Source organism: Acipenser ruthenus, chromosome 2 (assembly GCF_902713425.1).
Source record: "Acipenser ruthenus chromosome 2, fAciRut3.2 maternal haplotype, whole genome shotgun sequence".
Classification (NCBI taxonomy): Eukaryota; Metazoa; Chordata; class Actinopteri; order Acipenseriformes; family Acipenseridae; genus Acipenser; species Acipenser ruthenus.
Window position 1 is genome coordinate 27091286 of NC_081190.1, and position 72089 is coordinate 27163374.

Sequence of the window (72089 nt, forward strand, 5' to 3'; positions counted from 1 at the left end):
GTGTAAATGTTGGTGTATAGATTGGTACACGGGATATAAACGGGTCTGTGTTTCACGTATATTTAAAAAGTGTATAATTATATTTAGGCACGAGGATGGCACATCACTTCACGTGCAGATAAAATGTGTATAATGTGTGGCACGGGGTTGCACGTAATTAATTCACGTGCTGGGATTCAAGTGAATAATTAATTAGTAATTGAATCCCAGCACAACAGTATAAATAGGCACATTTTTAGTCAGTCAGGGTTAGGTGTTCGGTGAGTGGAGAACGGGATTGGAGACGGAGGTAAAGAGAATAGTAGTAATAATAATAATAATAATAGTTAGAGTATCTGCTCACCGTGTTTGTTTGTCTGTGTAGTCCGTTTTGTTTGTCTTTTTATTTTGGCGTGTAGTGCCGTGTCCTGTTTTGTTTTTGTGCTGTTTGAAACCTTTTATTTTGTTAATAAACGCTGAGTGCAGCCATTGCACTCAGCTCATCACCATCACCGTCTGTCTGTGTGTGTATTCCTTCCTGCTTCCGGTCTGACGCCACCCACTCTGGCCGTCTTTGTGACACGTGGTGTCTTCGTGGGATAGCCGCGCCTCCAAGCGTCAGACCAGGAGTGGTCTGGATTACAAAAAAAAAAAAAAAAAAAAAAAAAAAAGTAAGAGCAAGAAGAGGGATGGGGAGAAAGAGCTGCAGGAAGCAGCAGAAGCCGCGGTCACCCCAACCAGCAGTAGCCACCCCACTGCCACCGGGTTCCCCACCGTCCCGAGAAATATGGGACTGGTTGGTGCACCCCGAGGGGAAAATGGAAGGCTGGAGAGACGGCTGCCGGGACCTGGAGGACCTCCTCGGGGCCCTCGAGGACCAAGGCTGGTGCATGGCCTGTGGGGTCCAAGGACACACGGTGGCGATCTGCCCCTTCCAAGGTGAGGAGGAGGAGGAACAGCAGCCCGGGTGTTACTGCTGTGCTGAGCCTGGGCATTCCCGCACCAACTGCCCCTGGTACCCCCTCGGACAGCTACCCCAACGATGCCCCATCTGCGGAGGTGAGCACTTCGTGGCCCACTGCCCTGTCCATCAGGAGAGGGAGGAGCAGGGGTCGCCTCAGTCTCCACCACCAGCAGGGGGAGGTAGACTGCTGCTCCCACCGCCCCAACCACAACTGCAACAGCGGCCAGAGGAGCCAGAGAACCTGTTCCCCTGGTGCACCTGGTGCGGAGAGGTGGATCACCGCTGGAGGGACTGCTCCGAGGTGCCACCGAGCTGGTGCGGGCGATGTGAGGAAGGGGGACATGACTGGTCAGGATGCCCCTATGCCAGCTCGCCAGTGCCCAAGCGGAAGGAGCCTGAACGTCCTACGCCTGAGTGGGAGGAGCCCGAACGTCCTACGCCTGAGTGGGAGGAGCCCGAACGTCCTACGCCTGAGTGGGAGGAGCCCGAACGTCCTACGCCTGAGTGGGAGGAGCCCGAACGTCCTACGCCTGAGTGGGAGGAGCCCGAACGTCCTACGCCTGAGTGGGAGGAGCCCGAACGTCCTACGCCTGAGTGGGAGGAGCCCGAACGTCCTACGCCTGAGTGGGAGGAGCCCGAACGTCCTACGCCTGAGTGGGAGGAGCCCGAACGTCCTACGCCTGAGTGGGAGGAGCCCGAACGTCCTACGCCTGAGTGGGAGGAGCCCGAACGTCCTACGCCTGAGTGGGAGGAGCCCGAACGTCCAACGCCTGAGTGGGAGGAGCCCGAACGTCCACAGCCCAAGAGAGGGGAGTCGGTGCGTCCACAGCCCAAAAGGGAGGAGTCGGTGCGTCCACAGCCCAAAAGGGAGGAGTCGGTGCGTCCACAGCCCAAAAGGGAGGAGTCGGTGCGTCCACAGCCCAAAGGGAGGCAAGTCGGGGCTTCCACAGCTCTGGGACCCAAGCCACCAGCAGAGGGAAAATGCCTGCTGGTTCAGCCCCAAGAGCCGGAAGGGGAGGGGTTACAGGCCCAACCCCCTGGAAATTTTTTGGGGGGAGAGGGGCAGGAGGCTGGTGTCCCCCAGCAGCCTCTATTCATGCTGCTGAAGGCAGCACGGCGCGCACCAGCCCAGCCGCCACAGCGGAGGGAGCCAGCGCCGCCAGGAGCAGAGGAGCTGCCTCTGCCTCCGCCACCTCCACCGCTTCCTCCACTAGGAGCAGAGGAGCAGGAGCTGCCTCTGCCTCCACCACCTCCAGGAGCAGAGGAGCAGGAGCTGCCTCTGCCTCCGCCACCACCACCGCAAGGAGCAGAGGAGCAGGAGCTGCCTCTGCCTCCACCACCTCCAGGAGCAGAGGAGCAGGAGCTGCCTCTGCCTCCGCCACCACCACCGCAAGGAGCAGAGGAGCAGGAGCTGCCTCTGCCTCCGCCACCACCACCGCAAGGAGCAGAGGAGCAGGAGCTGCCTCTGCCTCCGCCACCACCACCGCAAGGAGCAGAGGAGCTGGAGCTGCCTCTGCCTCCACCACCGCCAGGAGCAGAGGAGCTGGAGCTGCCTCTGCCTCCACCACCGCCAGGAGCAGAGGAGCTGGAGCTGCCTCTGCCTCCACCACCGCCAGGAGCAGAGGAGCTGGAGCTGCCTCTGCCTCCGCCACCGCCTGGAGCAGAGGAGCTGGAGCTGCCTCTGCTGCCCGTACCTCCGCAGGGAGTACGGTGGCCGGAGCCCCAGAAAGGGGAGCTGCCGGCCACGAAGAAGGGGGATGAGGTCTGGAGACCACTTTCCCCAGCAGCAGTTTCGCTGCAGGAGTTCTTGTGGCCGAAGCCCCACAGGAGGGAGCTGCCGGCTATGAAGAAGGGGGAGGTCGGGGGACCACCTGCCCCCGCAGCTTTTTCGCTGCAGGACTGGACCAGCATGCTGTCAGCCGTGCCACTACCGGCAGGGGAGCTGACAGCATGTCCAGCCATGGGCCCACTAAAGCCTCCCTTCCCAGCCCGAGACTTTGGCCTGGACTGCTGGGTATTTAAGGGGGGAGGTGGCCGTTGAGGCCATGTGTGCTGCGCACAAGGGGGGGTATATGTGGCAAAGTGCCCCGCCCCTGTGTGCATTTGTGTGTTCTGTGTTGTGTATATGCGTGTGTGTGTAAATGTTGGTGTATAGATTGGTACACGGGATATAAACGGGTCTGTGTTTCACGTATATTTAAAAAGTGTATAATTATATTTAGGCACGAGGATGGCACATCACTTCACGTGCAGATAAAATGTGTATAATGTGTGGCACGGGGTTGCACGTAATTAATTCACGTGCTGGGATTCAAGTGAATAATTAATTAGTAATTGAATCCCAGCACAACAGTATAAATAGGCACATTTTTAGTCAGTCAGGGTTAGGTGTTCGGTGAGTGGAGAACGGGATTGGAGACGGAGGTAAAGAGAATAGTAGTAATAATAATAATAATAATAGTTAGAGTATCTGCTCACCGTGTTTGTTTGTCTGTGTAGTCCGTTTTGTTTGTCTTTTTATTTTGGCGTGTAGTGCCGTGTCCTGTTTTGTTTTTGTGCTGTTTGAAACCTTTTATTTTGTTAATAAACGCTGAGTGCAGCCATTGCACTCAGCTCATCACCATCACCGTCTGTCTGTGTGTGTATTCCTTCCTGCTTCCGGTCTGACGCCACCCACTCTGGCCGTCTTTGTGACAGGTAGGTATGTACCAGCTTTGCACACAGTGTCGGAGTGATTTTGGCCCATTCTTGGCAGATTTGCTCCAGGTTGTTCAGGTTGGTTGGACGATGCTTGTGGACCGCAATTTTCAAATAGTGCCACAGATTCTCAATGGGATTGAGATCAGGACTTTGACTGGACCACTGTAGGACATTCACCTTTTTGTTCTTGAGCCACTCCAATGTTGCTTTGGCCTTGTGCTTGGGATCATTGTCCTGCTGAAAGGTGAATTTCCTCCCAAGCTTCAGTTTTTTAGCGGACTGAAGCAGATTCTCTTGCAGTATTTCCCTGTATTTTGCTCCATCCATTCTTCCTTCAGTTTTAACAAGCTGCCCAGTCCCTGCTGATGAGAAGCATCCCCACAGCACAATGCTGCCACCACCATACTTCACTGTAGGGATGGTGTGTCTTGAGGCATGGGCAGTGTTAGGTTTGCACCACACATAGCGCTTTGAGTTTTGGCCAAAAAGCTCTATCTTGGTCTTATCTGACCACAAAACCTTTTCCCACATCGCAGCTGGGTCACTCTCATGCTTTCTGGCTAACTCCAGACATGCTTTCAGATGGTACTTTTTGAGTAACGGCTTCTTTCTCACCACCCTCCCATACAGGCCAGTGTTATGCAGAGCTCTTGATATGGTTGACCCATAAAATATCAAACAGAACGAAATTTCAATGTACCATTTGTAATTCAGTAATATGAGAGAATTGGTCAGGGGTCTCAGTACTTTTGCAAGGCACTGTATATGTATGTGTGTATATATATATATATATATATATATATATATATATATATATATATATATATATATATATATATATATATATATATATCCTAAAATTCTAGGTGATGCTAAACTTTTGGCCATAGCTCAAGAAGTAAGATATAACACCTTATTCTAAAACTAGATTATTAAATTTTTACATTCCAGAGAATTTAGGTTATTGATCATTTTAGTTACAAGTACATTTAGATATTGCTATGTATTGGATAACATTCTTTGGATAAGAGAACATTTTTGAAAAACCATGATGCAATTTCCTGTTTTTGAAGGAAGTGGCTGTTAAGTGGTGTAGTAGTAGCATGGTCTAGTTGACACATGGAGGTTATATTTTTTCTATATTATTGCAATTATAAGTAAATTATTTATGAATCCAGCAATATGTATGGCAAAACACAAATGTTTAATTTGTGTTATACTAATACATATATTTATGTGCGTGTGTGTGTGTGTATATATATATATATATATATATATATATATATATATATATATATATATATATATATATATATATATCTGTATATATATATATATATAATATATATATATATATATATAATCTATATCTGTATGTGTGTGTGTATATATATTTAAATCAATCTGACAAATTAAATATTCATTAAAAAATGGATACAGTAAATTAAATAAACCATTCCCCAGTCAAGACCAAAGGACCTGTAAGCAAAATTACATTTGTTACTTTGAAGTAATACGTTTAGGCAAATTACATTTAAACAATAAAGTTGAGTGATGTATCGTTACTGTGCACTACACATTTTAATTGGATTTAGCTCCAGAACATACTATGTTTAATATCATGTAGATTATTCTCCTCAGAATGATTCAATGGACATAATAGCAAGTTGCATTATATCGCCTTCATAGCTACATCTTCTACCAGCACCATCGCCATATTTATCAATGTGTAAAAAGCCACATCAAAGTAGTTTGTCTGCTCGGTACACACTGCTGCCGATGCTCTCTGCTGTGTGGTCATGTCCTGCCCAGATTACCTCACTGCATCACGTGACGGTCGGAAGAGCTCTTTGCTGCCACAGCTCATGTTGTAGTCCATTGCTTTATTTGCATCGGAGGCACTTGAGTGTGGTTCATCACTGCTGCACAACCAGGTTAGTCTTTTTCTCTTTATTTTTTCTCTCTTGAAATTGAACCATGTTTATTTATTTATTTTTCATCTAATGTTTTACAACGTTAGGAGTACAATAATACAGTAGGTTGCAAACCCCTTTTTGTGGGGTATGTGAAGCCATGCAGTCCTTTGTAGACGCAGACTATAGATGTATTACAAGATTGAAAACGTTTATATATATATATATATATATATATATATATATATATATATATATATAATGTATTTATCGCTAGACACGCAAGGTTAAAATAGATTTCGCTATCGACAACATCCTGCTGCCCAGTGTTTGTAAAATGTTGCCGTTAGGGGTGGGGTTTCAATGTTTTCAATGAAATCAAGGTAAAACTGGTTCAGTTTTCGTAATGTCTGTTATTTTTGTTCTGTGCTATACGGTTCGGTCAGTGACATTTTTAGTTTTTCATTTACTAATTGTGCAACGGAAGGAGTAAGCATGACCTGAATCGCGCTTGTGGTAGTAATCTGCTACATTGTTTCTCTCTCTCTCTTCCGCATTACTGATACCGGTGCTCTATGTCCTTTGCAGTGGTGCTGACAGGTGAGATTCGTCGGTAGACGACGAGGCTGCAAATTATATTACATTTGAAGAGGATCGGGCGATTGGTTAAAATATCTATTCTGTAAATTGATGTAAAAATACATATTTATTAGCGGCATTTAAAAGGGGGATTGGTGGTGCAATGGAAGTAAGGACACCTGCATTTCTCATCTGTTTGACAAAACTGAATTTGGAAGTATTGTTGTATTTAACTTTTAATGCAATAACAGTTGATAAATGCTTATTTAAAAAAAAAAAAAACGAAAACCCATGAGGTTAAGAATCTACTGCAAGTGTGAGCGTTAGAAACACTTAAAACAGTTTAAGCTGACAACGGCAGTGTACACGGATTGCTATTTCTGATGACCTACACACTATAACAAAAAACAGGAGAGATGCTAAATATCAGAGTGCTTTTTTTGTAAAAGTTGTTAATATGGGTATTGTAGGAGATATAGAAATAGAAACCTAAATTTTCTGACTTCCATAGATTTGACCTATACAATTTACATATAGGTTTGATTAAGTTGTCGGTGCCAAATAGTCTGCAGGATGAACAAAAAAAAACACCTTTTTGAAACCATATACAAAGAATCTATTCACAGAAGTATATTAGATAATAATAGGTTCTTGGATTTGAGAAGATTACAGGGGAGCAGCAGCCTCGATATCAATCTGGTCATGATTAAAATTCAAGCTTAGTTTGTAATTTACTGTAATTATATTCATAGCGAAGATGTCACATAGTCCAACAGCAGCTTTACATGATCTTCACCAGGATGGCCTCGCCTACAGTTTCACAATTATCATCCTTATCAGCTGCTCTGGTGATGTAGGCCTATAATGTTTTCTTTAAGTGCTGGATGTAAACACAAACAGTGTTTTATTTTAAGTTTTACAGAGACTTGTATTTCAAGAAATGATAAATATTAGCTTATTAACCTTGTGTTTTATTAATACACCCCTATTTAGTTTTGTGTTCATCTCAGAAACTGCAGATGTGATGTCATTTTATTTTTATTTTTTACCCCCTGGGGAATGTATACAGTAGTCTGTTGCGTATCTGACTGCAGTGGGACCAGAGTAAGGGCGGATATGTAAAAAGTCAGATAAATTAATCTTGTTTTAAATATCATTATGCACAGCTCTTACAATTACTATATTCACACAATTATTGTTTTGAGATTCAGCTTTTATTAGGGAGCTGAGAGCTCCCCTAAATCCCTTGTTTAGAAAGATACAGGGTATTAATGTTTTGAAGTTGATACGCCCCGTGACACTACCAGCAATGGTAGCACAAAGAGTACATACAACACAGTACGAAAACTTTGGTGGGACTCAATAATAAATGAACTCTGGCTACTCGCCCAGCTGTCGGCAGTTTTGACTTGGTTGCTCACTCTTTGGTACCTAACCCTGGTTCTGGTTCTCATTCACTCTCACTCACACTCTCTCACACACACACACACGCACACATCAACAAATTTCAGCTTCTTTAGCCTAGTTGGCTTTGGTTTTACAGTAGCCCTGAGGTGAATAAATGGAACCTTTTTTATGCCTGACGCCCCCGCTGGAACACACCTACCTGCTGATTAGAATCACACCCAGCAGGCCGGCTCTCCCAGGAGGGTCAGGTACTCCATTAATTAATCACAATAAATACACACCATTTACAATTTACATTTTACAAAACCGCAGAGCTCTATACACTTACTTTAGTGTCGGGTAATTTACACAGTAGCAAAATTCATAGGTTTACAAATTTCTTTATTTTTTAAATTGTAAACACAGCTCGCTTTCGCTTTCCTGTAGTCAGGTTGGGACATTCTTTCCCACGTGTTATTTAGAGGGTCAGAGTCTGGCGATACAGTGATCCCTGTTTTACATGCACAGCGAATGGAGGTTGTGGTGTTTTCAGTGGGTTTTGGTTTATAAATTATTGATTAGGTTAGTCTCAAGTATTTTGCAGAGGAAGGTCCATACCAAGCATGCATTAAAAAAAAAAAAAAAAAATTACAGTGAGGAGTAATTTCAAAGTGAGCCTGTTTCTTTAGTTACAGTGAGATGCATGACTAAGCAGTATAAACAGACTGGAAATATAACCATATTCATTTAGTTCAATGCATGGTTTTTTTTTCTGTAGGTTGTGTCTTTCCTTGAACATAATATGCTGGTATATTGCTTTTGAACACAGTGGGATTTCTTTTGTACATGCCTAATTGTACAGGTTTGTATTGAACAACCTGTTGCTAAGGAGATAACCTTGTGTTTGTCAAACAAACAGTAGCAAGGCAATGTTCTGGTGAATCAGGGAAAGTGGTAGTCCAGTGAAGCTAAACATAATGGTTCCCTCAGTGTTTCTATGGCAGGTTTACCTGGCAGTCATAATGCTGCATTATAAAACCTGCATTATGGCCAAATTTCAGGTTTGGAAGTGTGGGGATTGAAGGGACCGGTGTTTCTATGCATTAGTCCCCATCAACAATATGTTTAATGATATTACCTCTTTACAAATCAGCTATGGAATGGTGGAAAGATGTGGAACATTCTGTGTTTTTTTTTTTTTCTCCTTTCAATAAAAAAACCCATTAACTAAATTGTCTGTGGCTATTGTATATTATGTAATAAGCAGCTCTGTTCCCAGACAACACAACTGAGTTCTATTCTAACAGTGTTCTAACTAAATGGAATACCATGTATTGTGGTTGCTTTTCTTTATCCACCTTCTGAAAGTTCTGCCCAAGTCTTTTTGCAAGCTTCGTAATTTACAGTCTTTTTTTGTGGAAGTACACTGCAGAATCGTCCGCTGGCTGTGTTACCACAGAATACCCTTGTATACTGTATAAAGGAAAAGGCCTCTTGGGTCTTACGTTTAATGAAAGTTTGGGTGATCTCAGTTTAGTTCCTTGGAAACAGTGATTCATTCACAGGCATCTCAGAAAACAAACACAAAAGGTTTTAATTGGCACCCGATTCCACAGAGAGGGCTGTACTCATAAAGCATCAGCTTTAACAACATGCTAATTGCTTTTTTTTTGTGAAAACAGATTTTAGTTAGTCCCACCCACACCTGGTCTTTGAAAGAGGAATGGAATGTAATTTAAAACTTTTAAAATATGTATAAATAAATAAAATAAAAACTGCCTCTCCTAACAGCTCACATAATGATTGACCTTGAGAGTAAACCAGTCTTAATTCCCCTGGTTTTGAAATTCTGCATTTCTGTGGTTAACTGAAGCCAGTCAAACAAAGAAAATAAAATAAATATAAAACAAATGTAGAGAACAGGTAGTTGGATAAGAATTTTACTTACTTACAACTGAAATCAACCTTTGGGGACTTGCCCCTTTGTTCCAATTCCCCCTAAAACTGTGAACACTGGGCGTGTTGGTATATTTGCAATATTCAGTTTTATTTTTTGTTGTTTATTATGTCTAATGTTGCATTGCATTAGGATTAGTGCTACATGACACAATTATTTGATTATACAGTTAAGCTCTAGACAATTGAGTGTCGTTGGTGTTGATTGGTCTAATTTAGCATTCCAAGTGAAGAAACAGCTGCTTGGATTTGTGGTGGTTGCTGCTTTTCTTACTCTGTGGAGAATAGCAATCACATGAAGAGCTTAGCAGAATAATTGGTTTGTACATCTCTAATTAGGATCACTGTAAAAATTCACAGTTTAGGAGATGGTATAAAGCCTTGGAAGGAGGACATGCTTTAAAAATCAGTCCTGTAATTTAATTTTAAGTCTGAAGCTGAGCTGCGATTCTTCTGCACTTCAGTTTCATTTGTATGCTTATTCTGTTCTCTGCTTGTCCTTCAGACGGCCAGGTCAGCCTTTCAAGATGGAGGTGGATGTCAGTGGTGTTTCCAGGACTATCATGTCCATTCTGCCTGCCCCTACAGACGAGATTAATTCTCCACCAAAAGCAGAGCCTGAAAAGCCTCGCTGCTCCAGCACACCATGCTCGCCCATCAAGGGGACTGTGTCGGGTTATCAGATCCTCCACATGGACTCCAACTACCTTGTGGGCTTCACCACCGGGGAGGAGCTTCTCAAGCTAGCTCAGAAGTGGACAAGCACCGAGAAGGCAACTGGGGACACCATGCCAAACCCTCGCACAAAGCAGCTGGATTCGGGACTCCATCGAGCCACCCGGGTTTACAAAACGAAGAGCCGTTACTACCAGCCCTATGATATTCCAGCTGTCAATGGGAGAAGGAGGAGGAGGATGCCTAGCTCAGGTGACAACTGCATCAAGTCACTCCCCATGGAGCCCAGCAAAGTCCTTCATGGCTCTCTACCTCTCTGTCTTTTGAAGGGCAAGAGAGCCCATTCCAAATCCTTAGACTACCTCAACCTGGACAAAATGAATATCAAGGAGCCAGCAGACACGGAAGTCCTTCAGTACCAGCTTCAGCACCTCACCCTAAGAGGAGAGCGTGTGTTCACCAGAAACAAGACATGAGTGGAAGAAAGAAGGTTTCAGATAATTGCTTTGAGAGTTTCAAGAAGCCAAGGATATGGCTGATTGACCCGATTTGGCCAGCAATGCTGATCAGTGATGTAGAATGTGTAGCAGTTGGAACAGTATGATGACGGATCCTTGAAATGACCATCTGTTGGTAGAGTTAAGTTGACCTGTGCCCTTTAGGAGATCACACAGATCACTTTTACAGAGGAATTTGTTCAAGGACGAAAACTTTCTAAACATGTGTGATAAACACACAGATATAATCATGGATAGGAAAAATCAAATCCCTTATAATTAGCAATACCTATGTGCTTGATTATGTAACAACATGTGACTTTTGGAAATTGTAGCTTGGTAATGGGAATATAGCGATGCACCATTTGCACATATTTTTACTGTAGTTTTTTGTGTTCTGTGTCTGCATTGTTTATTGATTACACTATAGACCGCATAGTAAATGAAACAGTTTACTTGGTAATGAATTCCTGATCCCTTCTGAAAGGTACAATGGAAAATGTCATTGACTGGCCGTTCTTCTTCTTGGCAGCAAATGTAGGCAAATCAACTGTTAAGATTATTTAACCACTAAAATCTGTAGGTCTGTGTTGACTGGCTTTAGGGTAGAACAGCTTATTGTCAATACGATGCTGAGGCTAACATCTCAGTTAAGCATATCCCCTTAAATAGACATTTGTAACAGACCATGCAATAGATTCCCCTGCAAACGGTGGAGCTGGGCATTGCTTTGAAATATTTAATGTTCCATTTGGAAAATGCAGTCACTAATTCTGATTTGTTTTACCATATATGCTTATTTTTGGTGTCTAATAATGCACATTGTTTATGCTGTAAAAGAAAATGGGTATTCTACTTGCATTCGCCTTCATTATATTGTTAAAGTAAAAAAACTAAAATCTAGCCTCAAAATTAAATGTTTATTGAAGCCAAACCGTGAAGACAATGCAAAGCATTTTTACACAGAATAAAGAACACCAAATTCGACCAGTCAGAAGGTAGACCAAAAACATATTTCAGGATATGAAGCTTCCCGTTGATCTGTTGGTCATTGGTACACCTCTTTGGCCATTTTTTTGTGAGTGGTATGCCCCTCACTCCAGCATATATATGATTTCTAGGGCTGCAACAAAGGGTACATTTTGACCTTCGAAGGTTTGGAACACATTACCGAAGGAAGGTTTGAACCGTCAGTGGTACTAATTTGCATAATTTATTGGTGACGTCACCATAGCTACTAGTTTATATTTGATTGAAAATCCTATTATTTTACAGGTAATCCATATAAATGGAATAAAACATTAACATGTATTTTAAAAATACGTTAAATAGAACAATAATCATGTGTTTATAATTTAAATAAAAATACGCGTTGTAAGCTTGCATTGCAGCAGCACCAACCGCAGCTGACTTAGGCAAAGCAAAGCTTTATTTAACAGTCACCGTTCCAAGCAGGTTATTCGGTCACAGTCATATTTTACTACTACTACTACTAATAATAATAATAATAATAATAATAATAATAATAATAATAATATGAACTTACACTTGTCAGATGATACGAGTCGCTTGCACAGTTTGCATTCAGCTTTATTTTTTTGATTGTCTGGCCATTTAACAAAAAAAATCCCAAACAGCAGAGGGATTTCGAGACATTTCTTTCAATACAGTTTACGCTATACAACACTTTGCTGTTGAGATGGTGAATGAAGAAATTAAAGGTTTGCCTCTGGATAACACGAGCTGGAGGGTGGAGGTGTGGACGGTGCTCAGTTTTCAAAATTAAAATGATTAGTGTTAGTGTATATTTTGTATGTTTCAAACATATTCTACCATATCACTTCTCTTACACTGTCTTGTACACTAGGTATTTAGTACATATTTTACTGAAGCAATACAACCGCTATAGGTACCGCCCCAGTGCTTTGGATACTATACCCTGCTCCATAAACGGCAGCGGCGCCATATAGAGTTGTTACCGCATGTGTAACGATTTGGTACAGTGGTAGTGGATTTTAATCTATATGTAATATGCATTATACAAATCAAAAGATTGACATTTAATGTGTGATTTTATAGTATTAACACATTGTCAAACGGTTTCTGTTAACAGAAAAAAAAAAAAAAACACAGTGCGTGAATGCAACTTGACGAACCTTCGAAGGTTTAAAACTACCTTCGAATTCCTGGCTAGCGAACAAACCTTCTAACACAGCCCTAATGATTTCTATTTGTATTCTCCTAATTTTATTTAAAAATCCCTTTATCTATCCGTGGTGTCTATTGAAGTGACCTTAAGGGTTACTGAGGGAGTTATTTTGTTCTGTGTTCAATGTATGGAATAGCCTACACAGTGAGACATGTAGTATAATGTTACACTACTGCTGATGTGCACTATTTAAGTAACAAATATATTTATTGTTTCCTGTTGCATCTGCTAAACTACTTTAATGGTTTTGGCCACTAATCTGTTAGAACTGAGGGTTTATTTTATGTAGCTCTATTTGATCATCAAGGCCCAGTTCTTTCATTATGTGTTTTTCATGATGATGTGTGCTTTCAATTCCTTTCCATTCCAGTTTGTACCCAATTTAATATTGGAAAAACAAGCATTATTAATCTGTGTTGTTTTGTGTTCATGTTTAGCATTACCTAGAGGTGATTCTTTATTTGTATTTCAGTAATGCCCTCAAAAGTGCAGGTTGTAACAATTAAGAATTTATTTCTTTGGTCAGTGGATTTCTGTTTTGTACAGCAAGCATAATTAACTTTTAAGTATTTTTCAAAGTTGTTTCAGTACTTAATCTATAAATCTATCAGCATGTCATCTCTCTGGAAAGTCATCCACTTACACTGTAGTTCAACCAGTTTACAGCCACACAGGCATTTGATGGATTTCGATGCACCCACCTATTCTTTTCTAATATATTTTACTGAAGTATTGTGTAGAATAGTGTGTTAACCGGATTTCAGACCAATTTGGGTACAGTAATGGGGAAAATAGTAACCAGTTATTTTCAGCAGTCGTACACTGGGAAATAGAACTGTTTTAAAAAGATTTTGACACAACATTACTGGCAAGGACATGAAAGAATCTTAACTGCAGCTCGCATTGCCTTTTTTTCTCCAGAGATTTAACTGGTTCCTTTTTATGCCGTTATGTAAATGAATGAAATTTAGGGTTTGTTTTCTTTTTTTCTGTATCCTAAATTGCACTGATGATAATTCGCTGTAATTCAGATTAATGATGATGTGCATAGCAGAATAGCTTCATTTTTTTTTTTAACTGAGTGGGTGCTCTGCTGTATGAATGACTGTAAATGAATCTCATTTTGTGTTTTAAAAATAAAAAAAGCTATCCATATTTAAAAAAAAAAAACTAAAATTTGCATCCTTTTTTTTTTTTTTTTTTTTAAATGAAACAACCTCACTTTACAAAATCAGCAGATCCAGACATTTTTGCTGGAATATATCTTAAGCATGGTATATAATGGTATAAGCAGAAACAACTGTAGAGAATGATTGCAGACGCATAATATTAAAGGTAAGACATTATTCTTTGACTTTTTAATGAATGCTCCAGTTTAAACTGCTGTAGACCAGTATTGGCAGTACTGGGGTTTTTTTGGGTACAGAAAATATATACTAGTTCACAGACTGGTTGTCAAAACTCCAGTGGGTTCTACGTGGTCTCTATAAATTATGAAGGTCAAAAACATCTGCCAAACAGCTTGCCTAATAAATTATCTTTTTTTGCTGGAAAATTCTGATAATCTTTTGGTAATCTGCTGCTGTGGAGTATACAGGAAATCTGGTCCAGTAAAGATGTAGATCAATCCCTTTGGCTTCAAGAATCCTGTTTATTCTTAGCTAACGTGAGCTTAAAAGTAGGACGCAAGCGTCTGGCAATATGCTTTTGGGTCAACAGTAAAATTGTTGTGTGACCAAAATTGATAAGTGGCTCAATATGTTTTAATCCTTAATAGTAATCAATTCAATTTGCTGGATTGAAGCGGACCCTTTAAGTCCCTGACTTCCTGTAGACTGAACTGTTGTCTGCCCCTGGTGGATTCAACAAGCACAATGGTCCGCTGTCTTTGTCCTGCTCTATAGGCTCTGCTAGGAGAGGAAAGCATTTTAAGATCTTCCTGATTTAAAAATAAATAAATAAATAGATTGGACTCCTCTGTCGTAAAATGTCCCCTTTTTCACAGTGAAAAGGCAATGTGCTACATTGTTGCTATATTTTGAAGTAACATTTGTTTATCAGATATTGGTTTCCAAGTAAGTGTAAATGTTTCTGACCCTCACTACCTGACAAATATAAGCAATATTGTTTTCATAATCCATAAGAATTATAGTTAATCATTTTATATATTTAAGTATAAATGTATATATTATGCCATTTTACTTCTTTTTGATTCCAATGCAATATTGTAATGTATTATTAATTACTCTTGAGATTGATGGAGGGTAGTTTTCTAACACTAGTGAGCTGTAGCTTTCGTCTACTCATAATGGATGGGTAAAAAGAAACACACTACAGCTTCACTTAATAGAAAACCTGGCATGACTTTTGAGAGATCATTTTACAGTACTTTGGAATGTGAAGTCCATGGCAATGCTGTTTTTTATTCCATCACCTTTTTAAATAGGTGAAACGAACAGCCAAAGCCATTAACCTGTGTGTGTTCTCCAGCAGATCAGACTACATTGATCAGAGTTTAAAATCATTTGGATCAAGTTCTTTTCTGAATGCAAATGCAGCGTTGTTTATATTGTAATATAATGGCAGACTTGCTCCTGTGTTATTTTTCTGTAACTTCAAGGCCCGGCTAGTAATTATTAAGCTCTCTTGCTGACATTGTACACAATAGAACAGCTGTAGGCACAACAACATTATCATTTGCATTTTTTGTAACATTGTTCAAAGCATTACTGCAGAGATCACATTATGAGTTACTGTGCACCAATTAAAACAAGTAAAAGTGTATTACCTTTTGCTTTCCATAGCACACGCACCTGTACACTGTTTTTTACATAGCAGACACAAATCCAAATATGGAATGTAACGTAAATCAGCATTTTGCTAAAAAAGAAACAAAACTTGCCATTTCCTTTTTAAATGCTTTTGAGAGAAGAAGCAGAATACCAACATCCACAATGAATTGACCAAATAACAATGTACAATATAGAAGCAAAGAAGGATTGTGTCTGGCATGGTGGTAGAAATCAGGTTCTGTGAAACCAGCCAATAAAGTTAATTATAAACCCTGACATTTCTTGAAAATTAGTTTGTCATATATAATTTGTCTGCTACAGTACCCATAGTACATTTTGTTTTAATGTGGTTTTAGGAACATGTTTTTTGCAATCACATACAAGATCATTTCTGGTGCATTGTTTTCTGTTACTGTTTTTTTTTTTTGGCCTTGTTGATATTCTAAAAACTTAATATAAATTCATCACAAAATGCGCATTGCTCTAAAGAACGAGACTGCAATATAGAAATGTTTTTTATTGTAAACTAGTTCTCCAATCTGTCCAGAGATGTTTACTTGAAATGTAGTTTTAAGGATACCCAGTGCTTGTCTCTTTCAATTACATCTGAGCTTCTGTTGTCTGGAAGTGGTTCAGTGAGTAAAGCAGGTCTATGTACCTCCAGTTTAAACTTCACAGCTTTCACTTGTCATCAGATTTCTCTTATATAATCTGTCAGATTAAAAGCTTGTCTGTTTTAAGTGTTTTATGAGATGGCTCTCCCAGGCATTTGGTAACTACTTTCTATATTTAGCCAGGGAGACTTTGGGATGGAGCAGACAATGAAACTACGATTCAATCTGCACGATTCAATCCTTTTTTAATGGTAAGCTCTATCTGGTCATTATGACTGCATGGCGTGAGCAGATTTCTCACTCTCAAATTGTTTTTTTTCATGATGACTGTGCTAGTTATAGAAATAGTTGTATTATCACTGTATATCATAGTCACATTTTCTAAAATTACTTAAAATAGTCTGCTTTCCATCCTCCAAAATTGTCTTCCAAACCTGAGGTACAATAAAATGGAGCCTATGTAGACTAAGAAAAAGGAAGAGGAAAATGTTACTTATCTGTGTCTTTCTTCTGGCAGGAAGTCCCACAGGGATCTCTGTGTTGTTTCAATGCTTATTGGATTTTTAGGAATGTGTCTTGGAGGATTCAGGCGTAACTTTGGTTTTAAACACAGTCCTAAATTCAGGCTTATGCGATCACTATGGCCTGACTCACAATTGTTTTGACAGTCATAATTACATAGTTATGTTATTATTCATGAAACATCGCAAGGCTGAGCCATCTTCAAGATGGCTCCCAGGTTACGAATCCATTTATTTTAAGAACATTTCTGACGATTGAATACACACTATAATGTACACATAGAAATTACAATATTATCAATTACTTTATTAAAAATGACTTATGATCAACCAATCTTGCAACAATGGTGTTGTTATTCTGGGGATTACACCATGTTTTTATCTTTAGGAAGGAGAAGAGAAAGCAAACATGGCAGCATAAATGATGAAAACATTTTTGAACAGCACTGCTCAGAGTCTGGTCATTAATACAGTACAAACAGAAACTATTAGGAACAGATTCTGTGTCACAGACTCTGGTTAAAGTAGCTTTTCTCATTTCCGTTATGATGTTGTTAAGAGGAAAACAGATTACCAACAATTACAATCCATAATGAATTCACCAGAAAGCAGCTTACAACTCTGGAGCAGCTTTGGTATAGTGTCTATTGCTACATGTTGGTAGAATTACAGAAATGTAATTTAAAAAGCTTAAATCTCACCCAGACAAAACAAAACCCCTGTAAGTAGAAACATATATTGATGTCTGCTGGTCACAGCAGTTTTATTTTAATCAAATTGAATTTAATCTATTTATTTTTTATTGACATTTTGTAAGCGTAATAACACACTCCAAGTTGTATATTCATACCACACAGGGTTTTATGAAAAACCAAATGACCATAGTAAAAAGAAAAACAAAACAAAACAGAATATTCAACAGGATAAGGAATAACTAGAACCATAGCTGCTCCAATGTCAACAACGATCTGCCATCTGTTGTATGAACGTGTTTTCATGCTACTACACATATTGACCCTGGGACATTATTACATATAAATGCTGCTCTGTTATACCAGATACCCTCTGGATTAAAATAAGTTCCCTTGCTAATGCTGTTTTTTTTGTGACAATGAATAATACAAGCACACATAAAATATAACATCATTCTAACCAGTTACAGTACTTAAGTGTGCAATTTGATGATTTAGAATTATCCACAGGAATCTGCTGAGAGAAGAGTTTTAAAGTACAAAATGTATTTCTATAAAATGTAAGCGAAAATTTTAACCTTACTATTATTATTATTATTATTATTATTATTATTATTATTATTATTATTATTATTTATTTCTTAGCAGACACCCTTATCCAGGGTGACTTACAATCGTAAGCAAATACATTTCAAGTGTTACAATAAGAGCAAGAAATACAATAACTTTTGTTCAAGCGCACTATATATTTCATATGTGTACAGTAAATGAGTGCAGGATTATTTGTGTTGTATTAAGTTACAATGTTTTTGTTTACATGCATCTGCCTTTGGTGGTTTACCCCTAGAGGAATTCCATTTCCAGTGAAATGCTCAGTTTTTCCATCTCTAAGGACCTGTAATTAACCTGGGCCAGAACAGACAACATTTATCAGCACTGCCAGACCTTGGGAAATGGATAATTAAGTGAAGGAACATAACATCAGCTTTAACTAAGACGATACAGGGAAAGGATGCATACATGAAAAATACAGATTAATCAGGCTTTTTGTTTATACTCTACATTTCGGAGCTGTAAAAGACCAAACAGGACCAAATGGCAATTTATGGTAAGAATTACAATATTACAGCTGTAGATAGGATGCCTACAGAGCTGAATTCCATTGTTTCTACTTTTACACTGTTTGAAAGAAATTGCATATGTATACGTGTCTTCAGGTGCATGTGGTGTGGGACCCGATACAAGGTCCAAGCAGTATTTCTCCCCAAAACGTCTGTATTTATTTAAACAATAACAAAAAGAGCCACCCCTCTACCAGCGAAACACGTAGCAAACAAAACAAAGTAAGCAAGGATCCGACCGTCTGTCACGTTTCAGCGCAAGGGACCGTACTCACGCAACTACAGTCCCTTTGTACCACCAAACTCCTCCCTGCAATCAGCCCGTTGCCATGGTTTATCCAATCTCTGCCTGACCCGTATCTGATCGCAGTGGAGTTGTTTAGAGTACTTGCAGTTATGCACTTTACCCAAGATGGCCGACTTCCGGTTTCCGCCCTCCGTCGTGTCGACCCATTTTAATATTGCCATTTCTGATAGAGAGTATGTGTCTTGTCCAAGCTATTTTACTTTCATTCCATAGCCCCTCCCTGGTGAAGAACATGTATGACATATCTTGACAGGAGAGCACGACATAGCAATCTCCAAGAATTGAAAGATGTTTTTCTGTGACACAGATAGTTTTGTGTCCAGATGTCTTTAAGCACAAATGACAGTCCTCTAACAGCTACAGCAGCCCTAACAGAAGCAATGTGGCATCGCAGCTAGGTTATGAAAGACAAATAATTATAGTTCTTAATATATGCATTTCTTGTGTACACAGTCCCATAGCAACACCATACTGAGATAATCATTCTGAGAAATCAAGTGCTCAGTGTCTGTGTGGTTGACTACCTAAATAAATTATTTTCAGACGATTTCTTTCTGCATGGTGCTTGTGTATCTTTTTTTCTAGTCTGGACGGATGAACCTGTCTGATTCACTAGACAGTAAATAACATCTGAGCCCAGAGGGAGCAAGGGTGACCTTAGAAATGTTCTCGTTGTCTAGTTGCTTAAACAAGGATTTCCAGAGAGTAGTGTAAATCTTGAAGCGATTGAACCTAGGACAAAAAATATTTAATTTCATCTTGGCTGTATGGCTATTATATGAATCATTAACGTATTTACATTTTTAGCAGCTGTCTCATAACATTTCCACAACTCTGTTTTTTAAGTAATTTTTTGCTACAAAAAAAGTGACATAAATGGTTTCCAAAATGGTCAGGGTCGTACTTTTATTATTCAACATATTTTGAAATGAGAAAGTGTAAATGGATATTGGTATTTACATTACTTTTATTTACATTGTTTATGTACAAAAATATAATGGCCAATGGGTCACTAAAAACTAAAGTAAATATAAAGTTAGGGTTAAGGATATTTGCATAATAAGATTCCGACTTATTTTCAAGTACTGTACTAAGTATGTATTCACTTTTTATATATGTACTATACTGACTACCACACGTAGAAATGTGTAAACATTATGTAAATATAAAAATTGGAAATTATAAACCAATATAGTGAATTACAATGCCTTTTACTTATAAACACACGAATATTTAGATAACCCGTCCATTTAAATTATACATTATTACCTGCACGATAAACAATTACACAAATGATTAAACACAATGTTCAGATGTTCACTTTCCATTTTCTAACACAACATCTTAACATAGCTTACTTAATCCTATTGGCCAATGCTATGGCTTTCAAGAAACCCACATTCTCAAACAATAGCGTGCACTTGATACAGTTAAAAAACACAAAGCTGCTTGTTGGCAAATGTACAGTACAAGAGTCAATCTGCAGGGTGGGTGTCTTCACATCCGTGTCTCCTCCGCAGGGCGGTTCATGAAGTCTTGAATAGCCTGGTGTAAAGGCAGCCACTTGCTAATTGATGCGCTTATTGCAGAAATCCAGCTGAAAGAATAATATAAAATGCTTAGGGACAAACTATTACCGTAAATGCTTAAATAGTGTTCAAAATCACCACACAGTGTAACAATATACACTGTGTGTATATTGTTACCTTTCTGTGGAGGTCACCCATTCTGTTTTATTAAACAACAGAATGGCAAATAAAGCACGGCTGAGAGATGACACTAATTCATGACAAAATGTAACTTTTTCAGTGGACTGTTTCAGACAGACAAACGCACTTAAATACCTTAGTGTAATAGTGATGGCGTAGTTTATTAGTGATAATGGCATTGCTGTGGCATGTCTCAGTAATAACGGAACTCCCTCATTCAAATCATGCCCTCGACTTCTGATCTTATTGTTTTATTATTACCTCGTGACACGCCAAAGCAATGCCAGTATCCCTTAAATATATGACTTTATATGTTCATATAACCATAGATTTCATAGTTTGCTTTTATTCAACTAAATCTTTTTATAATATTTCATTTCAATATATGTTTCAACAGTTGAAAGTGGGTGGAATATTTTTTTTTAATTATCCTAATAAAAATATTAAGTGATTAAATGGTTTAAAATAAATATGCGACTTTGGTGACTGATTGTATTTTTTTTCTTTTAATATACAAACATTATTACATTTCATTATTCATTCTGCATACAATTTAAATTGTATTACTGCCAGGGAGCATTTCTCCTAAAAAGACGTATTGCTGCCAGGGAGTATATCTTCTAAAAAGACTAATATTCATACATTATTTCATCCCTGCTTATTGAATTATTTGGATCACAAGAGTTGGTTTCAAGTAGTAATTCAGTAATTTTCTTCTTTTTTTAATTTTAGGATTAATTATATGTTGTACCGCTGTGAATTCAGCAAATATATGTGCACTGTTTATGTAGAAAACATTATAAATATGTACAATTTAGAGCACAACACCCTTATCAAACAGTGTGCTTACCGTTTGTTTTCAGTTGCATTCTCTGCACTGAAGTAGAAGGTTTTAAACTCTTCAGAAGGGGGTTTAACTTCAATCACAGAGCGGCGGGAGCCTAGGGACTGTTCACTCACTGTATACCCATGTAAGTAGATCCCTCCTGGAGAGAGAAGTCAGTTTGACAGCAGTTCTATTCATAATAGTTAGCAAGTTATGGACTTAATAATGATAGTGTATTTTATTTCTGTTTCCAGTTTATTAGTCATTAACATAAACATCACTAAATGTTTTGTTACAGTGGCTCTCAAAAGTATTCAACCCCTTTGGACTTTTCCACATTTTATTGTGTTACAGCATGGAATCAAAATGGATTTAATTAGGAGTTTTTGCCACTGATTAACACAAAAAAAGTCCATAATGTCAAAGTGAAAAATAAAATCTACAAATTGTTCTAAATTAATTACAAATATAAAACAGAAAATAATTGATTGCATAAGTATTCACCCCCTTTGCTATGACACACCTAAATAAGTTCTGGTGTAACCAATTGTCTTTAGAAGTCACATAATTAGTTGAATGGAGTCCACCTGCAATTAAGGTGTTTCACATGATTTCAGGTTAAATACACCTGTCTCTGCGAGGTCCCACAGTTGGTTAGTACTTTTCCTAACAAAAACTACATCATGAAGACAAAGGAACATTCAAAGAAAATCCGGAATAAGGTTCTTCAAAAGCACCAATCAGGGGTAGGATATAAGAACATTTCCAAGGCATTGAATATCCCCCGGAGCACAGTAAAGTCCATTATTAAGAAATGGAGAGAATATGACACAACTGTGAATCTGTCTAGAACAGGCCGTTCCTCAAAAACTGAGTATCCGGGTGAGAAGGGCACAGTCTTCCCGGGTGCTTCACAAAACTGGCCTTTATGGGAGAGTTGCAAAAAGAAAGCCATTGTTGGAAAAAAACTCACATCAAATCTTGGCTAGAGTTTGCCAGAAGGCATGTGGGAGACTCTGAGACCAAGTGGAAGAAGATTATATGGTCTGATGAGACCAAAATAGAGCTTTTGGCCTCAACGCTAAGCGCTATGTTTGGCGCAAGCCTAACACCACACATCATCCTGAGAACACCATCCCTACCGTGAAGCATGGTGGTGGCAGCATCATGCTATGGGGATGCTTATCTGCGTCAGGGCCTGGAAAGCTCATGAAGATAGAGGGCAAAATGGATGCAGCAAAGAAAACCTGCTGAAGTCTGCAAGAGACCTGGGACTTGGGAGAAGATTCATCTTCCAGCAGGACAATGACCCCAAACATACAGCCAAAGCCACACTGGAGTGGCTTAAAAACAAAGAGGTCAATGTCCTGGAGTGGCTCAGTCAAAGCCCGGACCTCAATCCAATTGAGAATATGTGGAAAGAGTTGAAAATTGCTGTTCACCAAAGGTCCCCATCCAGCTTGAAGGAACTTGAGCAATTTTGCAATTAAGAATGGGCAAAAATTGCAGTGTCCAGATGTGCAAAGCTGGTAGAGATTTATCCAAATAGAACCATGGCTGTAATTGCTGCCAAAGGTGTCTCTACCAAATATTGACTCAAGGGGGTGAATACTTATACAATCAATTATTTTCTGTTTTATATTTGTAATTAATTTAGAACAATTTGTAGATTTTATTTTTCACTTTGACATTATGGACTTTTTGTGTTGATCAGTGGCAAAAACTCCTAATTATATCCATTTTGATTCCATGTTGTAACACAATAAAATGTGGAAAAGTCCAAGGGGGGTGAATACTTTTGAGAGCCACTGTATGTTATTCAAGCCAATTTCCGAAGACATAACTGAGTGTCCATTTTTAATGGAAACTCGATTGTTAGGATTTTGCTTCTTCAATGTTGCTTTTATATTCCACTAAGAGAAGCCCTTATTTTGCTATTATTTACTGCAACAGAACATTAATAACACAGCTGCTTGGGTCCAGAACATTTTAAAATAAAAGCCTTTCACTTAAAAACAATGACTGTGAAAAGGTACAGTATGTATGTGCTTTTTACACAAGATTTATGTCTTGGAAAAACAGTCAATATTAAGCACTATATGGTGCATGATAGTCCATTAAGATATTATGTTGTGAAGTGCATTAATCAATTTTAGTGTATATTCTGTATGGAGCTTCTACTGTAAAAATATGTCAGAATGTAGTTTTCACTTTCCCTTGAAAGTCAGCTGGTCATATTACTACTGAGGATGCAATGCATCGAGCTTTACCAAAATGAGATGTTGCATTTTGCCCAAACTGGATCCTAGATCCCAAGCCATAGAGACTTGGCTTGTAAAATGTGAAAAAACACAACCTATAAGCTGGTGGATAAGCACATAGGATTTATATATCCAACAGCTATTTTCTTGTCCTTAGGCTGAAAATCTATGCCATATTTATTTGCATGAGAGCAAACATGAAGCGCTTTGAATACACACCAAGAGCATATGTTGAACGAAGGCCAGCATAGAAATACAGACATCCGTCTTTTAATATGCAATAGTGTTGCACCCACATGTCCTTGTTTTTGTCCATTTGGTGAAGGAGACCGAGACATTCAGGATTTTTGATAGCCAACGGGGGGAGGCTGGCATTGTGTCTAGAGACATCCACCCACACATGATTCTGCAACATAAATCAGTGTTAGTAGCTGCCTCAGTGTCACTCATGCAACAGCAGCCTTAATTTCATTTCTAATCTTTTCATTATTCAGATTTCATTGCATCAAGCTACAATTGTTTTCAATAATAACAAATAATAATTCTGGGTGACTGTGGCAAGGCAGAGGAAAAGTTCTGCACATATGAAAGGGAGCAGGCCTACGCCCTGTGTGTAAATTAATTGTGTTGTATTTATTGTTATTATTTAAGATAAATGTATTTATTTTTATTAAGAACGGGTGTATCTATTGGGTCTTTGTAAAAAACAGTGTTTTGCTATTGTTAGGATTGGTTTGAATGTATTTTGTGTTGATTTAAAAATACAATGTTTTTGTGTGTTATTGTTTGGCAGCATCGATGGGATTGAAGCCCCATCCCACAAATCCCACGCAGAAGCTGACCATCTCCTGATTTAATTAATTAATTGATTAATTTGTTACTAATCGGGAGATCACCAGTATAAAACCCTGCAGTTTTCCTTGGTCGAGGTGGGTTTTCAAGAGGAGGAACAAGAGTGAGACGAGAGAGAAGCAAAGCGAAAGGCAAAACAAAACAAAACAAAACAAGTGCTATGTGTCCTGGAAGTCCCAACACTGTATTTGGCACTATATACCGGCAAGTGAGATTTATTTTGATTGATATAGATAACATGATGGTATTTCATGTCCATACTATATTACACATTAGAAGTTGTGCAGTAGATTCTGAGGAGACTGATGTCATTTTTCTTGTTTTTATGGTGGTCTTTCTGTTTTTATTTAACATTATTGGGCTCATTTATTTCAGAAACTATTTTTCTCTGTGACTTAAAAGACACTTTCCTAACAGTTGTGTAGGCAAACGAAGTTAGCACATACAAATAAAAAAAAAAACAAAGCTGTCAGGTATTGCTAAAATAGAGACATAAACAGAGTGGCATGATGACATGTACCAAAGCAGAGCAATATGGATATGTTGGGAGGAAGAATGTAAAATAATAATATGTATACTGCAATAGTAATATACAGAATTTACAAACAATGGTCAATTTGCAGTCATTTTATGTAATTTGACCCACAGTGCTTCCTTGTAAGAAACACAACTTTAACAATACAGAGTTACCATATTATTTTTTGGTCAGTGCAAATGCTCTTTCTCTCACTCCCTTTTTCTTTTTTTTTTTGCTATAATATCCACCTCTTCTGTACCTAGTTTAGACAAGATCGTAATAGAATATCTTTGTTTTAGGTCCGACTGAAATTATGTAGGTGCTTACTTGAACTGGTAGAAGCTGGAACTGCAGTTGTTCCCCCTACGATTAGTCTATGGGTCTGGCAGTACATTACCACTGCTTTGACCACTTAGTGAAACTGAAAGCAAAATTTAAACTTACTGGCTATATCTGCACTCTCCTTACCTCTCAAGAACAGATCTGGTATATACTGTACTGCTGAACTAAACATGTCTTACATGGCTGAAGGTTGATAAAGAATCTCTAAGGAAATAATATACTGTATGAAAATAATCCTGAGACACACATGAGTGATGCGGTGTGGTATAGCATGGAAAGAGCAGCACTTTGCCGTGCATAGCGCTCACCGAGTCAAGCGTTTTATTTTGCGATATTTTGCAACCAAGACATTTTCCTGCAGTGGCAACTTTATTTCTAACCAATGAGATGTGTGGTTTGGGATTGCATGATACATTATATCTGGATGACAACTTCAGAACATCCATCCACATGATTTGTGTGATTAATATCTTATACTACTTCATCACACACAAAAGTAACAAGAAGACATGTTAATCCCAAATTACATTCAAAACATTTTGGCCTGGTTTTATTTGGTGCCTGTTAGGGGTAATACATTTCTTGGTATTTAATTCTGTAAGAACAGAAAGTTAAGGGAGAAAAATGAAGCTTTCAGAAACATAAGGCAATTTTTTTAAAAAGCATAATGAAGGGTTGCCCTACTAAATTAACAGCTCTTTCATTGTTGTTTATTTAAAATGTAACTAAGAAATCTCAAACACAGAGCAAAGCAGTACATGTACATTTCAATTTTGTAACCTTTAAATAAGCTCACTATTCATGAATGACAAGGTAGCGTTGAGAGGATGGGAAACATACTGTTGTACAGTACAATGCCTCCCGTTTCTTTCCTGGTCTGTAAATAACAATATTTTCTTTAATAAATTAACTGCATATACTGGTCTTATACTGCATTTAGTTTGAAATTCTTCCAATTCTGTCTCATCATCACTGGAACTCCAGTCCATAATTTGTGGCCAGTTTGGCTGTATTGGTAGGGATATGATTTACTTTGGAAACTGATGCCACATACGCTGTTGTGTGTCCACCAGTTTTTCAGTATCACCCCTCACCACTCATGTGCTCCCCAGGCTTAATAAACCACCTTTGACCTACTGCATCCATTCCATTAATACCACTTTTAGGCCAATATAAAATATAAACATGAACACAAGGTTTCTGCTGAATTCTGCAGTCAATGCGCACAGACTCGCTACTGCATCCCTCTTTCTATAAATAGACAGATGTTGACTGGCAGGCTGCGCACAGATTACCAAGTATGGGTTAATCAATTACACACAGCTTAGCAGGGTATCTGGGAAGCCAGTCAAATTCAAGTCTGTTTTTATTTGCTGTTGCTTGTCTACTGGGGAATGAAAAAAGGTCTAAATGGTGACAATACAAAAAGTGCAACATTTGCATAAACAGCTCAAATAATTATCCAATACAGCAGATAAAGCATGCTCTATAAGTATGCTTCAACCACTTAACATAAAACAAAGCTGTACATAAAAACAAACTGCTACAGCTGTTCATACTATTAATGAACTCGCTTTGTATTAAGCTTCCTGATTGAGGTTTTGAATCTCATCAGTAATCACATTTTTATCCCATATAAGTGATTTGATGCTTTTCTGTTTCTCGATTTACAAGAAAGTATGTCTGAATCTATGGACATGTTTTAACTGAAAAATGCAAACATTTAGTCTTCTTTATGGTATACACTGTAATAGGGGATAATTAGCATTCCACAAATATATGCAGAAAATCTTGCCACCTTCCTCTAATAAGCTCATCATAATAAGTGAGTAAACTGGTTTTACTCTGAAAAGCAAAAGGTCCTGTTGCATATTATTTGACATGCTAGATGATCTGATCAATAAAGTTACCTGAGTGACAGGGTGAACTGCTCTCTCCATTGCCTCGAGCCATCTGCAACACAAAGAGAATGACAAATAGACCACTGAAATAGTGAAATATCTCCAGAAAGAAATGCCTTATGGGTAAAAAATGTATAAATGGGTAATTGTATGTAAAAATAATGTGTAAAAAATAATGTGATATCTTGTAACAATTGTAAGTCGCCGTGGATAAGGGCGTCTGCTAAGAAATAAATAAATAAATAAATAAATAATAATAATAATAATAATAATAATAATAATAAAAAAACAAAACAATACAAAATGTATAAAACAGAAAAAAGAAAAGAACAGGGACAGAGAGCTCATGTGGCTCATGTACTGTACACCTCAGTGATCTAGCACAGCATGCGTGTTTGTAGTTAGTGGTAAATGCAACATGGAGTTACTCCATCCCCCACTGAGTAAAATAACTGTTGTTGTTTTAAAATAACAGGGATACTGAAATGACACAACACCATATAATATAGCTCTGCGAAAAAGACTACTATACTGTAGTGGATTTTAAAATGTACTCCATACATTAAGTTGACGTCAGCACCCCTTACATTGCCCTGTTATGAATTTGTAGTTTTATTTTTCAATTTCTTTCTTAACTTTGAAACATCTCTGAATTTTCAAAGCTATACAGTAGTCCTTTCCTCTGTTTTGGTCCGCTGGTACTGCTCTTTCCTTTCGAGGCAAAGTGTCCAGTTCACCTGGCCCACAGTTTCAGTTTCAGTAACTGGACCCGCAGTTATTAAAGTGGTTGGAGTTTGTTGTGCACTTGCTTTGAGGAAGTCTGTTACTATTTCACTTCCTAGGTCACTTCACCTCAGCGGTGTCTTTGAAGTCACTTTTATTATCATACATCTAATAATATTCTTACATTTACAATCGTGGTCCTATTACAGTTATTGTTAAGGCACTTACCTTTTCATTTCCTGGTTTGATGTAGCACAGAAGTAGAAAACTCGACTCCCAGACAGGGGGCTGCACTTGAACACAAATGGTTTGCCGAGGCTTAAATCCGGCCCCACTTCAGCACCTTCTAACTTCAGTGCCTCAAGGGGCCTGCACTTTCCTTCATCCTGAGCAAAAAGACAAGCATGGCTGGTTTGGAATATTTTGTTTTAAAATACTTTCACACCTATCGGTTATTAATCTGAATGTTTGTTGGAATTTAAAAGACATACCATGAAAAAGAGGATAACGTGTCTATAATAACTTTTACAGGGCTGATCTTGTTTTCAAAAACTACCTCACCTACTTTAGGCTTCAGTTAATAAGCATGGTAAGAAGCTGACTATTACAGTTGCATTAACTACGTTTACTACATTTTCCTGGGATTGAAGTTTAACACTGCCACTTGGTGGCCAAATATTGTATTTATGGTTTTTAGGGTACACAGAATACACAGAAACAAGGCATTGAATTTATGATGTACAATGCTTAGAACTGAAAAAAATCAGTAGTTACAAAATTTGAGAAAATGATCCAGGTAAAGCAGTAAAAATGAAAAACAAATTAATCGTATTTAAAATACAAGACTGCCATTGCCATGTTATTGTCTGTAAAGATATGTGACCTTAAACATTACACTTTACATTTTATATCTAAGCAATTATACTACCACTGTAATTTACTGGAGTGGAATGCACCAGGTATTTCATTCTGCCACAGGGGTAGTGGAATGTCTCTTACTTTTTTGTGTTTGTAATAGTAAAAGCAGCCATCATGCTTCAGCACAAACCACCTCTTCCTCCACCCCTTCAGGAAGCCTGACTGGGTGCGTTTGTGAAGGTATCCCCGGCAAGCTGGTTTGGGAGTATTCGGGCATTTGCTGATGTCTGAACCTATGACTAAGATGAGGGTATCCGGGCCTACAGAAATAAAAGTGTGGCCAGCTTAGCCAAAAAAGAAAAGCCTTCAAATCATTTATTAATCTTAATTTTAATAAGGAAAGAAAGCAAGCTTTTAATCGTGTCGCTGATACAATCCCTTTAATCAGCAATTCCCATTTAACATATTGGGCTCAATTTTGAGGAAACGAGGTAAAACACAAACATAAGGGTAAAGTGTTTTATGCTTGCTTTGGACTGCGCCTTCCCCTTCATGTTGTGATTTTGAAGGTTGGGTGCTAGCGGAAAACATTAGCGCTGACCAATTAAAGAGTGGGAGGCAGAAGCTGCAGAAAATCAGGAGCAGCTGACATTTCCTTTAAGAAAAGGATAGAGCATTTGCCTTTGCTGTGATTTTGATGTACAAAAAGTTGCCTTACTGCCATAGCACCATGTGTTAATGAGGTATACATAAATATTTACATTAATTGAACAATTTTGGCATATGTGACTGCAGAGTTTCATTATGTTCATAAACATTATTTTTACACTTCCAGCCTTTGCAATCCAGAGCTTATTTAGATGTATATGGGAACTGTGATTTGGAACGTGGAGTCATTAACTTTAGAGCTGGTGTGATAAATAAAGATTTGTATGAAACATATTATTTGAAAATGACTGCAACTAACTGTTGAACTAACTGCTCTTTTGCTTCTATAACGTTTTCTTCTATATTTACTTAAAACAAGCGAACTTCACAGTAAATCCCATAGTTGTGAAACAAGCCCTGTGATTTACCTTGCCGGGCCAAAGCTGCTGCCTCAGAGTGCGGTATGCTGGTGACATCCGTTCCATTCACACTCATTACAATATCACCCATCAGCAGCCCTGCCTCCTCAGCAGGACCATCTGAAATCAATCAAACACGTCCAGTGAACTGGGGAAAAAGTTAAGTTGATGTACAGGAATGGAGTTTAACTGCAAATGGTATGGTGTGTTTGTGTGTGTGTGTGTGTCTATATATATATATAAAATACTAGAATGAATAACATTATTTGAAACTTCAAATACACTGGGTTAGATTTGTTTAATTTCCTAGTGTACAAACTCAGTGTGCGTGTACACTCCCCCCTTGTGGCAACATTAATATTACACCCAAAGTCAGCTGAAGTGCTCACTCAAAGTCCTTTTCAAACCTTGCCTCTTCCAGTTGTTCCATGAAATGTAATAGAAGGGGCAAGATTTCCTATCCCTATACTAGAACATATATACCGTGAACAAATCCAGTCAGCTGTCATTAATACGTATTTCAATAGAACAGCAAAAACAATTATCTTATCAGTAACTCTTATTATCATATATATATATATATATATATATATATATATATATATATATATATATATATATATATATATATATATATATATATATACATGTAATAGTACTGTGCATTTTCAGGAAAATATGGTTGTAAGTGAACCTTTAAAAAGTATATGTTGCAAATGAACTGCACTTGAAATCTCCACGTCCCATTCTGAGCATGGGCATTTTTAAACCACAAAACCAAGGTGTCCTCAACATCAGGGTATTGAGCAAACACTGAAGACGTGCTCCAAAATAATTTGCACAAACAGGAAATGTGTGTTAAGTGAATTCGTATTATACAAAATAATTTACAATAAACGACTTGGCCAGAACCATGTAGAACATTCATAGTATCAGGAAATGTGTTTAATCTAAGTTTGTTTTAATGAGAATTTACTGTGTATTTAAAATATATATATATATATATGCCAGGGTCTAAATTCTGAAATTTATACTGTCATAAAAAAAAATTTCATTAAACATCACTCAGCTGTTAAATTTACATAGGCCTGCTGTAAGTAAGATACAGTCAAACCGTGACATCCCTTTTCTTGTGGCCATCTCAAATTTACATTTTAAAATGTTGGTTCTGTAATACACAATACAATTATACTGTATATATTTTCTTCTTAGTTTTTTTTTTTTTACTGTAGTGTGACTTACTTGTGTCTACTTCTGTCACCAAGATTGGTTTAGAAAATTGAATTCTGAATCCCCAGGGATAGTCACCTGTACCTTTGATGACTTTCACAGTCCTCTCTCGAACTGTTAAGGAGAAACACATAACATCAGCATAGGCATGTCATTGTACAACATTACTGGACATATTGATACAATTAAGATGCTTAAACGGGTTTGCTAAAAGCCAAAAGAAGAGTGTCTTCTTGTCATAACATTTAAATGGTAGAAAGAACAAAGAACAAAAATGTGTATATCATTCTTTATTACCTACCATTCAATATCCACCTATAATGCTTTTTGCCAACAATATTAACATAACTTTCCATAACAAAATAGATACTAATAACAGATAACTTTCCACAGACAGAATATATATCTTTTTTTTCTGACAGGTGTCTATGTATACACTACCCTTCAACTGGACCACTACTTGTTGAAGTGTATAAAGACATCTAACCAGGTCACAATGCCAATCTGTTTGAAAGATGCTATCCTATGTGCTGCACAACAATATATTTGCTTTCTTTTTTTGACAGACAGATTGCTACTGGCCCTTTCCCCAACAGGTTTTTTTTTTTTTGTTATAAACGTAATGAATCTCAAACTGCACTTCATAATGTAATACTATTGTTCCTCATTTAGTAAAATCTCACAGTACTTGCTACTGGTCGGGGTCTCTTGCTCAGACACCTGGGGCTGTCATTTGCTCTGATGTCATCTCCTCTGTAGATCCAGGAGGCTGAGTGGAAGGTTTCTGTATAAAACCCCTTGTCTTCATTCTCCCGCACGCCCACATCCACAGAGCGAGTCTCCTCTGAGTTCACTGTAAACAGGAACACAAAAACTTCAGCTGAAGAAGTACTTGTAGTCCGAAACGTCCTGATATAATACATTTTTCTATCAATTATTCACATTTTTGTGTACCTCTTACCCTTTTCTTTCTGATTTTGCTCCTTTTGGTACACAGCAGTTTTTCCTTTTTCAATTTTTAAATATACCCATCTGATAAAAATGCTGACCTAAAGTCACATGCCTTATCATATGAAAAATGCAATTTGAATTTAATCATGCTATATTTGAAATGCATCCTTAATTTGCTATAGTTTTATTTTCTATCTGTGGTTTGCTGTGGTTTTCTTTGCTAAAACTGCAGTAGCACTAGTTTTTGAACTAAGCAGTTGAAACTAATGTAATGTAATTGTAACTGCTTCTATTCCTAGGATTGCTGGTAGTCAGCTTTGTTACTCTCAGATTAGCTGTATATACAAACCTGACTCTTCTGTTATGATGCTTGTGTTTGAACTGCCACCAGCAGAGCTCCTCTGTTTGCTGTCCTTGAACAGCATGCGTCTCTTTGCCCAGCGCTCTGATTCCTCTTGTGGGATGCTCTCTTTAGGTCGCATGTCTTTCAGTACATGGTCACAAGGTAGCTTCAGGTGGGTTCTAGCCTCTGTCTTTGTCTCCTTTGGGACTGACACATACCAGTATTCAGTGTTAATTTATGGGGGAGCTGTTATAGCTATTGTATTAATGTATTTAAGTGGAACCTTACTTTACACCATCTATATTTTCAGAATACTAAATCTTACACTTTAAATAAGTGTTTAACGAGAAGCTTCAAATGTCATTTTAATCATCTTTTTTTTTTTTTTTTTACATTCCCCTTGCTATTTTGTGTAAAAGTTAAGAAAAGTAATGTTACTTAGGAACCATGCAAAATTATGTTAAAATTAGTTAAAATTGTGCGTGCATCCCAAGTATGTTTAATAATATGTTTTATTTTACAGGAGTTTAAACAATGTGAAATTGACAAAAATGATAACCTCTATTCATTTATTTTTTAAATGTCTTGTTCCTTAATATTATTCAAGGATAAAATATGCATTTGACCAATTAACTTTGCTTGTATTGAAACACCAGAGACAAAGAGAGTGGTCCCATTCTATTAATACATTAATGAAAATATAAACACATTAAAAGGGCCTTGCCAACAGATGTACATTATTACTGCATATCTAATAAAACACTTACATTTTGGGACACTTGGCTTTTCATCAAGTGTATCTGTTTTCTGCAACTTCTCTTTTTTGTCACTGGCTTTTTCATGCAACTCTGAAATGAAGCCACTTGTTTGCACATCCTGACAGGCATCTGCCTCTGACAGGACGAATACAGCCTTGTTTTCACACGCTTTATCCATATTCCCTGCTTCCATTTTCTCTGGATCTGCGGAACTATCTTCACACTGTTCAGTGCTTTTCTGGGATGGAACCTCTACACTGTTTGTGTGTTCAGTAAGTGTCTGCTGATCTTCAGACAGTTCTGCAGAATCTAATACCCCAGACACGAGGTCTAAAGCCCCTGTATCAAACGACAGAGAGTTGTGGTAAGAGGATTCTGATTTCAGTGGGTCACTTCCTTCTGTCGCAGTCTCGTCCACATCTAAAATAGGTGATACAGAAGGATTGTCATAAACACAAGTGAAAAAGTCACTCCGATGTTTCTCAGAAACAGATGTATCTGGAGATGGGCTGTTATTTTGAATCAATAATCTTTTCTCTGAATCTCCTATAATTACAGTCTTGACCGAACCTCTCCTTTTTTTTGGACTAAGGCCTGGCTCACATATCTTTTGTAGATCAATATCATTATTTTGTACATTACCCTCAAGTTCATTCAGTGAATCAAATACTCCACTGCCGACATGTTCTTTATCGTCAATATACTCATAGGAGATACTTCTTGATGGTGGTGTTACTTGAATCATTAAATCCTTGCTCATAATTGGTATTTCCCCAGAAAGCTCAAGATTGTGGTTATCATTGTCCAACATCTCCTCATCAAAGCCACTCTCAGCAAACTCAGCAAGTTCCAAAGATCCAAAATGGTAGCTTTCTCCAGAGGAATACCCATTAATGGTGTCAGGACTGGTACATACATTATTGTGTGAATTTAAGGCCAGAAGAGAAGTATCTTCGACTGCTTTCTGGTTGTGTTGAAAATCTTTGTAGACTTCGTCTGTACTCTCTTCTGATTCAGACGGGTAAAAGGGGTGCTTGCTTCCAACTGAAGCTGAAGTGTTTAAAAGGAGAGGTCTTGAATAACTAATGTGGCATGAGCCAGGTCTGCAATCACTTCCAGTATCTGAAGACGTTCTGTGTTCTGCGCAAAAATGATAAGTCCCTCTATGTTCAATATGAACCCTGTCTAGTCTTTCAGAGCCCAAAGGGAGTGCCTTCATAAAAAAGGGTGGAAAAGTTCCAGAAGAAATAGATTCTCTATAGGACGGCAAGCTTTCACGCATTCTGGGGAAAACACTGGCAGTTCCCGGGAACGTCTTTCTTCTCTTGGGTTGCTTTTCTAAGTAACAGTTTGGACTTGATTTTGTTTCCAAAATGGCAATACTGTTATTTCTCAGCCACGTTTTCCCTTCATGTTTGTGAATGAAATCTTTAGTGAAGCTTGATCTACTCATTGGCATTTTGGGGCCCATAAACATGGGATTATAACCTTCTGCATTACCACTCTGCTCACTGCCAAACAAATTACTCTCTTTCCTTCCAGACATGTATCTTGTACTATCAGAGGAAGTGGATTCATCCATGATCCTGGCTGTCTCAGTCTGGGTGTCAGACTTATCTCCATTGTTTATCTGAAATAAGGACATGCCCTCTGTGATTTCATCTAATAATTTCAACTCTTTATCTGCAAACTCATCAGGTGGAGGTATATCTGAAACCACATCAGTGCCTAGTGTGTCAGATGAGTGTTCTGTCCACAGTAGGCTACAGTCTGATAAAGGATAAAGGCTGCTTGACCTCTCAGTTGCTGAGTTGTCTGTATCATTGGAACAGCCACTTTGCTCCTGGTTACAAATACAGCACTTGTTTTTACAGTCTTTGCAACAGCTTTTACAACAACCTGTGTCCTTGTCACACTTGATGGAATCCTGTCTAACCTTATTAAAGTCTTTATCAATTTCTGAGATTCTCATCTTAAATACATGGTTTCTGCTGTCCTGGCTAAAACTTGTAGGATTCCCATTTATATTAAAAGAGCAGTGACTCATTGGGTTTTCATTATTTGGAAAATGACATTGACCCAATTGTCTTTCTCTGTGAGTGCAAGTCTCCTTCCTCTTCCCTTCTTTGCACTCAACCACAAACATAGCTTTGAAATCTGGGTCAGCCGAATGCAAGACTTCCTTTACTTCCACTTTAATGTTGGAAATTGTGCATTTGACTTTGGTAGTGGTTACTGACAAGTTAGATTTATCTTTATCAGGATGATGCCTTACTGTTATTCTTCTTAAAGCTGACACCTCTTGATCATTTATTTTGACTCTTGTTGTGATTGTCACTACTTTGTCATTTTTGTCAGCGGGTGGTGTGATTTTATCTTCTTCTTTTCCAGTTTGACAGTCTGCGTCAGGTGTTTCTTGGCTATTTCCTTTACTTTCATGTCTGAAGCAGGGTTCATTTTCCCCACATTCATCAGATTCCAGTACATCCTCTCTTTGCGATATATCAGCTGCACCCTTTTCAGCTAAAGCCCCATCATTTTCATTTTCACAAGCTTTATTAGTGGTGTCGTTGTTGTGACATTGAAATGGAAACAGAGAGTGGCTGGCTGAAAAATAATGAGGGATATCACATTAGCATTCTGAAGCACAATCACATTTCCTGCATCTAGTTCACTGTCCTGCTTTCAGGGCAATCACGTCAAGGGATGTTTGGGAGATTGCCCCTGCATTTTTAAAAACTGATTATTTCAATACTTTTTACATTACAGTTGTATTTGTATATCGACTGTAGTTTTGAAACTTTCACTGGAATAAAAAGGAAATCAGCTTTTTGTTAAGTTTTTTCAATTTAATTGTCCCTTCCCCTACCCTCAGTCACAAAATCAGAAATACAATAGACATTTTAAAAGGAAATTACTACTAGGCACCATCAATAAATACATCTGGATTACAAGTGATTTCTGTAAACTGCAAAAAAGTAAAATTGTGTGGTTTCCCCTTTATGAGTACAATAATGTCGCCATTATTAAACACAGAAAAGTCCTGCGATTAACTACTTGAACTATGTGAAATAAACAGTCCACAGTCCTTAACATAATAGCACACTGTTTCAGATAGTCAGGAAAGATTTAACCTTACAGTGCTGTTAATGTTCCTTTCTTAAAGAGTGAACTCACTCACATTTTGTGCTGCTGGAGCTTTTCCTTCTCTTGCTGTGTCTCCGCCTTCTTTTGCTCATTGTTACATATATAAGGATATGGATTTCAAAACATTTAACTGTAAAAAAAAAGACTTTAAAAAGTATAAATGAACTATTCATTAACAAAGAAGCATATCATTGTTTTGATTGTATTCCAACATTCTCTTTTTGTTGTTATCATAAACAAATGTAATATTAAATCCAAACTGACATAAATCAGTTTTGTTTTTATACATTGGAAGTTAAGGAGAAATATCTGACCCCTAGCATGTTATTGAATTACAATGCACGGTCTGGGATACCACTGGGATTGTCTCCCTCTTTCTGGACAATAAAGGTTCTTTCTGAGGGCCAATCTGCCTCCATGGTAACAGACTGTGCCTTGTAGCAACAGTTACAGTACCTGCCTACTGAACCTCAGTGTAATGTAGTGACATGATCGCAATGAAGGTACTGTAACCCAGACTACATCCAACCCGCTTGATTAAAAAGGGGACGATTTATTGACCATCCCAACATACATTGTTGATTTCTCTTTCTCTAAAATGAAGTTTAGAATCTATTTAAATTATGTTTTGTCATATTTTATAATGTTGTCAAATAACTAATTTTACTCATGCTGTTCATGTAACAAGAAAACTAAAATTGATGGCACTATACAATATCATTACTTAAAAAAGGAGATTTTTTATATTTCAATTTGTGAATAAAACCAGTTCACCTCAAGAACAGTTCATCTTGTATAATGCACATGTATATTTGATTACACTTTTCAGCAAAGATAATTTAGTATTTAGCTTTCATTTGTGAAATGCCCTTCCTAATACCATTAAGTCTATCAAACCCAATGGGATCTAATGTATCAGTCTAAGGTCATTCCCATAAATGGGTTGAATAGTTGCTTTATATAATGGGCTGATACGTAAGCATTTCCATGACTTAAAGAGAATAATGTTATTTGCTGACTTCATGATGTATATACAGTACCAAATTACAGTGAGTGAGCCAAACTCCTGCACCCAGTCATCATTTATCTATAAACGGCAATCAAAATCAATCAATCAATCTTTATTTTATATATTATTATTTCTTAGCGCCTTTCATAGTGGACCCTTACCTCAAAGCACTTTACAAGATACATTAAAAAACAATGCATAAAACATTAAATACAGTGCAAAATAATACATTAAAATACAAGACTAGGATGTGAAAATTCTAAAACATTGTGGATGCGTATGTCATATAGAATCATAAGAAGATACAGTGAAAGATCAGAAGTAGCAGAGACACAACAGTATGTGTAGAAGATCTTTTCTGAATTTGAAAATGCAATATACTGCCAATTGCAACCAACACAAGTTGATACACCATTTTAAAAATTATAGTATGACATTCATTTCCACAGATCCTGTCCTCCTTATACATCTAGACAATAGGAACCAATCCCGTCCCATAGACTTTAATGTTAATGGAATTCTGATATTAGCAACTGCACACCGCTTATTGACAACTTTATTACTAGTTGCCAGTGCTACAGAGCGCACTTGCATGATTTACACACATACTTGATACAGCTTTTATAACACAGTGACTTCACAACTGCGTATTTCTGGCGGACTGAGGCAGAATCTTGGCTTTGAAACTGGCTACGAAGCTGCATGCAAAATTGAGATGGATTTACAGAGGGAGGTGGTACATTGTAAAAAGCAGACAACGTTGGACAATTTCTTATTTTAAAATTGTGTTTACTGTCAACTAAAATATCACCTAAATTAGCTTCTCTTTTGACTGCTACAACTGGGGCCTTAAGAAATACTTTTTTCAATTTTTCTGAATTATGTAGAATCCGCAAGTGTTTCCAAACTATCTTAGAAATATTAGGCAAAAGTTTAGAGTAAGTTATTACTAATGGGACTCTTGACCTTTTTATCTCTATTTTTATAATCTAGTAGATCATCTCTTTTTAGTTTATCCACTTTTCTTAACTCTGTCTCTATAATTCTTTCTTTGTATCCTCGTTTTTTTAAGATTTATTTTAATACATTTGTTTGTTTTACATAGTTACTTTCTTTCGAGCATATTCTTCGTATTCTCATTCCTAGACCCTTTGGGATTGCCCTTTTAGTGTGTATTGGGTGTGCATGTGTAAATACTGGTGCATGTCAGTAGGTTTACAAAAGTGGTCAGTCTCAATTGAACCTTCTTCAAGTTTTACTATGGTATCTAAAAAGTTTATTTCTTTTCTTGTCCATCGAAGGTCCACCTTAATATTACTGTGTATTTCATTTGCCATTTTATGAAACTGGAAAAGAGATTCTTCTCCATGTGTCCAAACCCCCAAAATATAATCTACAAACCGAATGTATTCTAAAGGTTCTCTTTCCAATTTTCTAAGTAATTGTTCTTCCCATTTCCCGATGTAGGTACTGTCAAAATGCATTCCTAATTTAGATCCTATTGCTGTACCATCGTTTTGTTTGTAATTCTTATCAACAAATGTAAAATAACTGTTTTATAAAACTATGTTGATCATGTTCAGCACCTCTGCTGTTGGTATTGATTTATCTAGTCTATTATCTAGTGCTTTTTGACAAGCTTCTAAAGTTTCTTTACGAGGGCCACTTGGGTACAAGGATTTTACATCCATGCAAAATAAAATTGTATCCTCTGGAAGGTTGTGCTTTAGTGATTCAAGTCTTTTTAAAAATGGTGTTGTATCCTTAACATAGCTTGGTAATTTCTCAACGTGTGACCTAAGTTGTTTTTCTGCTATTTCATCTATTATGTGTGTTGGATTATCAATCGTGCTGACTATCATTCGCATAGGGTAATTTTCTTTGTGCATTTTAGGATTTGCTAGGCCAGTTCTTGCATTATGTGGCTGCATGTATTTTTTTAATTCACTATTTTCTTATCAAATGTTTCTGGAAGAACAAATGATTGTTATCATTTTGTTAATGCCCTATGAATAGGATTGTATGGCATTAAAAACTGTGTTAATCTTACACAAGTCTACGCTTCAGAAGTCACACCTATAGCGCTGGTGAGGTATGTCTCTCTTGTGGGATAAACATGTAATCCTTATCTCACCAGCATGAGAGCTGGTGCATGACAGAACATCCTATTTCCACACGTCACCTGATCTTGGCAAACGTCATACCCATGAAATAAATCTTTCTTCGATAAGTGCTACAGCATCAACCACCATCTTCTGTAATTATAAACCTAAACTACATTTAACAATATCTGAAAGCATAATGTACAAGGAGTTTGGAGAGATGATCAATTTTAAGCAGTTTAAAAGGAAAAAATAATAAAGAAAACTTTGCAACTTACATATACAATCAGCACTTGATATCCGTTACCCAGATACACGTCCGTCACGTTTTACCACCCTTGTACTAAAAATAAAATCAATCCCCACCATGTAACACATGAATACACTTACCCGTCACATCCGATTTCCAACTCTGTCACCATTTTTCTGATACAAAGCCCAATCTTTTCAATGTTACAATGTACTTGTTTATCCGTCACACCCCGCAGTTTTTTTTTTGCTCGCATGCCAAATCAGTCTTTATTGTGCAGTTACACAGCGCTTCCTCCAATTTCACATGACGAAAATGCAGCACAAACAAAGCAAATGAGACAAGCTATGCCAAAGTAAAAGTTTATCATTAAACCGTTTTAGATACTGTGATGCATTTGTTTACAAAACCAACTACAGTACATCTAAATGGAAGCCTACTTATTTTAAAACTCAGTCCTTTCAGATATGTATTTTTTGATATTGTATCTTTTCTTTTATTTGGAATGGACCAAAATGAAATAATCAGATATGCATCGTTTAACCGTCACTGAAGTCAAAATGTTATGGGGTCGGATATGTGAGTGCTGACTGTAATTATATATCTTGCTGAATTGCCTGCATTTACCATTTAAATCATTGAAATAATGCCAACTACAAAACAACACCATTGTTAAACTACTGTAACATTTACTTTGATTAATTTACAGATTCTAGATATCAAAACATAGAGAGAACTAAATACAACGCGAAACTAATTTAAATACCACTGTTCATAAATGAGGAAAGATTTACGGACGATTCAAACTTCATTGACTTGCGTGTGCCCATCTCTTTAAAAACTTGGTTTTGAAGGACATTTATATTTGACAGACACTGGCCGTGCAATAGCTGGTTTTAAAGGGCCGTATTCAATTGCTATAACCGTTTAGCTTCTAAATAAATACATAAATATATTTTCTTTAAAAAAACTGTTATCATTGAAGTGCTAATCCAGTCTAGACCATTATATCTGCAAGACAGTATGACTGTGTCCTTCTATACACAAATGTAAGCAAAACACAAATACAAGTAGTCAAATCTTACCATCAACAATCCCACCAGACGCTGTCCGTTAAATGCACAAACACCACCAGATGAACATAAGGCATACCTATGGAATTGTGACAAAGAAGACAGTATTGTTTATCTCTCTTGGTCTGCTCTACTTAGTGTTGCTATTTTGGTTTTAAAGCCCTGAAGCTGATTATTCAATGTAATCCTATGAAGTACTGGTGATGCACTGTCATTAAAAATAAGTCATTCTGTGCACATAGCCAAGAATCTAATCATATTAGGAATCTGAATCAATCCCCATTCCAGACCCAAATATTTTATTTCCTAAACTATTAAGATAAACTTTTATGATGCACATTATAAAGGCAGGCACGTTTACTCAAAACAGAGTATTTTAGAAGTGGTCTTGTGAAAGGGAAATCAAGAAAGGGAAATCCTCAAGAAGAGTACAGATCACATATTAGTGATTGTGAGAGAAAAAATAAATTGTCTGTCTTTTATTGAATTCAATGTTAAACTTATTTAAATCACATGTTCATCACCTTTCTTGGCACTATTCTTTCTTGACAGCACACTTTCATCTCAAGAAGCACATTCGGTGTGCCTCTTTATCCTGATGTCATAGATCTTGAGGAGATTCATCCTTAATGCAACTTCTCTCTTTTCTCACGTACAGCTCAACTGTACTTTACTGTATATTGTATAGTAATACCATTAGTATAAGTGAAGCAACATTTAGTAAAGGAGTTTTTGTGAGAAACTTGTTGTGTATACAAACAAGTACAATGACATGTCACTGTGATTGTAAATGAAATATTAGAGATATCAGTACCATTAAAAAGTATGTATCCAGCACTTACTTCCACAGTGTGTGTGTATATATATATATATATATATATATATATATATATATATATATATATATATATATATATATATATGCAAGTGTGACATAAACATCACCAGATTCTGATATTCTCAATAGCTTTTGCTAAAGAATGTCCTTAGGAAGCACATTACAATTGGATATGTTGTTCTCCAGACATGTAAACAACACTTAGATATGAAAGAGCACCTCCATTACGTCCTTGTTGCTGGGGATAATAAACATAAAATGTTAAGATGAGCGCCAGCTGAGTTTTTAATTTCTTAAACTGAATTTGATTTCCGTTTCTTTTACTTTGAGTTTAATATAAAAAAGACAATACCTTTATACTGCTCTTGCTATTTGTATTAGTCAAAGTTAAAGGAAGAAAGAAGGAAACCAGATAAAATCTGTATATGTTTATTGCAACAAGGTGCACTTGATGTATGCAGAAAAATTCAAAAAATGCTTTTAAATTATGCAATCAGGTCAAGGTACATAGCAGTGGATATATATCAATTCAATTTTATTCATGGTCTTTCTTTGTATATGTTTTCTAATTGTTGTTTTCAAATTCACCCATCAAAATTGTACAAATGTTACTTTACTTTACAGAGCTACATTAAAAGGTGTTGTCATTTCAACACAAACAACCATCTATTTCATGTCTTTCGATCAAAGACCACACTGTAAACTATTCTTCCTTCCTTAAAAGGGTAAGCAATATAATTGAAACCCGCACCAGCAAGGTTATCAGTGTCATCCACAACAGCAGTCAGAGACAAATCAATGTGTCTGTTTGAAGTTCAAAGGTTTGCGTTCAAGCCAACCCAGTGCTTTATCAGTTGATGTGCAATAGCTTGTCGTGGTGGCACAGAGAAGGGTTGTTGGCTGTTTTTCCCAAGAGCTTCTGCAACCTGCAAACACAAGTATAAAATGAAACATTAGGAAAAAAGAAAGCACATATTGGTTGGAATTCTTTCAGTGACATCTTAAAATTTGTCTTTAGTTAGTAGAGACTGCTAATGACTACATAGCTATGCTACATAAAAGGCATCTCATTACAGTGAATAGTTAACTGCGTGGAATTGGCTTGACTATGAACAAAACAAACATGTTAGAGTAACTTTGTTTGGCAGTTAAACATAAATCAACTATGGTTATACTTTTTTTTCTGTACAGTAATGAAAATACTGATGTTTTTTTATTACTCAAGTTTACCTGCTGTCTTGTGAACCAACGGGCTTCTTCTATTTCATTCTCATCCACTTTAATTTCTGTTGATACAGCGACAGTCAGGCAGCCAATCATAAGAGAGGAAGGCATTGGCCACGGCTGACAGGAGACATATTGCACATGGCTAACTTTGACTCCACTCTCTTCATCCACCTCTCTCCTAACTGCATCCTCAATGGTCTCTCCTACAAAACAGCAAAAGACAAGATTATTAAGACAAAATGATCATAAGAACATAACATATAAAAGTTTACAAACGAGAGGAGGCCATTCAGCCCATCTTGCTCGTTTGGTTGTTAGTAGCGTATTGATCCCAGAATCTCATCAAGCAGCTTCTTGAAGGATCCCAGGGTGTCAGCTTCAACAACATTACTGGGGAGTTGGTTCCAGACCCTCACAATTCTCTGTGTAAAAAAGTGCCTCCTATTTTCTGTTCTGAATGCCCCTTTATCTAATCTCCATCAGTAACATTAGCAACGGTAATCATGAACAACAACAAGGGTCAGATTTACTAAGCTTTTGCTCCACTGCAAAATTTGGTTTAAAAAATAAATAAATAAATAAATAAAATAATTGTAATGATTCAAACCAATTAAAAAAAAATCAGTTGAAGGTGTCTGTTGTATTCACAATTACAGTTTTAAAACATTAACATGCTTCCTTTGAACTTGCATCACAATACAGTAGGGGGGAACTATGACAGTCAAAATACTTGACAAGTACAAACAAAGGTTAAAACAACATGTTTTTTTTATACCAGTGGCATTACATACATCAGAACTGCAGTTTACATGACATCGATATGTATATATTGTGTTTTCTTCAGGCACTCTCACTGTTTAATAAGTACAAATGCTTACTTTTGTAATAATTTGTATTACCTGGCTCAATGAACCCAGCAAGACAAGAAAACATCCCAGCAGGGAAGACTTTCTTTCTGCCCAAAAGGCACTGATTCCCATCAGGATGAATGACCAACATTATAACAACTGGATCTAAATAAAGTAGGAAGAAAAAAAGGTTTTTCTACAAACCGCTGAAACAAAAAGCTGTACATATGAATCTTAATAAGCGTATAACCCTTTGCTGCCCACATTAATTTTAAATTTAAAAAAACACAACAGTGGTTTTCGGAGTACAACGCGCACTCATTTGCATATTATTGAGGATGATGAAGAGGGGTGCGCGCAAAGCATCGAAGTGTGTGTCACCTAAGATTTGTTTTTCAAATTTGGCCTGTTTCCTGTGAACATGCAATAAACACAGGAGCGCATAGTTACGTGCCTTTGTATATGTTGCCAGGGCACAGCTGAGATGAAAGCAAGAGGAAATGCCACTAGAACTTTAATACTAAAATATACAGGCTTCCTGAAAAGCATGTAAGAGCTGCTGACAGTATGTAATCAAAGAGACTGTATAAGAACTAATGTAACCAATGACAAAATAAACAAATGTATTTTTGTGTGACTTTTTTTTTATGCTAATACCATATTATTTACAACTGATGTGCGTCATAGAAAATGTGGTTTACAGTATAGGTTTATTTGACATAGAACAATATTTTAACTCATATTGCTCATTATAATTGTTAAATTCGACACGCTTGTATTTTGAATTCTGCAAAGTATCAGCATAGTACCATAGAAATGTATTAGCCTTTATCAAATATAGTGATGGTATTTTACTTGGTTTCAGATGCGATAACAAAATGGACAGTATACTAAATACAAATGAAAAAAAAAATAAGTTAAACCAGATGCCGCATTTAACTTCATTTATCTGAAGCCATGCAGGGTGTTGCATTAAATTTAAATCTAGCCTTACTAATAATTTCAAATAAAACTTTTTACCAGATAAATATTTTTCAAACATATTTCGCTGAACAAAATCTAAAAATCTAAGTGCTTGAAATGCATTGGAGTGTGTTTTACACAGGTGTTTGGCTATATCTGAAACCGAAGGTGTTGCTTACCCTTAGATTTAACAGAGTGAAACCATGGCTTGTTTGAGAATACTTCTAGTAAATCTACTTGGTTACTCCAGTTTTCTTTTTTAATTGGATCAGAATTGTAATTAACTGAAACAGATCAGTGACAAAAATGTAAAGTAACTATGTCCTTTGTTAGGCTGGCTAGATATCCTGCAAATGGTTATAAAGCACTATTTGTCATGAAATGTTAAAAAATAGTTGGATACAAAAAATAAGTAGTTGGAGTTTTTTTATAGTTTCTGAAGTTTGCTCGTACCAACTCGAGGATAGGATGTATTGTGGATGCCTTGGAGACTCTTGCAATCTTCTTTCAAACAAGACCTCTTGTAACCACCCTCTCCGACTTTAGTTCCACTCCCACATAGGGCAGAAACTGTATCTGCTGTGCCAGGCAAGAACTGACCTTGCCTGTGCAACAACACCTTGAAAATATTGAAAAACAAAGATGCACACCATTAAAAGTCTAATACTATATAGCTACATATATAACTGTGACTATTTCCCTTGACAGCATTATATTTTTAGATAATACTGTTTTTAATACTGACAGTTAATATAGTTACACAATAATTTAATAAAAACAACTCCTAAATATTAAGTAACATTTTACGATAGTTCTGTAGTTTATTACATATGCATAAATCGGTCATTTGTTTCAAAATGCTTTAAAGGGGTTGTGAGATCAATACATTCTTTTTATTGACAATATGGTTAAGGAGCTTAGCATTTGTAAATTGAATTGGCTTCTGTAAAATGTGTTCCAATGAATAATGTGGGAAGTTACTGTTTAGTTAAAAAAAATGGATTGGATAGCTCAATATGCTTTAATTGTGTAATGACTGTTAATAATATATATATATATATATATATATATATATATATATATATATATATATATATTACATTGGTGAAATAGATCTAGGTAGCCATTATCAAGCATGTCTTCTGCTTTTATATTATTTATATATATATTTGTTATGTGCAGATAATATTTTAGTTGCTATATAACAATGTTTATTTGACTAGTATTTATTTATTCACTTAGGGTTCAAGTCCTAATTAAAGTGTTACTGAACAGGCAGTAGGGTTTAAAACACCACACATTACTTTATAGATTCCTGCTTTGGTGAGTGCATTCCTGCAACAAGTTACAAAATAACTGCAGTTGTTTTGATATTTGTATTAACATATCCCTGGTCGTAAATCAGTTTTGAGACATCGGTTGGGCATTGGGCCTATCCCTGTCTGTCATCCTCCAGGATCCTACCTGCTCACTCCAGTAAAGGTTCAGAAGGGCAGAACATGTTTATGAATATGCATGACAAGCCCTGGATAATCACAACATCCACTTTACAGACACCCACCTGGTTAGAGACCTGTTGTGTTGCTCAACGTGTAGGATTCTGGCTTTAGGTTTTATAACTGGTTCTTCTTCCACCCTACCTCACCAAAATAATGTATTTATTTATTCCCATTATACAGGGATTACCATGCATATTCATAAACCTCATTAGTATACCAGTCTCACAAGTAATATAGTTGATATTTTTTTGGATTTATCCTGCCACAAAACTACAGTAAATTTGATAAAAGTTATTTGACTCCTTTCCTGTTTTACAAGTAAATGGACCCCATATCATTTCCTACTGCCTGTAACACAGAATGTAATGTTTTGGCACACACACAGCAAGTGGAAGCTGGATTTTAAACTCACCTGCTTCCTCCTCAGTTAGCTGCAGAAGACCAGGCATGGGTGCTTGAATGAGGCAGCAGTCAGGATATTTGAGTTTAAATTTTGATACAGGAATGTCATCTACATTTAAGGCAAACCAAGCGATCAGCCCATCTTCACCATTTAGCACACTTTCTTTCAAAGAACCTACATTTGTTTTTTGCATCTCAATCCCAAGGAAAATCAAAATGGCTTCAGGTTTACCCAAAAGTTCTTCTACAGCCTCTCTTCCGAACCTACAAAGCCGAACATCTGGTTTACTGGACTGATCCTTGTCTCGGGATGAAGTAACTAATGGGCTTAGACTAGAGAAGAGAATGTACACTGTGGTTGAGTGAAGCTGCTTGGCTTTTAGCCACTCAGAGTGTGTCCTCTTCTCACTCATTCTGTTTAGGAAGGTTCTACAGAAATAGTTTTCATGCTCCTCAGCAGCACCGGGAAGAAACACAGGTCTGTCTCCAATTTTATTGGTCAGTAAAGTAGCAATATGTTTATGCCCCCAAAATTTTGCAATATCAAGTGCAGTTTGACCAGATTTATTTACAGAAGATCTGTCACACCTGGAAAACAAAAATTAACAAAACAAAGAAATAACATCTGTGTTAAAACTTATTGAGATTACCTTTTTTTTGCAAGTATGACAAGGTCAAGTAGTCTTGATTTGGTTAAGTCTGAAGAACCATTCTTATTTCATTCAATATTGTGAATACATGTTTATGAGAACAAGCTTACTGCTTTTTATGTACTGAAAGACTGCATTATTGTATACAACATATACATAATTTCAATATACAACATTTTAAATCAATGTGGGAAAAAATTAAGTTAATAAGATTTTGCTTTACTTATTTTTAAGCCATTGTTATGCAAATATGAGTCCTTAAGACTGGGTGTCTCAGCACATCACCATTTTAAAACACACTTCAGGGCTTACCGGGCTTATGAGATGTACATACCTCTTGAATGGTTTAAGTAATTTGTTGTGCGTTACTATTTATTTATCACTAATTTTGTGGTACAGTGTCAGCAGGCCTCACCCCTTTTCCAACAGATTCTTCACAACATCAAAATGTCCATTCCGAGCACCAAGCATCAATGCAGTCCAGCCTCTCTCATCAGATTCATTAATTAGGATATCGGAATGAGAAGTCATTGAAGATACTCTGACCACATCTCCCTTAGCAGCTGAATCGAGAAACTGAGCAACCATTTCCTCCTTCGGATTCTTTTGAACGAAAGCCATTTTCAGCCTGTAAACGTACAACACACCTGATCAAAAATGTATGGAGGAGCAGGAGCAGGAGCACAGATTAGCAAAAGGAGGTGTTACATCTGAATTTAAATAACACATTACCATAATGCAAACATACAGTGGTTGGATAAAATAATAATAAAAAAATACAGATTTTTGTATAAATATTTAACATTGCTGATTAGTTTGTTACAAACCTCATCCCTGAAATTTATTCTGTAATATATGAATTTTGCACTTCAATGTTTGTGGTACCTCAAGCTTTATGGTAGCTCCAGAAAGCAACACACAAAATGCATGTTAAATAAAAAGCGTAGCTTATTTATAAAAAAATAAAAACACACTGGACTCCTAGCATGTCTTATACTGCAATTACTGTACAATAATTCGACCAAAGAAGACTGACATTAAACGCGAATAAAGCAGGGCTGTACACTTTCAGCAGTGGAATGGTTAACAATAAAACAAACATGACATAAACGAGAAAGAAAAAAAAAAAATCCGCCATGGTTTTTGACCAACTCAACTTTTGTTTTAATATAGTCAGTTGCTACCATATTTAACGTAGTAAATTGCTGATTGTACTGCATACTTTTTTTCTAATTGATTTACGTTTTTTAATATTTTAATGCTCCGTTGGAACTACATTTTAAAATAACGTGCACATGACATAACAGAGCCAAAACACTGTACTGACTAGCAGGTAGCACATTGAACAAGGTAGCAGCACTGACATGACAGGTCAGATCGAAACCAGATTTTAATTTAGCTGTCCAAATCTTAAACATAAGGCGTAAGTGACGTAATTAACAGGTTATTCTCATATCATATTCTTCAGTATAGCATACATGTCACTAACACAGCTACAACATACAGTAATCTATTTACTGCTGCTGTTTATTATTAAATGCCAAAACAGCTACCTACCGTCTCTTTTTCTCAGACGACAAATTCCAGCACCGAACCGCAAGGACAATTGGGAATTGTAGTCTCTTTAACACATGCGACCTCTAGTGTTCATTTTGACGGGTAGTGGTACAGTGTTGGATTTTTATGACATTGCTGCAACTACAGCGCGTTTTATGGCAGACCTTCAGCATGAAGATTAATATAATAAACACCACAGTGTATCTCGGGGGTGGGAAGGTGTTACTTACTCTAAACTGTTTAACCTGATCACTTACACACTCCACTTTAGGAAACAGCACTGTGTTGCTGTGAAGACAGACTGGTGGTTTGTTCAGTGTTCATCAGTTGCTTATGGTTTACTCACAGTTTACTGTCATCAGCGCGTGGCAGGGCAGCTGGCACTGGCCGTGCCGCTTTATAGAGAAACTTCGCAGATGTGGCTTGAGAGAATGAAGCCTTATGGTCACTCAGTAAACAATAACTGACACAGTGTGAGGGAGAGACACTCGCATACACTGACTCACACACAGAGAGACTCACTGACACTGACACATTATAGACTCTATTGTGTCAATATTTTTCTTTTTGTATCTTGACTTTTTTTGTGACTTCGTAGACCTACCCGCGATGCATTAAAGTCATTTCACTCCTGTACTCAGTTTCATCCCTGCTGCGGTAGTATAGTGTTTGTTTCAAACTACAGTACTTTCATATCCAAATGTAATAATAATAATAATAATAATAATAATAATAATAATAATAATAATAATAATAATAATAATAATAGTCTATATTAAATAACAATGGCAATAAATACATTTTGTTGTGGTGTAGTGCATAGACAACTGAAATATGCCGAAAAGTATTTACTTGCATAGCCTAGTATGAAGCTTATGTTGTAACAATGCATTTGTACTGGGGGCTAGGTTTTGAGAGGCACGTGTGTTTTTTTTTTTTTTTTTTTATGTAAACGTTTTCATACTAACTTTTGTACTTGATAACATTCATTTAAAAATCAAATTGATGCCTATGATTAATAGGTTCTGTGACTAAGTTTAAGATACGTTTCGCTAAATCGAGTTATTAATCAAATGGATTAATCTTGATTTATTAAAATGTTTGGCTATATATACTGTTGCTTCATTGATTGATTCCCAACTAACAATTTTAAGTTCCCAGAACGATAGGTTGCGGATGCAACCCCGGTTCCCTGAAAGGGAAAATAACCATCAAATAAGTGATATTGCCGTCAGGCAGTAGGTATTCGTTTGTTTTAAGTTACAGGAACGTTAGGAAAGAACGTTCCCAGAATGTTTTTCATGAAAGTTTTCCAGACGTTATTGGAACGTTAGTTGTAGGTTGTGGTAAAGTTAGGTGAAAACGTTCCCGTGCTTAGAACGTTATTTTGATTAGAATTACTTAATATTCATACATTTTGAAAACATTATATTATCAGATATTACACAAATAATGTGGACCCACTTATCACATGAAATTAAGAATATGAATTACCGTTTTGCATTTTAAATTTAGACAAATGTGTAATTAATCACCACCATACAAGTAAAGAATATTTGTTATTATTATTATTGCAACCATTAAAACCTGTCCTTGATCCTTTCCTTTCCTCTTCTCTCTTGGGGGAGACGCAGGGGTTTGAACAGGGTTACAATGAGTCTTTGGAGCATATCTGATAGAGGCAGGATCGCCAGGTGCATCTTTGGGCCAACCTACTGAAAGTACTTTTATTTTTATTTGACCTCCCTGCAGTTACTGGGCACACAGAAATACTAGAAAGCGCTGGAGCAGCATCTTATCAATACCAAAAAAAAGACTTTCCGTGCACTTTATTGCGTCATCAGATGTTACTTTAATAACTTCACAACTTAGCAACAACATTCAAAATAATGTCTACGAAAACAAATGAATTATAGTTTGTTGTTTATTTTTTGCAGGCTAGGGCTAGTTAACTTAAAGTGGAAAAATAACGAGCATAAAAGGTTGTATAGTTATGTATTTTTTTATTTATAATAATTCTACAGTCTATTTATAATTCTATAAGGAACTTGAGTTGATGAAATCTTCATTCTCTGCATCCTCTTGGTGCTCCATCTGAAAACATACAAAAAGCTTGTTTTAAGCGTTCAAAGAGGCAAGCAAATATGATCGCATTGCCCCGACCTATGGGCGGGCCACGGGGCCCCCAGTTTCAGGGTCTTAGTTGATATAAAACAAAATTAAAAATAAAAACAAATCATGAATCAAATCAAATTCAAGCACAAAAATAATAAGTAAAAAAAATGTCTAGGCAAGTATACGAATAGGCGGGTGCTTGGAAACAGTAATGGGAACGCGACACACACAGCCAGGGAGAGAACGACAGAATGCGGTTAGAGAACAGGGGAAAAGCACCACAGTGACTCTCCCCCTGTCTGACAAAACGATGGCAATCATATTTCCATATTGACAGAAAAGTACAAATTCAGAGTAAATATAAATGAATAAAATGAATTAATAAAAACACCAGCGTTTAAAACACGTGTTGTATAATTTGATTACATAAATACTTATACTTATATATTTTTAATTTCTACACATTTTTTTCCATAGAAGACACATTAACTTTCAAAACGATTGTTTCATCTACTTTTTCTTTTACGTACTTTTAATCTTATACTTTGCTCTACATTACATTTAAAAAAATATTTAGGTGAAGCTTACCTTAAAATTGTTGGATGTAGCTGGCTAAATAAAGAAATAAAATAAACCTAACAACTATATAACTAACAAACTACTGTCTTGTTAGAATATGTTTAGTTGAAGAAAGAAATACGTTTTTGACCGACTCATTTTTTGCTGCTGCTTGGTGGGTTTACTTCACAGTAGTGATGTGCAGTTAGATTGTTACTGACTCGGGATTAATTTGATTCAGTTCAAATCGCTTCAAAAGATTCCTGCGTTTCATTCACTGATTCACTGACGCAAAACTAATAAGGTCGGCTGAATCACTTGGTTATTTGAACTGAAAAATGTCCAGAAATGATCACTGATTGACTGGGTAGTTGTGAAAACTTTCTTGTTTTGAAGTGATCTCACTCAGTGCGATTTACGGCTGGGTTGATGGCATTTACCCGTCCAGTAATTTCTTGCCAGGCTTTATTTTTGTCCAAATTTTTTAATGACACCCCTAACCTCCCCAATATTATTTATTTTTTAATAATTACTTCTACAATTGCCCATTTTTCTTCTTCGCTAAAATTAATTTTCTTCACTTTGCCGTCGCCAGACATTTTTTTTTCAAACAGACTCGAAAATATAAAACCGGTCTTCGTTGCTTAGCAACAGTAGCTGAAGCCCAGTCTTACGTGACCTGCTAAATTTTGCTTTGTGCAACAGACTTATCTCAAGGTTTTACGTTAGACCAATTTCGCTGGACTTGAACTAAGTCTTAGACTTAAGTTAAGACTTTTTTGTGCAACCGGCCCCTGGATCCGAGGCTTGGACTGAGTGAAGGAGAACAGAGCTGAAGAGCTGAAGAGAAAGCAGATTTGTAGAAGCGTGAGCTGTGACTGACAGCAGCTTGGTAAAAGCTATTATTAAGGCTAAAACAAATAAAAAAGTTTAGCCTTGAAACCTTGTCTTACATCCTTCTTGACACTGCTGCTGCTATATATATATATATATATATATATATATATATATATATATATATATATATATATATATATATATAGCAGCTGCTATAATGCTAATAAATAAATAATAATACAAAGTACAATATTACACATTTGCACAAAATCTATAAGTGATGATTAATTGGGCTCCAGTCACGGTAAAAAAGGGTGTTTATGGTGTTGGGTAGAGAGTTAATGTTAGAGGTGAATGTGAGATGAGTTTAGTGTGGGTTAGTTTATTGTTAGTTGGTGTTGGTGTTAAGGAGAGTTTTGAGTGCTGTGTTTCATTGAAAGTGGTGGCTCAGCCTTAAACCACAGGGTATTGAAAGTGTGTGTCTTGTGTTGTTTTGTTTGTTTGTTTTATTATTTAATATTAAACGTGCACATTGCCGCTTAAACTTGCAGCTTCTGTCTCTGGGTCTCCTTCCTGGTAGTAACAGCCTTGCCGGTAACACTATCCACAATATCACAGATATCCACAATATCACAGCTATCCACAATATGACAGAAGTCTACCGGAAGCCAACACAGTAGTACAGTATTTCATGTTAGATTTTGAAATGCCACATTTTTCAATTTTTATCAGTTTTTCATTAAGTGTATGGAAAACTACAAAGTGGTATGTAATTCAGCTGCTTTCATTCGACTTTATGAAGCAGCATTAGTTAATTCTATAGGGTGATGCAAAACATTTGGCCATAGCTGTACACACACCATATATAACATCTAATATATTTGGTTTTAGTATTGTAATGTATAAAGGGTTAATTTTATCTTTCTATTTGTTTTAAGTATGCACCTGTAAATAGTATGTTCATTCATTTCTAGCCTATTTTAACGTACTGGTAGCCATTTAGTTTTATATATCCTATTTTAACAAGACTTATTAACAGTGGGAGACAGGGTAGGTTATAGTATAATAGTGGATTATAGTTAGGGCTTCTGGTTTTCGGTTTCTATTCATTACATTTTTCGGTGCTTATTTTGAGCTATTTTCACTTTTTATATACTATATGAAAATACTGTTTTCGGTTGCTTTCGTTTTTTTCTGTCAAAGTATGTATAGTAACTCTACAGTACTTACACACACTTCAATTGTAGATTCTTTCCTTTGCTGTCTTCCACAACTAAATTCTTCTGGTCACGGGCACATTCTTCTGGGGTTTTTGTGTGTTCAGGCATTTTTTTACATTTCGCCACAATTTGCAATTCTGTTTTAAATCCAACGAGCGTGTAAATACTCCCTATCGAACTGGAATATAGATTTAAATCTCGAGAGCAAGAACAATCCTCCATTTGTAATCTTGTTATAAATCTTGCGAGCATCTTACAAACCTCCAATAGAAATGTAGGAATTTGCTGCAGGGGTGGGTTTAGATATTCAGAACGAATCAATGTGAGATACAAATTAGGAAGGAGGGACATTGCCCAACTGCATGGCAAAAAGTTTTTTTCCAGGTCATTTATTTATTTTTTAAAAGGGAAAGGGGTCAAATCAACATGTATTGAGCAACCATTTCCAGTGTTCAGAAAAGTAACAGGAAAAGATATTCCCATATTGCTCTTCAAACTTGTTTTTAAAGTAACCTTAAATTCAACTCTAGATTTCTGAGTTGGAAACAAACAGGGTCATGAAGGATTCTTGCCCCTGATTTTCAGACCTGATCTAATGATGTTATGCTAGACTGGATTGATCTCATTTTGCTGGGTGTTTTTGCCTCATTCTTTTGTTGTGCTGTAAAGGTGTAAATGAAATATTGACTTGGACGTTGTCAGAAATGGACTGATCCTCACCAGTGTTTATATTTTGTGAAATGGCTGAGTCTGTGATGTGAGCTGACTGCTCTGCTGTCCTTACACAAGAACAAAGGGACAGCTGCATTAAAAAAAAAAAAAAAAACTTCAAAAGGGCGGTGTGCCATAGGTCAGACCCATACACTCCAAAGCAATTCTGTTGTGTAATTCTTACCAGACTGTCCTCTGCTGGAAAAAGGGCAAAGCAATAAAGCAATGTGAGATTGGGAGACTACAGATTGATTTAGAAAGGCCTTGCAATGTGCGACTGTAAACGCTAGTACTTTGTTAGTTGAATAGAACTATATCTTAAATCAGAGTAACACAGGAAATCTTTGATGAAGCTAACTTAAATTATTATTTTTTTTAATTAATTTGTTTAAGTGTAGCCATTTACCTTTCTGGATTAATATGCTATAGCCGGTAAAATAAACTATAAATACCAGTATACAATCAAAATGACCACTTTTAAACTTCTAACCATTTTAAGGAAAGCTAACCGATCTAGGCTCAATATACTGTTCAGTCAATTATTTGACATGCACCTAATCTAATTCCAAACATGTTCCCTGTACATTTTACACTTTTTAACAAGGTATTTATTTTTTTTACTAAAAAGTTACTTTAAACACTGGTCTCCTATCTACAGTCTTTGTTATCTTTACACAGAGGGCTGTAATACCACAGATAGGACAAAGTCAATAAAGACTTTTCATAGGTATATGTTCCTGAGTTCAGTACTATAGTGCTTTTATCTTTCTTGACAGAAATCTCCACAAGGGGGCAAAACTATGCTGTAAAATGAAAACTATTGGACAGGCATCAAGCAAGATTAGTGGACCACAATGATTTATTTTCAAAAATCATTTTTTTTAATAACAAACACGGTTGTAGGCACCTGTGTTTTCATAGCACCAGAGGTCTGTATTATCAATTTTGATTTTGTATTGTTAGTTTGGGTGATTATAAAGGCTAAAATCCAGGGGTCACTATCTGACTCACAAAAACACATATTTTAAGCAATGTGCAGTAAGAAAAATAAATAATAAAAATCTGTCCATATAAAATCTATGCACTGTACCTTAAAATAATGATACCAGTAATGGATTTTACATCTTTCCTGTCAATAACCAATCAGCTGGTTCCCTATAATGACTGACATACTTTCAGCCAGTAACATTCTTTCATTCAGAAAACACTGCTGGGGTGAAATGAACAAGAAAGTACTGTACATGTAAAGCAGTAACAGACTTCCTGGCTAGGACAGGCAGGCAAAGTGAGAACTTGTTTAACCTAATGTGTAATGTGTAATGTGGATATACAAGTATGGTTATGTAGCTAAGATATATGTACGTATGTATATTTATTTTATTTTATTTGAAATTTTATCTATAAATTACAATAATTATATATTTGTAAGGTACAACGGCCCGAGATACTGACATTATTATCTTGTATATTGGTGAATATTGTTTAAAAAGAAAGAAAAAAAAAACTAGTGTGATGTCAAATGGCTTGTTTTAAAATGAAAATATATGTTTCTACTACACTTTTGAGCTACGTTGTTACACGGCTAACTTTCACAACAGGACTACACTTACCAGAATGCATTGGGGTGTGAGTTGAACTGTCCTAGTGTACATGGAGTCATATAGTAATCCTAAACTGTGCCCTATGTAAAACTCCTTCATGAAAGCTGCAGAACACTATATAACTAAATTGCATAATCCTTCATATAATAAGTTTGAAAACCAACATAACATGCATATAAATATATTAATATGTAACTTTGTTGTTGTAGCAATCAATAATTATAAAATGTATGCAATCTCTGGAATTACAGTAAAGTACAGCCACAAAATGCATTTGAAACTGAATGACCCTACTTTGGGATTGACAACATGTTCTGAACACATATACCGTATGTACATTCATATGGAGACCCTCTGTATGGTTAGCCCCGGGATGTGCAAGACCAAACTGTAAAGTAATCCAGACTGAGAGCCCTATTCACAAAACTGCAAGAAGTGTTTAAGGAATGCACTTTTGAAGAGGGTTCATACACATTATTGTGGTTTTGCCCTTTATCCTTGATGAAGTGGTAGTATTTATGTGTGCATTTTACCCGACAAGAGGCATTACAGTATATGTAGACGAGTGTATCAGTACTTTAAAATAAATCATTGATTTTACTTGCTATTTTTATTGCAAGATTAGGTGCAATTACATAACATTTTAAGAAAAATAATTATCTGATATTTTTTGCAACTTCAAAATATATGAAATAGGATCATCTAGTTTTTGTTTTTTTTTTTTTAAATAGAAAATTCAAGGGAGCCAGTTTCAGAATGTTCCGAATATTTCACAAGCTGGTAACCTCACCCCCTGTCCATACAGAAATTAATTCAACCCCTGAACTTATATTCATATTGAGATAATGAGTGTGAGCGACAGGTAGAACAAGAGCGGAGCTTCTGTTTTTTTCTGAATCCGGATAGATGACTATACAATGTCCTGTCACGTTTTTTATAATATACAACGTCACTCTAATCTTTAACACTTTAATTCTCTGTATTTCAAAATACACATATAACGGAGTAGAGAAAGGAATAACAGTTCAATATCAATGTGAATTATGTAGTTAACAGCTTACAGTAAATATAAGGATACATTTTTAAAATGTTTTTTCAGTGATATGGCTTTAGTAATTAAGAGACATCTGTCTACATGAGGCACAGGTGTCGTTGTCCATCCATCAACAGTCCAAAGGACATTTGACCATTGTTCCATAGTCCAATTTTTGTGTTCTTGTGCATGTTTTAGCTTTTTAGTCTTGTTCCCCTTTCTTAACAGATGTATTCTTACTGCAACACATCCTTTAATTCCTGATTTCAAGAGTGACCTTCTTACTGTTATTTTGATGGACAACGACATCTGTACCTTCTGCCAGTTCTGTTGTCAATTCAACGCTTGTCTTCTTTGTATTCCTTAAGGATATTATCTTCAAGTATTGCTCATCTTTGTTAGACAGCTTTTTGGGTCTTCCAGTCCTGGATTTGTCAATTACAGGTGATGTTTCTCTGTATTTGTTGATTATGCTTCGGGTACCACACCTTGAAAATCAAGTGATGCGAGCTATTTCACTCAATGTTTTCCTTCTTTATGCAAGTCAAGGTTGTTATAACAGTAGAAAACACTAGTGGAGGCTCATAATTCATAACACTAGTGGATGCTCATAATTCATCAGAGTGGAAAAATGCAACCCTGTGGTTTTGACTGGCTTTACACATGGCTCTGTATAGCAAGTATTATTATTTAAGCAAATAATAGAGCTGTTTTTCACCATTGAACTGTTATTGGATTGTTATTGCTGAGCACTGCATCACCTCTACACCTGCGCACTGCAAACCACATTGCCACAGTTTTAAAAGTATTGTTTTATTTATTTATTTTTTTTCAAAAAAAGCCTTATAAAAATTAGGAAACCAGATCCCTTTTTGCACATGTACTGTATATACTGTACATCTCAAAGATACCAGAAGACCTGTAGGCTTGCATGGAAGTAGAAGCAACTAGTGATACATGTAATTGATGTGAACCCCCCAAGAGAACATTTCTTAGACTTGAGAATGTAGCACATAGCTCTACACAGCTGTCATTGCTTTTGAAAATAATGTTCACACTGCAAATCCATCATTACATCTTAAGAAACATAATGTATAAAAAAGGAACCTGTTTTTGTGGAAGTATTAGAATGTAACACTGGTGTAGGTACTGAGGTGACATAGCCTACATTTTGGTGAGGTAAAACAGAAACATGCATTTCCTGTCAAGCGATTTTTTCTTTCATGCAGTCAGTTTCACCGGGCAGAGTTTGCACATTTGTTCCCTAGTCCTTTTCTCCCCAAACTGATATTCACAAATGTATTTTTTAAAGTCTAGTGTGATGGCACAAAGCTCAGTAAAGCTCACTGTCCCTAAAGTAAAAGTTATAACAAAATAAATAAAAGTCCTGCAATACAATTTTGACTTCTGAAATAACTGTAAAGAAAACAAATGGCAAGCAATTTCAAGCAAGAAAACTAATCATTTTAGTACCTTCCCTCAGAGAAGCAAGGTACTTGAGTAACATTATGATTGAATATATTACATTTATAAAGCAGTTGTTTCTGACAAGTACCCTTTCTGCTCTATTATATCACATTTTCTTTAGGCAATGGGAATTCAAATGGCAGTCTTGGATAGTCATTTTTTTACTTGTTAGATTCCCCGGCAAAATGACAAAGCTTTTATTTTCTGATTTACATTATACTACAGTATGTGGAATAACAACAATCTTTAAAGTTTGATTATATTCCCAGCAGGGGACTTAAACTGATCAGAAAGTGCAGTGTGCGGATCCTGATTGCACCAGCTAGTGTGTATGTAAGAACTTAAGAAAGTTTACAAACGAGAGGAGGCCATTCGGCCCATCTTGCTCGTTTGGCCGTTAGTAGCTTATTGCTCCCAGAATGTCATCAATCAGCTTCTTGAAGGATCCCAGGGTGTCAGCTTCAACAACATTATTGGGGAATTGGTTCCAGGCTCCAACAATTCTCTGTGTAAAAAAGTGCCTCCTATTTTCTGTTCTGAATGCCCCTTTATCTAATCTCCATCTGTGACCCCTGGTCCTTGTTTCTTTTTTCAGGTCGAAAAAGTCCCTTGGGTCGACATTGTCAGTACTTTTTAGAATTTTGAATGCTTGAATCAGATCGCCGCGTAGTCTTCTTTGTTCAAGACTGAACAGATTCAATTCTTTTAGCCTGTCTGCATATGACATGGCTTTTAAACCTGGAATAATTCTGGTCGCTCTTCTTTGCACTCTTTCAAGAGCAGCAATATCCTTTTTGTAGGAAGGTGACCAGAACTGAACACAATATTCTAGATGAGGTCATACTAACGCACTGTAAAGTTTTAACAATACTTCCCTTGATTTGAATTAAACACTTTTCACTATGTATCTGAGCATTTTGTTGGCCTTTTTTATAGCTTCCCCACATTGCCTAGATGAAGACATTTCTGAGTCAACATAAACTCCTAGGTCTTTTTGTGTGTGTGTGTTTGTTTGTGTGTGTTGGTAGGGTGGGGACAAAACTAGTGATATCCCATTCAGTACGCACTCCTCCTAAACAAGGAACAGGCATGGATACAACTGCTTTGTTCTTAAATCTCCCACCAGGTTTTGCTAAGCAACATGTACTTTAAGTAAAGTGTCTTGCTACTGGGCAAGGTAATACAATGGGGTGAAATTTGCCATAAATATAAAATCTGTAAGATTCAAGGGCTCTATAAGACTATATCATCTAACACTAAGCCCTAACCATTTTAGCAAAGCGTAAGATATATCAATTATATAAGTGTATCAATTAAAAATCTTTACTGGGAAATACATAAAAAAAAGAAAAAAAAAAACAACACAACTATCAGACACTTACCAGGGCCTAAGGGGCCTAATTTTCTGTTTTTGACACCCATGCTGAGGGGTATGAAAAATGGACTGAGTTCAGTTGGTTAATGGGTTGAAAGCTTGGGTTCAAATTATATTATTAGACTCATAATGAGAACTCTTTGCAATGTATTTGATCTCAACAGGTTGTCAGTCAAAACCTGATCAAATATCTTATATTAATAAAAGCACAATCGGAAGCACTCAGCTTTCAAAATTGTTCAATGGAGTGATCCTTGTGATTATTTCAATTGTTCTCAGTTATGGAAATCAAATTGTTGTGAAGTCCAAAGAGACGATTTGTATTAATATTTGATTATTCACCTTGCACTCAATACTCAATCACATGGCATGCAATATAATTAAGCAAACAAGTATTTCAGCATTTACATTTGATGAAAAAATGTCATTTACATAATGACTTGAAGAATTACATTAGCCTATGAGCTTGCCATACTACAGAGCAGGGCTGTGTTCTTGGGTTGAGACCACTTATTCTCAACATACAATGACATTGAGACACCATGTGATGATATTAGTTAGATGTGTTTTTTCTGTTAGGCCATAGAAGTAAACACAGCAACACCTGAAGTGCCCTAAAAATATATTTAGCTAAAATAGAAACGATTTTGCGTTTAGGGCCCTTCTGTATTTGAAAGATAAGATCCTTAAAAAAAGGGATAGGCAAATCACTTTACAGCAGAAATATTTACTTTGTTCAAAGTTTTGTGTATTTATAAGGCATTTGTAACAAGTTACTACTGCTTGTAACTTGCTAAATAAGGTGTTTTGTTTTCTAATCTTAATTTCATCAATCAAACTACCCAGTTTGAAAAAATCTGTCACACTGTCAGTAAAAGAGACTTCAATAGATGAGTAGTGAGAGAACTCAGTAAGGGAGCATTCTTTCCTTTGGGAAGAACAAGTCACTTCTATTATCACACTATATTATTTGAATCAGCATTGATAGGCCAAATGGCCTCCTCATTTGTAATTTTTCTTATGTTCTTCCTGCATGTTCTTAATCCCCTAATTTTTTTTTATTATTATTATTTGGGTTGCTTTGGATGTAATTTTGGGTGGATTAAGATTGGTTGTTACTTCCTGCTGGATGCCCAACCCCGATCAAGGTGGTGCAGAAGTATGGTGCAAGGAGATTTACATGGCTAAGCAGGGGTGAAGAGTGGCTTTTAGGACGTTCCTCCCCATAAGAGAATAAAAGTGCCTTATAGTGAAATACTCTGGGCTGTTTTTTCTTTAGTTCCTGACAACTCCATCACATTTGTGTAGGTGAACAAGGCAAGAATAGCAAGCACTGCAATGGTCTCAGATAGGGGAGCTGGTAGTTTTCGTTTAATAAGTTTGTTATGTCTTATTCTGCTACTGGTCTTACCAAGTGTATAATGGTAAATATATATACCGTATTCCTTTGTATTTAAGACGCCTTGAATTTAAAACACAGCTCAAATTTATCACCCCAATTTGAGTGAAAAAAAAACATCAAATTGTTGCATAAGATGCATTTACAAAGATACAACCTCAATTACGAATATAAGAAAATGAGGTATGTTGGCAGTTTGCGGCTGTCTGCTGTCACAGAACATTACAGTTATATGCTGGTACTGTTTGTTAGAGCTGAGCCTAATAACGAAACACTGAAATTGTAAAAGCTTATCTTCGAATTCCTCAGGAAGCTGATTACACTTCTTTGAAACAATTAATTGTCATTGCTTGTTACTCAATTGTAAAGATGAAGGACCAGCAGCTTTTCTTGTTTTTTTTAGTTTTTTTAAAAACAACATTAATAAATAGGTGTGTTTTGATTTATTTAATACCTGCTGACAAATACATACAATTACTCCGAAAATCTGAGTATCAGCACACCTCTAACGTTTACCATGCCATACTGCAGTAATGAGAACTGCAGCCATTGTTAAACTCTCCAAGTTAAGCAAACAAGTAACCATGGAAACTAGACAGCATGACCTACATGTTGTAGTCTGTGGTGAGTGAGTACTGTAGGTCATGGTTTCAAATCCCAACTCAGCTGATGACTGAATTGATGTTACTTCAATGCCTTGGTGTCTCTACGTAGTATTACATTTCATTAAAGTAAATCTCATTTTTAACATAAGTATAAAAATGAAGCACAATTAAAAAAAAAATACATTGTAAGCAAGCCAACTATTGTGTGATGTACACAGAAGGGTTAACTTTTAATGTATGTGCTAAGAAAACAGTTTTTCATATTTTAGAATAAAATGTAATTTAATTGTGTGACACCGCTGCTTTAAGTAAGCTTGTTTTTTCATATCTTTGCTTTAGGTACATTTTCCTGTAGTCTTTGTGTCAATTGCGTAATTTTGACAGGCGTCAAAAAATAATACAGGGTTTTCAAATGACAATATTTTATGCCCTCTAACTGCATTGTTGAGAACTGTGAGTACAAAGAAGCAGTCTATACATGCACATACTGTAGCTGTTATCTTGCCCTGTAGTTAACCCTGATACTGTCTCTTTTCACAATGTTCTTTACACATCCCACACAAAAAAAAATCTTAATGTAATCCTTACATGTTTCATATTGTTGACACAGGTTAATAATTCTGTTGCTCAGATGTGTCTATCTAGCGTTTACATGCCACCACAATTGTTGCTTTGCAGTCACATTTTTTGTTGTCCTTCGTATTTATATACAGACCATACCAGAAATCTGAAAGGCTCAGACACTTTCAAACTACATTTCTATCACCTCATGAACATGCTTACAAGAATCAAACCATGAGCATAGCAGAGAATGGTGCCAGTGACTCTGTGCCATGACTTTCAAGAAACATCTTTTTTAAACGCTGTATAGGTTACACTAGTAAATAAAGGAAACCTCATATTTTGTTGATGAACTCAGGTCTGTTCTGCAGTTTAAGATCGACAATTAAATATAGTTTGTGGACAACAATTAATATCACTCAGCAAGAGGTGTGTGTCCGACACCCAACTGCCTAATGAAGGTTAATTAATCTACCATTATATAGTATATCTTCATAGGTTGATGATGATTGTACTATTAACACACAGCAGGACGCAAAGGAGTGGCTGCTGACAAAATAATGAGCTTAATTGAAACATTTTGAAACATACTCTTAAACTGAATGGATTGAAAATGTTGATAGTAGTGTTACAGGGGGCACTTTAAGTAGTAGCTGTTAGTTATTTGGTGCATGGGTTATTTTCTGTTTAGTAATTATTCTCACAAGTTATATTCTTGATTTATTTTTCTTTGTATTTTTATACGTGTGTTGGTTTGTTATTTTCTATTTATTCACATTAGTAGCAATTTTGCTGTCACTGATGGTGTGCTATTGTTTTGTATTGTTTCTTTTTTGTATGCACGCACCTGTAAGTAACAAGGAAAACCGAGACACCTGAAGCTGATTATTGGCAATTGGACACAGTTTAAATGCTGCACCTGAAAGCAGACGGGAGAGAACGGGAGCAGAGAACACGGAAAGCGGGATGCAAGCAAGGGCAAACGGACAAGCAAGCGGACACCAGTACGGGAAGGAAAGAGAACGAAGGACAGAATTGTTTGGGGGGGGGGGCTCAGTCAAAAAAGCAAGTACTTTTGTTATCAGTGGTGAGTATTTAGTGTATTTAAAAGACATATTTGCAGGGTATTTATTGGTATATTTAAATCTACATGTAGTTTATTTAACCGCTCCTTATGAATGTATAAATATTCAATGGTATTTTTCCTTACCTCCTAGCGTCTATCAGTTAAATTCCAGAAGGCATCCCTAACGCGCCCCAGGTCTACTGACTGACTTCTCTCTGCTTCAGCTGCAATTACCATTAGGTCATTCAAGCGATGTTGTGTCTTGGTGGTTCTTCGATGATTTTTCACAAACTACAGCTGAAAAGCTTCTCTTATTACTGCAGGATGTCACTGGAAGTATCAACTAGCTGGTATAACTTTGCAATTTGGCTGTAAGCATCTAGCATGTTGCTCTTGCTCAAGAAGAGCTAGATGTCATTCAGTGTCGTAGGCGGATGTGACTCTGTCAAGTCTGGGGATCAGAAGTTTATATTCCTGCTCTGCCATCTGTGGATCTACATCTCCAATATAGTAAGCTGTAAGCTGCCTCAGTTTGCAGATTTTTTCAACTGAAGGAGGTGTTCGGCTATTTATGTGTTTTATTAGTGGCAATGCTTCAGTGCTAAACCTCTCAGTGATGCTTTCAATGCATAGATCTGGAGTTGCAAAATAGACTTTGATGCAAATTGTATCCTTTGAACCAAGCACAGTTTCATTTTGCTACATGTGATCCAGTCTTTTGGACACTTTTCTTGTTCTCCGTTCCTCCTGAAACTCTACTTCTTTTTGAAGCAAGCTGTTCAGTTTCAGTCCACAACTCCTGAAATGTTTAATCTGATCTTAGTCTCTAATTCAGATTTGCAGTCCTCAATCATTTCTGCTGCTGTACTTATGTCCATGTCATTTGTCTGAAAATATTTAAACACCACACCTGTCACTGCAAGAATTATGCTGAATGCTATCAGATAAAAACAAAAACAAAAATTAAAGTCAATAGCTTTGCTGAGTGCTAGAGCCAGATGTGTCTCTGTCAAATGCACTATCAACCTGAATTTGTTGTAGTGTCTGTACAACTGACTCAATTGTGGAAAACAAAACTTTGCAATTACCAGTTCTGCTTGACCATCTTGTTGTGCTCACTGATTTCAGAGTTTTGGTAGAGTGGGAGCCACAGTCTTTCAAAAACTCTTCCTGTACTGCAAGAAACAGGCCATGTCTCTTGGTAGAATCTTCTATAAATGTGTACAGCTGTTCAATGACTCCAAAAAAGTTACGACTGCAAGAAATCTTGCAGAATGTGTCAACAGAAGTGTACAAAATATGCTTTATCACAATACTTGCATATTCCTGCCTGAACACCTCTGTATGTGTCTGACATAGCTGCACAACCATCGTATCCTTGGCCCCTTACATTGCAGATTTTGAGTCCATGGTGCTCCAGAGTCTCAAAGATAATTTGCCAAACCAGCACTGGTTGTAATTTTTGCGTGAACTACATGAATCAGGGACTCCTGTAGTTCTGCTTCTTTGGTAACATACTGTATTACAACTGAAAACTCATCTTTCCTGGCAGAATCAGGGGTTGTGTCTAAGCAAACTGAAAAGTATACGGCCTGCTTCACTTCCTCAGTGATTGTATTCCTCACCTGACTGGCAACACACATAATCCTCTCATTCTGACTTTGCACTGAGAATTTGACCTGTGCTGAATCTAGGTGTTCCTTAAGCACTGGGTCATAGCATGCAACTAATGTGGCTATCTCCCTAAACACCCTTTTGGCCTCAAAATGGCAGTCTTAAATGGGCAAGGGTAGCAGTGATGTCTGCCAGTCTTATATCTGATTTATGCCTATTCTCCCGCTCTTTTGTTCTTAAATCTAGTTGCTGAGGCAATTGTGCTGATAGCTGTTGATCTACAGGCATTTCTGATGTCAAACACAGTTGCCATTTTTTAACATTTTCTGCATGTTTCTGACAGCTGTTATGCTTTGCTTGTCCTCTTCTGGTCTCTAACACAACTTTCCAGTCCCAGAACCCATCTAAAGCAAAAGATTTGTCATACTTTGCTGTAGCTGATCCAAATATTCTACATGGGAAGCAAAAAGCTTCATCGTTGACTCTAGCCAGTGGAATTTCAGAAACCAGTTCCTGTTAAAACATCTTCACTTGGTTCCAAACAAAGTTGGACCCTTTCTGATCTACTCATCCCTCGCAAGTTGATCTTTTAGCACATTAAAATAAATTCCTGTTGTGTCTGTTTCTGACAAAAAAACTAAATGAAATAAAACTGCTTACTTGTGTGGATTGCTCTTTCAGTAAATATTCTCACAACTTAAGCTTTTTGCAATCCCACTTAACAGTTTAAGTACTTTAATTTAGAATTTACCCCCTAACAATAAAATGGCTAAGAAAATTATTTTAAAGTTCCAGAATTAATTTTTGAAAGTATTAATGTTGTTAATTGGCTACATATCTTTCTATTTTAACTACCCTTCTCCAATCCGAATCACTGTCTGTGAATAACCGCCTACCTTTGCTTTCCTGAACAGTGTTGCTGGTACTGCTAGTGGCATTTTTGATATACTTCACTATACTGCTCTGCATTTTTCCTCCCACAGATGTCTACTGACTGTAAATAAAGAGACAATGTCCTAATTAACCACTACTAAATACAGATTGGTTTTGTAAACAGTTACATTTAGAGCCAATATTATCAATCAATAATATGAAAAAATGAACATAAATAAAAGCTACTCATGACTAAAACAAACTAATAAAAACTTCACGAGGTAAATCAAAGAGAGTTTTAGTAGACTGACAAAGAAAAAAAAAATCCAACTGCAACTATATTTTTGGCAAACTAAACTTTAAAAAAGAGTGCAGCCTACATGAGAGCACAGGCACAAACTTCAACACGACTGTGGTGCGGGTGCTCTCATCTCCCGCCACCATCATCACTGCTTTTATTTGTGTCTTCTTTACATATGTACTGGCATGGTGCACTTGCATTTTTAAAAAATATCTCATGATATGAACTCTGTTTTAAGCATTTTATGAATATTAAAACAAATATACGCTTTATAAATATAATTACACTTACAAATACATCAGAATATATTCAGAAAAACACATGTTTAGAGGAGATAAAGACTTACGGGAAAACAGTATCTGCGCAACAGAGCTGTTACCACACCAAATACAGAGTGCAGGAACCCGCTGTATAAGGGGCTGTCGCTAAATTACCCAGTATAGCGGAAATCATCTCCTAATGGTAAATAATAACCATAATCCAAAAAAGTAGGGTGTCATTAACTAAATGTTTTTCCACTCATTTGGTGTCCCTTGTTATTATGGGCGTTCACTTGATTCAACTTATTGGTTTCCAAACCGCTCTGGTTAACATACTAATGTTTTGAACATATTCACTCAACTATTTAGACGTGGATGCAGGAGTATTAAAACATTACCCTATGGGCATGGCACCACTGGACAGAAGCAAGAGACAGTAGAAAGGCGAGATAAGCATGCTGCTTGAGAATTGAGATGGCTGCTGCAGGGAGATTGCGGACGGTGTGTGTCTAGAGCTGGGCTGATTCATACTGTTTGGGGAAGTGAAAGGAGAGACTTGCTCCCCCGCAAGTACACGATTTATTATTGTGTGTTTACTAGATTCTGTGTCTGCCTCTTGCCTGTTGCGTACTGCCCTGCTTACAGCTCGTGTGCTTGCTATTTAATTTTTACACTCTGCAGCTGTTATTGTATCTTTTTAGAGTTTGAGCCAGCAGAAGAGTAGGGAGTGCCGCCTGGTGACTGGATCCAGCTGCGAGGTCTAATTGAGGGTGACGACCTCTCTGGATCCGGCAGTTCTAATTTAGAATCTTTGAAACCCTCCCTTTCTTTATAGCTTTTACTGTAATGTCTCTTTTTGTATAACTGTTGTAGCACAGAGCATTTTAGAAGGTAATTGTGACCTCAAGGTGTTAGTGCTGCCCACTGAGGGTAGTTTTGGTGGTGCCCTTAGTGGGAGGGGAGATTCGGTTAAGCATACTAAACTGGGGCAAGGGTTGCAAATACCCTACATTAGGTGAGGACGGTGTCATCCCCACTCCGGTCCTTACTGGGGCAGACAGTAAGGTAGTCATGTCACACAACTGTTTTATTGTATTTTTGGAATTTTATGGTTAGACACATTTAGAATATTGCCGGCATTGTAAAATAATGATTTAATTGTTATTGTTTTATTGCATTTTATTGTGTTTTTGTTCTTTGTTGATTATTTGTTGGTGTAGAAAATAAAGCTTTTTGTACGTTCGTTGTTCTGTGTCTCCTGACCTGCTCCCCACTAAGAGTATAAACAACCCGTCGAAGTCGAGAGTTTCTTGTACTCAGTAAACACAAGATGGCATAGGTCACGACTGCACACTATTTAGAAGCCTTTTTAGACATACCTTACTATTACAGGGTTAATTTGAAAGATTGGCATAGCGCTTTGCTTTTCCTTTGTTAATTCCCTCTGATATGATTTCTTTTTTTTTTTTCTTACGTAACTACAACCCCCCCCATTAAAATAACACTTACACAAAATTATGAACAATACAGTTAGGATGAAGTATTACTGTTGGTTGCCCTTAGGGTTATTCCCTAACATCACTTGAGGTAATGGTAAGCATCTAGATGGACTGGGATCTTCAGACTCAGCACAACCATTAGTGAAGGTGCTGTAAAACTAAGTGGCAAAGACTTTGGGGATACAGTAATTGGTCATAAGCAAATGTAGTTCATAGGAGCCAGCCTTTTGCAGGGGGATACAGGTGGAGCATTTCTTCTGCCAAATTAGTAGAACCAAAAGCTGCTGACAAAGGTCCTTTTCACATCAGGGGGTCTGTTCTAATGACTGACAGCAGTGGATCTAAGTAGCACCACACATTAACTCCATGGAAATCTGCTGGTGTCCCCCCCCCACTTCCTCCCAGAGGCGGATAGACACACTTATTAACATCAATGCTTACAATAAAAATACAATGGAAGAGGTCTGTGACAGAGCAGAGTTTTAGAGTAGTGGTATTAATATGCCTCTGTTTCTGTTTCAAGGGAAACCTTTAAGTAGGTGAATTATGGCTAACTTAATCCAATATTTATTATTCTCCATGCAGGTTTTGTGTTCGTGCCAGTTTTATGGGCGCATTGCTTTTCACTTGTTATGAAAGACTGTTTTCTAAATACATCACTCTCTTCAGTAAATCTTTAAGAGTCTCCACAGTGAAGGGTTTGCATTTCAATAGCTGTATCACACAACTGCTTTATTAATTTCCCACATGCGTGGAAAACTTGAAAAAAAAACAAAAACCAAACAATATCAAGTTACTGGAGAAAAGACAGTAGTGACAAAACTAACAAGACAACCTGAAGATTCATGTCAAGATTTGTAACCTAGTGTCTGGATTAAAATACTTTAAATTGTTTAATATGTGGGCTGCAGTATATCACTGAGTCTAAGTGTGCAATGACAAGTTTATTAGAAAATGTAGTATGGCAGGAAAGAATGGGTAATCCAAACAGAACTGGTGGGAATTATAGTATCTAACTTCTTGTAAGAGGATTTAGACTAAGGACAAGCAATCGGGTGTATGGTTGTACCATGAAGTACCTGCTTCAGTGATTGTACTAGGAGATGCCTAAATCATGGCTTGATGTGTGCTTTGTTTAAAATGGAAACGGACATGATCCAGTCTTGTAATTTAAGACCAATTGTAATATGTTGTGAGTTTCTGGTCTACTCCCTCATGTCTATAAATCAGTTCATGTAGGCCTGGTATTTACATAGCTCAAGCAGATTTAAATACCTGGGGTCATATCTCATTACTCCCATGTAGTATATAAAGTAATGGAGAAAACTGTTGAAATCAAAATTCTTGGCTGACTGACAGTGCTGTTACAGAAGCAATTGGGTTTTCGCCCACTCCACAGAGCCCCAACTGTTACAATGAAGGAGCTGTGCAACCTGACAAGCTCCTTCGATAGGGGGCTCCTTAACTGTGTTATTACTATCGAACTGCCCAAGGCGCTCAATGCTATAGATCACTAAGTGCCTTCTGAATAAGCTCAGCTATATTAGACTCTAAAGAAAGGTACAAAACTGGTTTAACAATTACCTGACTGGCAGAGCACAGGCTGTTAAAGCTGATTCCTACATTGATCTCAGCACTTCAGAGGATCATCCAGGCACTCCTGCAGGGCTCCGTCCTGGCCTTTGTTCTCTTTAATCTTTACATTTATGAGACTCTTGCTGCCATTAATAAAAATAATTTTTATATAGCACCTTTCATAGTGGACCACCATCACAAAGTGCTTTACAAGATACAAGACTAGGGTGTGTGAACTATGCATCACCTGCAGAGTCACTTACAACAACGTCTCACCCAAAAGACGGAGCACAAGGAGGTTAAGTGACTTGCTCAGTGTCACACAATGAGTCAGTGGCTGAGCTGGGATTTGAACCGGGGACCTCCTGGTTACAAGCCTGTTTTTTTAACCACTGGACCACACAGCCTCCTATGTATAAGAACAAAATCAATCATGGGAACAAGAAGAGGATGCTCATCTCCCCCCTTGTTAATATACTGTTAGACCCACAGCAGTGTCTGTTTCATGAATGACTTCAGTGGTTTAGTCCCTGCACTGTTCTCCATATGTATCATTCTCTGTGTGGAAACTTGCTCCTGTCCTAAACTTGGTCTTATCAACTACTATGCCTTCTAGTTCATCTTACGCCTTCTAATTCTATGCCTTCTAGTTCATTAACATTTTTTCTAATGCCTTCAGAAATGTAATGTAATAAAAACAACACTTCAAAATCCCAGGTGGCCACCCTCTACCTGACAAATGCAGCTGCATCAAAATAGGCATAGCGAAATCCTACTCACAAGTTTTCAGTCTTAGCTGGGGACCCACAGTCAGCACTTCTTTGAACTTTTTAATTTCCGCAGGGTTCAGGAGGACAGTCAGCTGGGGTTAGTTCATCTCATTGCGCTCCCATTACTGGCAAGGAGCCCGATGAGTACAGATGGAAACTTCCCAGGCTGGGCCCTTGTCTCCAGAGTTTAGTACAGTATCTTGGCAAAATCCATTGCTTAGGTTGGTAATAATATAGAAAAAAAGATTGAAAAAATACCTTAGGGATAATAACTTTGGTTGACCTCATCTAGACAATTTATAATTTTATGAACTTCAGTGACAGTATATCTATGTTTTTCTAGATAACTGTGTGGTAGGAGATGTTCTTCTTTCAACCCCTCACAGCTTATACCCTTAAGTCCTAGTTACCTAGCCTAGTTACCCTTGTATATACACAGCAATATAATGAGTGGTGGGGCATCAACAGCATGGGAATAATTCAGCTGAGGTATTTGGAAGACATAAGCAAAACCAAATGAACCTTAAGACGGAACGGCTTCAACCATATTATGGTTTATTTGATATGTTTACCATTTTGTTATGTTGTACACACAGCTCCGTAACGGTTTTAAGGTTTGAGGTTGCCTTGTCATTTTGTATTCACAATTAACATTCATCAGTGTCTATTTTAAATGGATGTTTGTTCTCTCAAATGTCAGTAGATAAAAGCTTTTGCAGAGTCTGCCCTGTGCCATGAACACCTGGTGCTAGGGCAATATGATCACCAAAAATATCTCTGCAGTTTATAACAATATACCAGTATCTGGGAAAAAGTATTATAAAATATACATTCCAAGCATTGCACATCTTTTCTTTAACAGCATTTGTAAGAATTGTGTTGAGTTTAATTCACATATGTACACAGATTGCATGATTGTCTTGACATCAGGAAAACCTTATATTCCCAGATAAAGGTTAGACAACTTTTCAATAAAATCAAAATCAATCTAAATTGTTGTTACCCAGAAAAAAACACAACCCTGCGGCGTGATAGTAACCATAAACTTAATGCAGTCTTAGGTTGCCTTAAATAGATTTCAAATCATCAGACAAAGCAGGAGGTGGTAAACTGGTACAGGAGTCTTAGTTTATAGCTAGAGGTGCTTTGCATTTTCAAAAGGAGGGCTACAATACGGTAACCATAATAGAGAATGTCAGGCAACAGTATTTTTCTCAATGCTTTCTGTTTATAGGAAAATACACTTGTTTGTTCCACTGTCAAACATCAGATTGAAAAGTATACTTTTCAGGCTAGATCAGTTTTCTTAGCTGTTTCCAGGGCCATCATGTTCATCTTAGGATACTGGATAAGAGTGTTATAGAAAAGAAAATTATATTTTTAAACATGAATAAAGGATCTTCTAAAAAGGCTCTTAAACTCCCCACTGGCTCCACGTGCCTTAAGTCCATGTAGAGATTCAACATAGGTTGCAATACTCTTAAAAGTATCCTTTTATTTTCAGTTCAGAAAGGCAATTTAAACTATATGTGAAATCTTGAGTTCATTGATTTTGACAAAAAAATGTCAATGCTGTGTATCTGTTTGAGTAATTGTGAAATACAACTAATTTTGTAATGACAGGTCACATTTATAAATGTCACTGCCATTTTATTAGATAGTCAACAATATTATCTATGACGTTAGGAATTTCTTTTTCTTCAGGCCTGGTTACACAGAACGATTTTGTCACAAGCGTAATGCATAACCATTTTCTTTTTATCATCCATGCATCATCCTGGCTGGAGTTGGGCATCAAACATAAAATCAATCGCAAGCTGTAACTCATGATTAAAGAATGT

The 72089-nt window shown here is 37.0% G+C and overlaps 2 protein-coding genes and 1 pseudogene across 5 annotated transcripts; 1 reads left to right on the top strand and 2 right to left on the bottom strand.

Moving 5' to 3' along the window:
* Positions 1 to 5435: 5435 nt before the first annotated feature.
* On the top strand, positions 5436 to 13166 carry LOC117424018 (macrophage immunometabolism regulator-like). The gene is made up of 2 exons (XM_034040032.3): positions 5436 to 5577; positions 9983 to 13166. The coding sequence occupies exon 2, from the start codon at positions 10005 to 10007 to the stop codon at positions 10626 to 10628; it is 624 nt and encodes a 207-aa protein (XP_033895923.1). The 5' UTR covers positions 5436 to 5577; positions 9983 to 10004; the 3' UTR covers positions 10629 to 13166.
* A 5020-nt stretch (positions 13167 to 18186) lies between these two features.
* On the bottom strand, positions 18187 to 40939 carry LOC131698800 (uncharacterized). Of its 4 annotated transcripts, XM_058992943.1 has the most exons (13): positions 40837 to 40939; positions 36425 to 36520; positions 33253 to 35850; positions 32492 to 32692; positions 31880 to 32044; positions 31204 to 31305; positions 29971 to 30081; positions 29036 to 29214; positions 28265 to 28422; positions 27323 to 27365; positions 23921 to 24107; positions 21465 to 21600; positions 18193 to 20502 (listed from the first exon to the last, which is right to left on the bottom strand). In XM_058992943.1, exons 2-13 carry the CDS (start codon positions 36480 to 36482, stop codon positions 20403 to 20405), a joined length of 4038 nt encoding a protein of 1345 aa, XP_058848926.1. In that variant the 5' UTR covers positions 36483 to 36520; positions 40837 to 40939; the 3' UTR covers positions 18193 to 20402. The 4 variants fall into 4 exon arrangements, 2 of the variants coding, with proteins under 2 accessions (XP_058848926.1, XP_058848920.1); XR_009307829.1 differs by lacking the exon at positions 40837 to 40939 and having other exon boundaries at positions 18187 to 20502; positions 23998 to 24107; positions 36425 to 38721; XM_058992937.1 differs by lacking the exon at positions 40837 to 40939 and having other exon boundaries at positions 36425 to 38714.
* A 1136-nt stretch (positions 40940 to 42075) lies between these two features.
* On the bottom strand, positions 42076 to 48699 carry LOC131698803 (NAD-capped RNA hydrolase NUDT12-like; annotated as a pseudogene).
* Positions 48700 to 72089: the final 23390 nt, after the last annotated feature.

Excerpts from the sequence above, each read along its gene's own strand:
- LOC117424018 (XM_034040032.3), top strand. The coding sequence starts at position 10,005 with ATGGAGGTGGATGTCAGTGGTGTTTCCAGGACTATCATGTCCATTCTG.
- LOC131698800 (XM_058992937.1), bottom strand. The coding sequence starts at position 36,563 with ATGAATAGTTCATTTATACTTTTTAAAGTCTTTTTTTTTACAGTTAAA. Across the intron at positions 32,045-32,491 it reads CATCATAACAGAAGAGTCAG|TGAACTCAGAGGAGACTCGC; the intron begins GTTTGTATATAC and ends TCCTGTTTACAG. Across the intron at positions 21,601-23,920 it reads TCGTTCAACATATGCTCTTG|GAGGGATCTACTTACATGGG; the intron begins GTGTGTATTCAA and ends TTCTCTCTCCAG.